The sequence below is a fragment of the Bombus vosnesenskii genome, unplaced genomic scaffold (genome assembly GCF_011952255.1).
Source record: "Bombus vosnesenskii isolate JDL3184/JDL3185 unplaced genomic scaffold, Bvos_JDL3184-5_v1.1 scf7180000014316, whole genome shotgun sequence".
NCBI lineage: Eukaryota > Metazoa > Arthropoda > Insecta > Hymenoptera > Apidae > Bombus > Bombus vosnesenskii.
Window position 1 is genome coordinate 17,931 of NW_022883430.1, and position 61,427 is coordinate 79,357.

The following is a 61,427-nucleotide window of genomic DNA, read 5'->3' on the forward strand; positions in this document are numbered from 1 at the left end:
AAAATCTTACTGGTAAGAAGATAAAAAGATTAAGATGCGATAATGGAAAAGAATATATGAAGAAAAACATGTACAATCTAATTAGGGAAAAGGGAATTGTCCTAGAACCATGCCCACCTTATGTTCACGAGTTAAATGGAACAGCTGAGCGCTACAATAGAACAATCATGAATTCCGCTAGATGCTTATTACATGATTCAAAGCTGAATATTAAATATTGGCCGGGAATAGTTAGAGCCGCGGCGTACTTAAAAAATAGAACCATTACGAACACATATGAAAATAAAACACCATTTGAAATATTTTTTAAAAGGAAACCGAATATAAATAATTGAAGATTGTACGGAAGTAATTTTCGTAAGAATACGTGAAATTAAAAGAAATTCGAAATGGGACAAAAAAGCAGACACTAGGATACTTGTAGGTTATGAAAACATTTGATACAGGATCCTAGTTAATAATAAAATTATCATTGCAAGACACGTAGAATTTATAGGTGAAGATGATAATTTAGTAGGATTTCAAGGAGAAGATGAATCAGACAATGAAAGAGAAAAGGATTTTGACCAACATTCGGATTCAAACGAAATTCATGAAAATGAAATAAATGAGGAAAAGGTCGAGCAGATTGCAATAAAAGAGGAGAGAAATTTAAGTAACGAATCAGAAAGAAAACTTGAGGACACAGAAAATAATTTGAGAAGGTCAGGACGGGAGAGAAAGAAACCTGAAAGATATGGCCAAACTAGCTCATATTTCATTTATGTGAATGTAGTTAGCGCAGACAGTCCTCAAACCTATGAAGAAGCTTTAAGTGGAGATGCGAGCGGTTCATGGAAAGAAGCAATGGATCGAGAAATGAATAGTTTAATCAAAAATAAGACCTGGAAATTAGTAGAGAAACCAAAAGACAAAAAAGTATTAGACTTGAAATGGGTATATACGAATAAATCTGATAATCGTAAGAAAGCGCAACTAGTTATTCGAGGCTTCCAACAAAAGGAAGTACTGGAAAATTTATACTCTCCAGTGGCAAAAATGCAAACGTTGAAGTTATTACTATCTTATTGCTGTCAATATGGTTTGACAATTACGCAAATGGATGTAGAAACAGTTTTCCTAAACGGAACTATAAAATCGGAAGTATTTGTAAAACAACCTGTAGGTTACGACGATAAAAGCGGGAAAGTATGTAAAGTATATGAAAAAACTAGGATTTCAAAGAAGTGAGAATGATTATTGTCTGTATATGAAGTACGAGAGCGATGATGTTATATACTTAATTCTATTCGTAGACAACTTATTAACATGTGGAAAAAAAAGAAAAGAAAAATCGATGAAATTAAAAACACATTGTCAAACAAATTTGCGATGAAGGACTTAGGTGAAGCAAAGATTTACATAGGAATAAACATTGAATACGATTATAAGAAGTGTGAGATAAAATTAGATCAAAGTAGTTATATAGAGTTATTAGCGAAACAATATAATATAGAAAATAGTAAACTATATTTTACACCAATGGAACAAAACTTAAGTTTAGCACCCGCACAATCAGCCTCGGACGATATAAGATATAGAAATCTCACAGGAGTTTTATTATATATTAGTACTGGAACAAGATTAGACGTTAGCTATAGTGTAAACTATTTAAGTCGATTTCAAAACAGTTACCACGAGACCCACTATAAATATGCATTGAGAATTTTGAAATACTTACGTAAACTCTCTAAGAGTTCAAATGCGGATAAACAAAGGGACTTTCTCTGTTTTACGGACAGCACGACTTCTTTTGTTTCACGGACAGAACGGCTTTCTTTGTTTCACGGAGAGCCATTTTGAGAGACACGCATTTCCCAAACGGACGGACAGAGATCAACATCGGAGATAGACAAGATCACAGAAGAAAGAGTAATTATTTAAAACATTGAGGATTGACGGAGAAAAATCGGTAGCTCAGGACGTTGAAAATCGATTCTCGATTTTCAGGTAGACATTGCACAGAACTTGCTATTTATTATTTACTGTTATTAATTGGTTGTTGTTTATTTAATTATTACTGTTATTAATTGTTGTTAATTATTAATTGTTGTTTACTCCTGTATTTCATTTAAGTATTTTCACAATAAACTTGATTTTCAGAATCGATCCCTGAATTATCCTAGAATTGAACCTTATAAATCGATTTCCGTTACGCCATGCCGCTGAAAGTTAACTTACGTATCGTCATGAACGAGAACGCAAAAGGGGAGAAGATAGAGAGTATAGAATCTATAAGAAGACCAGAAGACGAAGTATGCTACATTTCCCCCCGGGAATATCAAGCAAAACGGGAATATCAGCAATTATTCAGTTCAGCAAGAGTGAAGAACCGCAAACAGTCTAACCAAGGTAGGCCAGTATAGAAATGTTAAACACAAGGAAAATAAAGACGGAAACCGAGAAGTCCAGTGTGGACATGGAAACACTTCTAGAAACTCTCCAAAAACGAGATAAGCGTGAAATAGAAGAAACAATAGTATAAAATAATTTGATGGAACTCAAGAAGCCACAGACTGGATATCAGAGTATGAAGAAGAATGCAGAAAATATAAAATAAAAAATGATGAGGAGAAAGTCAAAGGTTTAAAAAAAGTATTTAGAGAAAACAGCAGCAAAATGGTACCAAACAAATCTGCTGAAGGCTGAAGACACAATTGGGAAGACTGGAAAGATGCATTTCTCAAAACCTTTAACAATAAAGGTTGGTCTGCAATACGATACGCTTACAACTTCAAATACCTTTCAGGTTCGTTTATTAAATATGCCTTAGAGAAAGAACGACTAATATTGGAAGTAAAGAGGAAAATGGATGAAGACGTGAGGATACATTTGATTGTCATTGGATTACCTATCGATATCGAAGATAAAATCGAGAAAGTGTACAATCAACAAATGACCTAATGGGAATTTTGGGACAATATGAAGACCAGAGAAAAAGGAAAGAAACACAAGAAAGCTAAACCTGGACAAAAATGCAAACCCACCATCCAAGAAACAACCGTGCACGATCTGTGAAGCACTGAACTTCCCGGACCGATTCCACCCAGTGGAATTATGTAGAAACAGAAACAGAAATGCTCAAAAGAAACCCAAACAGGTAAATCCACTAGAACTATTTACATCAGAAAATGAGAAAGCAAGAACACTAGATGAGAATGAAAAAATCTAAAATGCCCGGAGAAGTACGAACCACTGATAAAACTGCGAGTTAAGATCAATGATCTGTGGCGACAAGGACTATGGAACTTTCCAACGGCTCCGTGATACAAAGCGCTACGCTACGCCGTCAAAACGCAACACGACGTACTCAATCTGTCATCGATATCTTCACGTTCCTTCCGCCGAATTTCTCGGAAGGGCATACACGCGCCAGCCACGGCGGCACTTATAATGAACGCACGCCAGTGGGGATATCGATGGGCAACGAAGAAAAGAATCAGTTCGGTCGGAAAAATAAGCACATTAGTATAACCGATAGTTAAGTATCAACCGATGTTAACTGCTAATTGTCATTTGTTGTTACCTGGTTTAATAAACGTTATTGGTTAAATATAACCTAGTGTACTTCAGTACCTATTACACCATTCCACCTCAGATCAAAAAGAGATTCGTTCCAGCACGCCCAGTCCAAAATCCTCTCCATCAAACAGTCGACCCACATTTGCCACCCTATTCATCGCCCACTTGCCACAGAAGACACACAACAAACCACAGATGGGAGACACCGCGAACAGCCTCGTCTCTAAGCCCATCTTCCAATGACAGACGAGCACATAACCAATGACGTCGACAATCGACAAATCCGTTGACGACCGAACATACTAGACCAGTAACATCCGAATCATTATCCAATGATATAGTCATCACTGCGCAAATCAACGTTTTGAATGATAAACATCAACCAATCCGTTGTCCAGCGCTGCTCGACACCGGATCCAGTATGAATTTCATTACCGAAAGATTGGTAAAATCGCATTAAATAAAGCAAAACAAATGTTCGGTCCCAATTGGGGCTCTAGACACCTGACAACGACTTCTAGGCGATACATCACGGCCACGATCACTTCCATTGACGACGCATACGAACGAACATTAACGTTCCGTGTTATCCCGACCATTTCAACCTTAATTCCAAGTGAACCTATCGATCGTTCGACACTTGAGATACCCAGAAATCTCAAATTGGCCGATCCACGATTTCATTTATCAGACCTGATCGATATCGTACTAAGCTTAGGTTCAATACTCGCCTCGATGTGTGTTGGACAAATCAACCTAACTCAGCCAGACGAGCCTGAATTGCGTCTGCAGAAAACGCGATTCGGTTGGGTAACCGGGGGGAGTCCAACTTCCCAAACCGCGACAAACACATTTCACGCATCCACGACGGCTCTACAAGCAGAGCTCGCGCGGTTTTGGGAAATCGACGAAGGACCCTCGATCAATCACATCTCAGAGGCAGATCGACGATGCGAAGAACACTTCCAAGCCCACATCCGACGCACACAGCGATACATTGTCGCTCTACCATTCAACGACCAGCTTCAATCATTCGGTTCCTTTAGAACGATGGCAATTAACACGTTCGTCGCCCAGCGTGTTTCGGCTATGTTTCCTGCGGGGTCCAAATCCGACCGTTAAGTTAATCGTCGCGATCAACCTAAACCTGTCCCTACGCAAAACATTCAAGTGGAATTTTACCGTAGCGGACGTCAAAACGCCCATCATCGGAATGGACTTTCTAAGTCACTACGGGTTGCTCGTGGACCCGCGAAACAAAAGGCTTATCGACACGACAATCCAGATGTCATCAAGGGGATATACCGCCACAACAGACGATGTGTCCGTTAAGACCGTCATCGGCGAATCATCATACCACCAATTCTTGGCAGAATTTCCGGTCCTTACCCGCCCACCGATCTTCGGAAGAGAGAGGATTCGACACGGTGTGGTGCACCACATCGAAACCACACCCGGCCCACCCGTCTACAACAAACCACGTCGCCTCGTAAAGGCGGAATTCGAACACATGATCGAGCAAGGCGTGATGCGACCATCGAAAAGCCAGTGGGCATCACCCCTGCACGTAGTGCCGAAAAAGGATGGAAACCTGCGACCATGTGGCGACTACCGTGCATTGAACGCCCGCACCGTACCCGACAGGTACTCACCGCCACATATCGAAGACTTCGCGCAACATCTGCATGGTAAGCGAATCTTTTAAAAATCGATCTAGTCCGCGCTTACCACCAAATTCCGATAGCGTCCGAGGACATAGAAAAAACCGCGATAACAGCGCCTTTCGGACTTTTCGAAGCAACAAACATGATATTTGGATTTCGGAACGCCGCGCAAACATGTCAGCGGTTCGTCGACGAAATCACACGTGGGCTCGATTTCGTCTACTACCGAAGTTTCATACCGAGGGCCGCAAAAACACTTAAGCCACTCAACGACCTGTTAAAAGGCGCGAAAAGAGGCAACGCGCCCATCGAGTGGTCGGAGCAATTCGAAGCTTGCTTCTACGAGTCGAAACGCGTCCTCGTTAACGCCACGATGTTAGCGCATCCGATACCTGGCGCGCCCATTAGCCTCGCGATAGACGCATCCGACTATGCATTAGGAGCGGCCCTGCAGCAACGCGTCAACGACGCTTGGCAGCCGTTGAGTTTCCTTACCAAACCTTTAAACTCCGCGCCGCGAAAGCAGAGCGCGTACGATCGCAAACTACTTGCCATGTACACCGCGGTCAAGCGATTTTGACACGCTATAGAAGGAAAAAATTTCATAATTTTCACGGACCATAAACCCCTTACTTATGCGTTCAATCAAAATCCTGATAAATGTTCGCCGCGATAATTCCGGCACCTTGATTGCAACGGACAATTCACCGCCAACATACGGCAGTCTGTGGATCATCAAACTCTCTCCGTCGCGCAAGAAAACGAGAACCGGTCACGTATCGGTACTTTTGCCTAAGCCACCCCACAACCGAAGTCCATTGTTTATTGTTAACAACATACAAACGTAATACTCATCTACTGGTCAACAAACGTTATAAAAAAACTCCTCGTCCGATAACGAAAGTTAGGATGAAGAAAGTACTTAAATGGGTGACAGCTTTGGAACTCCGCGTGGTGTTGACCTTTTTGTTTTTCCAATCCTTTTTACTTTCCTTAATAATCTATTTTTAATAATCTATAGTCGAAACATGGAAAAATAGAAATGATTTAGTATTACGCGACTAATACCATATATCACTCATTTTTGCACACCTTTATATTTTTTCACATATTCTATTTTTGTACATTAAAAGCAAATAAGAATATCATTTATTTCGGCTAACGCTCATGCCGCGCTGAATGGAATCGTTCTCGTCTGAAGGCAATTTGAGAGATGGGACAGAGTTTGGATCTTTGGATGTAAAAACTTGATTCCTCTGTGGGGCATGCTATCAGTCCTTTTTAGAGATATTTTTTATTTTGTTTGCCCAGTGTTGATTTATAGAGTTTGCGAATTCTTGTTTCAGTTGGGATTTTATTAGCATTATAGCAGCTACTTTAGGAATTCTAAGTTTACTCTTTTGTCGTAAGAATAGTTGTATTTTAGATTGTTTAATTTGGATAGAATGTAGCTTTTGTCTCGTTGTAGTTTTTTAATTTTATTATTGATATAGGACTCGCAAGAATTTTTTTCTTTTAAGTTTGGTACGGATTCTTGAAGAAGGGTTTGTATATGTTTTTCTATTTCGTCTATAAGTGAGTCGATTTGCCTCTTTGTTAGATTGACATTGTTGTGGATATTTAGATCGCAGTTCTTTCCAGCTGATTTTGTAATTTTTTTTTAGTTTATTTCTTTGTACTTACACCTGGGTTCGTCACTCTGTATTTCTAGGGTTAGGAAGTCAGATGTATTTTTGCTTATCTGGAATACGAGAGCGCTATGGTCGCAATCGTAGTCTATAGTTTTGAGCGGGTTAGTTGCCCGTAAATTGGAGGAATTGTAATTGACAAAGGAATTGTAATTGTGTGTCTCCAAAGCATATGTCTAGGTATGAGACTCCTTTTGGGCAAGAGTCAATCCATTCTTCCTGCGTTTTTAATGATTGTTTTAGTTCGTTTAATTGTGTTTGTTGTTCATTTAGGGCTTTGAACATGCTTTTTTTGAAGACCTCGATAAGTTTATTATGTCCAATTGGGGTATGGTTTTAATTGGATTTGGATTTTGCATTACGCGCGGTAATAAGTTTGTTAGATGTGGTTGGTTTTCGGAGACTTGGTTTCGGCTTATTCCTTGTCGTAATATGTCTGAGAACTTTAACTACGGAATGAATTTGCGGCTTATTTGAGCAACGCGTTTGTTTTTGATTCCTTGCATTTGTTGATATTTTTGCAAAGTTTTTTTGCAAAGTTCAACGAATTTTGGGCATCCTTTATACAACGCAGGATATCCGTAGTTTTTACAGTTCACGCAGTATACTTCGTCTTTATTTACCGCGTCTACTTTTTTTATTTTGCACTCGTTTGGTCCGTGCGGCTCCATGCAGTTTACATTTGTGACATTGCGTTATGTCATTTTTTCTGACTTTTTCCCATTTTACGCTAAAGTAATTTATGCGGTTCATTTTTAGTAGGTTACTAATATTGCTTTGTGGGAATTCTTGGATTATGTAAATTGGGAGCAATACATTGTTCTCTATGGATCTTTTTGTTGAGAAGCGCCAAACTTTTATCAATTGGACGTCGGACATCTGTAGTGCTTGCAACTCTGCGAGTATCTCTGTCTCGGAGAAGCTATTGTTTAGACCCTTTAATACGATCGTGTGGTACTTCCCTGATTTGAATATATATGCGTAATCGCTGTCTTAGTTGCAATTAGGATGTCTTTCATTTTGTTAGTCTGGTATATTTCGTAGGAATAGCACGTGTTTATCTGCGTGTATTCGTTTAAAGTGGAATGACTGTGTTTAGAGCCTCTTCAACGAATTTTACCGTGCCCTTCGTGTCTTGGAGGATGATGTTTATTGGGAGCGGGTTGTCTCTATTTGTAGGGACAGTGGTGTCTGCGTTCTTCCTTGCAGAGGCTAGTGGCCTGTCCGGGTTGTGTCTGGCTTCTCGGCAGCGTTGTCGCTGGAGATGGGCCCACTGCGTTGTCCATTTCGCTGGGCTGCGCCAGGGACGTTGAAGGTGTCGTTGGTTATGATACATTTCTCGGTCCATTTATTATTCTCTCTCAGACTTGTGATTTTCTCTCCTGAGAGACCGTATGCCTACTTGCTTTATTTCGTAGGTTTTCGTTCTTTTTCCTTATTATTGTGGATTCTTTTATTGTTATTATTTGAGGGTGTTGCTGTGTCTGAGATAAGCTGGATTGTGATTGCAATACGCTGAACCCATTTTCCGTTCGTATTGCTGATAATGGGGAGCTATCGGCTGAATTTATGGTTTCGTTTTTTCGGCGGTCCGCGTCTCCTGTTGTACTTTCCTCTTTGCTTACACTTTCCTGGCTACTCTCTGCCCTGTTGTTCCCCTTCGTCAGGTTTGGCGAATGGTTGAGTTTCCGCGTCCTTTGGGTGCCAAAGCTTGTGTTGCCAAGAAAGTTCTTGATCCACTTATGCTATATTATTCTTTTGGTTGCTTCTTTCATTCTATCTACCTTCTTCCTTCTCTTATTTTCTTGATTGTTTTTCTAGTGAGCATTATTTATCACTTTTCGTTATTGAATATCACTGCATAAATTGGCAAACTCACTAACAAGTCTTACGCCTGGTATTTTTTGCCAGTGAGATAGGACCTGCTGGGGGTTCACAGCACTCTGACGAGAAAGAATGCATTCAGCTCGGAATGAGCGTTAGTTGAAGCAATCAATTTTGTTATTTAATATTATTGAATAAAAAATATTTACAACGTACAATTATGTAGGAGGATAAGAAAGATATGTAAAATTTTGTCCGGCATCGTTTTCAAGAAAATGGAGTGCGAAGTTAAGTAGGGGCAATTTCATAATTGATTTTCGCGAAAACAAAGCGGAAAATGTCATTTTACATTTTCGACTTCATTTTCGCCACGCACAGGGAATCATCGTCCTTCGGTTTGTGTCACAATTTTCGGCACATGTATCTTTGCATTCTTTCAAACGACATACGTATGTATAATACTTGTACATTCTCCAATTTCGAATATTGAATACATATAATATTATCGGAAAATATAAACAAAGCAATATACAGGGTGGTTGGTAATTGGTGGTACAAGCGGAAAGGGGGTGATTCTACGCGATGGGGATGATTCATGTTGTTTTTAACCCTGCTGCGGTCTCCGGGTCTCTTTGTTCTTACTGCTCTCCTTTCTTTCTCTAAGAACTTCTGTATTCTTTTGAACGTATAGAGCAAAATTTTATCTGACTCTTGAAACCGACATATTTGAGAAAAAAAAAAAAAAACGCGCGATCGTAGCAATATTTAGGGAACGCACTGATACAAAATTATATTATAAGGCGGTAATATGACCCGCGTAGGAAAGCTGCAAAAGAAATAGCAGAGAGTGTTATAAATACATTGGAACATTTCAAAGAGAAAATAAGAGTTTGTAAAAATTTCACTAATGCCAAAATTTTCTTTGCGATAATAGAATGTACCGGTTCTTTGCAACGAAAGTTATTATGAAGGATATAGTAACGTACCGCTACATTTCCCCGGTCCTTAGTTAGAAGATAAAATAAAGAAAAACGAATCTTTGTATGCAAAGGTAACTTTCTTCTTCAAACTCTTACCGAATAATTTAGTTAAATGGAAGACCTCAGCAGGGTTAAGTGTGGGTATTCGCAAGTAACAAGCATTATAAAATGTTTTCATCACTTTGATTACTCCTTTATGGGCAAACATGCAATCCGTTTCTTTTTTCATTTATTTAATTTGTACTTTACAATTTGGCTTGGACGCGTTGGCGTTCTTTCCTTGTATTTTTTTTTTTCCTTTTTTTGAGTACTTGCCGATTTCTTCTTTGACCATTGGTATTTTTAGGTCTTGCGTATATCCTCGTTTCTGATATTCCATGGGGCGTTGACTACTGTTCTGAGTATTTTCTAGAAGCGATTTTGGTTTAGTTACCTTATTATCCTGGTTCTGGATATTTTCAATTTACTTTCTATGCTGAGTTTACAGTTTCGACTAGTTAGCCAGTACGTCTGTCTCCTTTTTATCCGTATTTTGTCTATAATTGATTTGGTATGTTGCTTTCATGTAAGTTATGAGTCCAAGTGGAGTCTTAGTATTTAACTTGCTTTGTTTGTGTTATGTGCGTGCCATTCAATCGGATAATAGGTGGTTTCCGCTTTCGTATTGTAAGTGTAATGTGGTTAAATTAACTGGGGTTTGCTTTTATCTTGCAGTCATTTTTCTATTTTTCTGATAAGTTCTGGTAGTAATATGTTAAGTTTATGTTGTCTATATGTTAAGTCTATATGTTTAAGTTTATAGTTGGCGAGACTTAAGTTTTGCATGTCCTAGCAACGTGCACATCTTAAATCTTACAGATGTCCTTGAAACTTAAATTTTGGATGTTCTCTGAACATCTCTCCCGAAAGTCCTACGAATATTCTTAAAGTTTATATTTCGAATATTTTACTAATATCCATTTCGTAAATCTAAAGAATTAAATATCAGATGTTCTAAGAACAACCGTTTTGTAGGTTTTACAGATAGAAATATCACTTTACAAATTAAATTAAACATTTACTGATTGAACCGCAGATATTGCAAGATCAACCGTTTTCTAGGTTTCACAGTTAAGTTTTGAGTGCTGAAATGTTTTTAGAACATTCATTATAAAAGTACAAGGTTTCCAATTCCATGAATTTTTCCAATTTCCGTAAAGTTTCCATGTTTAAGCTATACACGCACTAGAAATTCTAATTTCAGGAAGTAGTAATGCAATAAATTGTGGCGAAATTGACGCGAAGAATCGGTGTCTAACTATTCATAGTTAGAACAAGATGTTCTGGAAAGATATGCTGCCAGACGAAAGTAAATGATTCACCTGCACGAGCGCTTGAAGAGCGCTAAGAGATTGAAACGGTTCTTTAGTCCACGTTTAGCGATTCGAACGCACGGAAACTGACTCGCTGCTACATGTTCACGATTAAACTACTCGAACGAGTCTGCCGATACCGTTGTTAGACTCCAACAAGGCTCGAAACGGAGGACCCCAAATACGCACGCTGATTGGTTTTCAAGAAAATCGTCACGCGGCATATTCGCCCGCAAGATGGCGTTTACTGCGTGAATACGCTCCAAGTGCGGGGCAGATCCTTCGCTGGAAGAGCGTGAACGATACCTGGGTGAATGCGAGACTTCGATGTAATTGGGTAAGTAGTGGCGCTCGACCGCTCGGGCCGTTAAAATCCGTCAATTATCCTTACAAGAAACTCGTAGCGTAGGAAATTAGAAATACTGCTACGAATGTTGAAGAGAATCGTTTTAGCTATTGGAGTACCCTTCTAAAATAGCGCCTTGACTGCGAAAGCGAGCAACAACGAGCTACAACGAGACAAAAGCTACATACTATCCAAAATAAACAATCTAAAGTACAACAAAATTCTTACGACAAAAAGAGAAGATAAATAAAATAAAAAAAATATGTCTAAAAAGACTCAGCTAGCATGTTCCCACAGACAAATCAAATTTTTAGGTAAAAAGAATCTAACTCTATCCCTTCTTTCAAACTACCTCCAGAGAAAGCTCCCCTCCTCCAAGATGCAGGTATAGCGATACAGAACATCAACAAAAACATGGAGTCTAGTTATTTCACAACATGTAAAACAACGGAAAAACTATACGTTATCAGCACTCACTTTTCCAAAACAGACACACACAACGATCACCTGGGTCGAGAATTATTATCTCCGAAACAAATAAACTGAAAAATAAAATAGAGCGAGACATATCGCTAAATAAGGCAGTCTTCATATTCTCTAATGAAAACTCCTCGGACAACCCCAAACAACCAGACACAGAAATAAACTACTTTACAAATTATAATCAACTAAAAATCATTTCCCCTAAATTAAACAATAAAAAATCATCCGCTTTCGACGACGTCCCGAACATTTTGCTCAAACGGTTAACCAACAAAATAAAATGATATTAAACAGTGCTCTTTAATAATATTAGCAGCCATCACAAAAGAAAAGAAAATAAAGACCGCTTCTCACCCTCAAACCTGCAATATATAAGTCTCCTACCCAACATAACCAAAATATTCGAAATAATCATAAATAACCCCCTAGTCTCCTTTTGAACAAAAAAAAATAACGTAATCCTAATAAAAAATCAATTCGGCTTCCTTAACAAACAATGTTTAACAATCTATAATCGAATAATCGAGAAAATGAAATGTTTTAGTATTACGCGATCATTATCATGCAAATTGTATCATTCTCATTTTGGCACACACCTATGTTTCTTTAAATATTCTATTTTTTGACCATGGAAAACAAATAAGAAAACTATTAATTTCAGCCAACGCTCATACCGCGCTGAGTGCACTCGTTCTCGTCCCAGGTCTCATATACAAACTGAACAAAAAAAAGTTCCCTAAACACCTGACTAAAATGGTCTGGGACATGATCACAAACAGAACATTCGTAATGACTGAAGGTTCACACTCATCAAGCAAAGAATTCTCCATAAAAAACGGTCTACAACAAGGTACAGTAAATTCCCCGTTACTTTTCAGTATCTACAACAGTGACTTACTAAACCTCTTTGATCTCAATACATCCACCCATAAACGCTCCATAGCCTTCGCAGACGACCTAATCATATACGTAACAGGCCGCAAAACCAAAACTATAAAAACGGAACTTCAAGAACTTTTTGAGAAAATAAACAACTATTACCACGCATGGAAACTAAAAATCAACATAAGCAAATGCGAAACCATACTGTTTAGACCCAAGTCAAGTGAAATCGGCCCAATAGAAAGAGAACACTGCAAAAAATTTCAGATAAGAGAAAAAACAGACAAAGGGGCCCTCATACCACACAAAAATTGCGTAAAATGCTTAGGGGTAAACATAGATTACAAATTAAATTACAAGCAGCACACCGAAATTCAACTTACCAAGGCCAATAAAGCATTTTGGAAAATGAAAAATCTATTCCACTCCAAACATCTCGACAGGAAAGTAAAAATTCTATGCTATCAAGCACTAATCAGACCGATCATAACCTACGGCTGCCCAATCTGGTACAACATATCAGCCTCCCAAATGGAAAAAATTCGCATATTCGAAAGAAAATGCATCAGAGCCTGCTTGAGTACCTACAGATCCGAACACAGCGGATTCAAAAAATATATAAAAAACAAAACAATATACGACCTAGCCCACGTCCACCGCATAGACTGCCACATCCTAAAGCTAATACGAAACCACTTCGCGCAAGCGGCAAAGATAAAAGAAAATAGTTTAATCTTCAGTTGCTTATTTCCAAATGATACATACTACAAAAGCACTCTGACAACAGGCTACATCCCGCCAGAAGCTTTCCCATACCTTGACGGAAAAAACTACCTACAAGACCAAAATAACATCCCGATAATCTACCATATAAAAAGGAAAATAGGGACCCAAACTATACTCTACGAAGAAAACCTTGATGGCCAGTCCGCAGACACTAGATGGAGATACAACATGGCCCTCTGAAAGACACCAAAGACAAACATAGAAAAAATTCAAAAAAATATTGGTGGATACCGAATCCATAATAAAATAAGAGAGAAAATCCATTAAACCGATAAAACTCAATTCTGCCCCCGTACAACACAGGTGCAAACATTGTAATCATTGCAATTCTCCTTCTTTTAAAAGAAACTTATTTATTCAATATCCCCCTCCCTCTCCCCTTACCCCACCACGCCCCCAAACACCACAGCACCCAAAAATATACTACCGAAGCGTCCTGTTTTGCGACCCAGTTTCCAGGACAAAAACAACAAGTAAGAACAAAATCACATAGAAGCTCCGCTCCTCCAGCGGCTTAAACCAAAAGATATATCCAACACGAAAAATGTAAAGCGTCAACAACACATCACAGCATGGCTACGTAGTACCGTTGCGTATCGGTACCTCTGCCTAAGATACCATTATATAAATTCACCGTTTATTGTGAACACTATAATGTATTCAAAATTGTATATTGGGTTTTAAATAAACAGCTTAAAAAAAAAAAAAAAATAAAAAAAAAGCACTCGTTCTCGTCCGATCACGAAAGTTAAGCAGCGCCGGGCACGGATAGTACTTGGATGGGTGACCGCCTGGGAACTCCGTGTGGTGTTGGCTTTTTTTTATTTTTCCAATATTTTTTTACTTTTCTTGACAATCTATTTTTAATAATCTACAATCGAAGCATCGAGAAAGAGAAATGTTTTAGCATTACGCGATCATTATCATGCATATTGTATCACTCTCATTTTGGCACACACCTATGTTTCTTTAAATATTCTATTTTTTGACCATGGAAAACAAATAAGAAAACTATTAATTTCAGCCAACGCTCATACCGCGCTGAGTGCACTCGTTCTCGTCACAGTCGACTGTTGACCGCCGAGCGGGACGGACCCCTCGGAGCGCGCGTCGGAGTAGACTAACATCCACTAAAGTAGATGGATCAAGTGACAAAATAGTGACAAAAAAGTGAAAAATACTGCATCCACATCATCTCCATAAATACAAATAAGAACAAAAAGAAAATAAAATAAGATAAGACAAAATAAAACTGTACAAAAAAATAAAAGCCACCGATAACGAAGCCAAGAGCAACGAAACGGAACCCACCGTAGACCCAATAAAAAAAGCCATCAAGAGAAAAATAATTACACATAAAACAGCCAGGGAAATCAACAGTATCTTAAGACTCCCCGCTCAAAAGACGCGGAAACTCAACCCACAACCTAACCTGGTTGCCAGGGCAAAGAGTCTAGCAAACATCCTAGGAAACACAGTTGTAGATTATCACCCCAGCCAAGAAGAAAAGGCTAACGAAATTACAATCTGAACCAGAGCCTCATCCGCAACCGGGACCATCAAACTACTCCACTTGGAACTCAACGCTAGATCAAATAAGAAAGAAAAACGAAAGATTACGAGGCAAAACGGGAAGACACGGTCCCACCACGCCACCGGAACAATCGGCGCAGCAGGGGCGACGCACCCCACCGTACAACCCAGGAGGCCCGGCGCCTCCAACACCGCCAAGGGGGGACCGAGCACCTGACGGACGCCCCACCGGATGCTCCGCGAAGGAGCGTACGAGCACCCCACCCACCACAAGAGACAACAGGCCGCCACCCATCAACATAATCCTACAAGACCCCAAGGACACCGTAACGCTCATAGAGAAAGTAGCGGACATTAAACAATTTCACATTAAAAGAATACACGCAGGTAAACACGCACTCTACCTCCAAAACCTACCCGATTTCCATAAAGCAAAACAAACTCTCCTCTCAGCTAACACAACCTTCTACACGTATACACCCGAAACAGAGAAACACCATACATACTTGTTAAAAGGTTTAGACAATAGCTACACCGAAACAGAAATACTTACAGACCTACAAGCCTTGCACATTGACGACGTAAAATTCATTAAAAGTCACACGATTCACGACAAAAAGATCAAGGGAGAACAACATATTGCTCCCAATTTACATAATACAGCTATCCCCCGACAGCAATACAAGCAACCTACTAAAAATAAACTATTTTAACTACTACAAGATAAAATGGGAAAAAAAAAAAAAAGAAAAAAGGATGACATAGCTCAATGCCACAAATGCCAGCGACTAGGCCACACAGCGCAAAACTGCAACCTAAACTACCGCTGTGTTAAATGCAGTGAGCCCCGTGGCCCAGGCGACTGCAAAATAAAAAGGGAAAACGCAGTAACCAAAGACAAAATATTCTGCGTCAACTGTAAAAACTACGGACACCCCGCGTCATACAAAGGTTGCCCCAAACTCGTAGAGCTTCGTAAAAAGCTAGCCGATAAACTCAAAAAAGACAAAGAAGCAAAGACACAACGAATTGCCCAAATAAGCCGCAAATACGTCCCAGAACTAAAGTTCTCTGACGTAGTGAAACAGCAAACAAAAAAGCAAATCAAACAACCAAAAAAAAAAAAAACTTATTTACCTATATTACTAACCTATATTTTCGACTTCTTTTTTCGCGTAGAATCACCCCCTTTCCGCTTGTACCACCAGTTACCAACCACTCTGTATATTTTCACACTGTTTACTGAACATTTTGAGGATGAAAAAATCACTGATGTACGTCTCATGAGTATGCTTCTCGACTAAATGAAAGATCGCAGATATCTGCCATTGAGATCCCTCGGAATACTCTAGCTGGAAAGCTTATCGCTTTCTCCATTTCAGGACTAAATAATCTTTTCTTTACAATGAATCGAAGGCGATAAACAATGAATTACCGCTTGTAGCTCTATTTACGTTCTGCGTACCAGCGGTCGAATTTGGGCTCCGCAGGAAACTTAGCCGAATCACGCTGGGCGACGAACGTGTTAATAATGATTCTGCAATTTTTGTCAGCGCTAAGTTAAATTTGTTGATAGGATTCATCGGGCGTTGTTCTAGCATTTGGCTGTAGATCAATAGAAAATTGCAATAAAAAGAAATTTTCAGTCGATAGAAAAAGGTTTTTGTAATAATAACTTACATATAAGTTATATTTTCAGAAATCCTATATACATACATTATATCATATACAGGGTGGTGCTTTATTGCTAAATAACACGTGGATCAGTTCGCTGTGGAGTGCCGAAGCGTGCAGACGTGTCTCTAGTGCCCAGCGTAGTTCGAAAACAACACGTGTCGCCCAACCGTCGAAAGAGAACACAGCTAAGTGCCCCTTACCCCCTAGGGAGAAGAAAATCCCGCGCACCTAACCCCAACACGAATACTAGCCTCACAGCCTCACGACTAGTTGTTCATTCCGAATTAACTAGCTCGATGATGGCCCAGCAACCGCGACCAGGCTCTCCGGAGCAGACTCGCAGCTACCCCGAGCTACCCCCCCCCGTGGCAGAAGTGTAGCAGAACTCTCCGCACTAACGACGCTAACACTACAAAGAAGAGGAAAATAGAACCAGCAACGCAAATAAACACACACAACAGGTTCGCCGTATTGGAATCCTCAAACGACGCCATGGAAATCGTAGAACCGCCATCAAACCAACACTCACAGAGAATCCCCCCTCCCCCACCAATTTTTGTGGACGACGTCATTGACATACAGACAATGACCAAGTCCCTAGAGAGAGATACCAGCAAGGAGGAATATAACCTTAAGATAAGCAACAACAAGGTGAAAATACTACCGACGAACCCAGAAGCTTACAGAAAACTCACCAAGACACTCAGGACCCTGAACGCCAACTTCCACACCTACCAACTTAAACAGGAAAGGCCTTTCCGGGTGGTCCTACGAAACATACACCACTCAGCAGACATAGACGAACTAAAATACGAACTCTCAAAACTCGGCCACGAAGTCGTCAACGTAAGTAATATAAGGCATAGAGTCTCGAAAGACCCGTTATCCTTATTCTTCCTAGACATTAAACAAAAACCGAACAATAAGGAAATATATAACATCAGTCGCCTAATGAACGCGATAGTAAAGATCGAACCACCGCTCGTGAAAAAAGAAATAGTGCAGTGCAAAAGGTGCCAAAGGTACGGTCATACGCAGAAATACTGCAACCATACTTTCCGCTGCGTTAAATGCGCAGGCTCTCACTCCACCGACCAGTGCGCCAAATCACCGGAAACCCCAGCGAAATGCATCCACTGCCAAGGGGACCACCCTGCCAACTACAAAGGCTGCCCAGCATATAAAACACTATACACGAACAGGTACCCTAAGCTCAGAGCAAAAGAGGTATCCAACCAAACACCCAGCCCGCCGAAATTCACGACTACCCCAACCCCCTCAACCAACCAAACGCACAGTCCTACCAAATTCATCTCCACCTCAACCTCCTATGCCCAAGCAGTACAAGGCATCCAAAATAACCCAAACAGCCAAAGGAACCTTCCCCAAAACAGTGACCCCAACCCACCAAACACAGACAACTCCTCAAGGCTTGAAAAGCTAATAGAGAAACAATCGGAGCAAATAAATCACTTGCTATCGCTACTAACACTCATCGTGGAAAAATTAGCACGCCCCGACTCAAAATAAAACCAAGGCGCATAGCACTCTGGAACGCCAACGGTCTAGCGCAACACAAACTTGAACTAGAACTCTTCTTAAAACACCAGCAAATCGACGTAATGCTCGTGTCGGAAACCCACTTCACCGACAAGAGCTACCTGAAAATAAATGGTTACAAATTCTACCATACCCAACACCCCAGCGGAAAGGCCTACGGTGGCACCGGAATAATAATCAAAGCAAGTATTAAGCACTACGAACTCCCATCATTCCAGAAAGACTACCTTCAAGCAACAAACGTAGCAATAGAAGACTGTCATGGCTCAAGCAGTATACTGCCCTCCCAGACACTCCATCGCCAAAGAAGACTTTGATAACTTCCTGGACACCCTGGGCAACAGATTCATAGTTGGAGGAGATTATAACGCCAAGCACATCCAATGGTGCAGCAGACTGGTTACAGCAAGAGGCAAAAACCTCTTAAACAGCATAACAAACAACAACCTCAACTACCTCACCACATACGAACCCACATACTGGCCCACTGACACCAACAAAATACCCGATCTTCTCGACTTCTTCATAACTAAAAATATCCCATCAAGACACGTCCAGATCAACTCCTCGGCTGATCTCTCCTCTGATCATTCTCCCGTGATAGCAACAGTCAGTTCAACAATCATCGAGAATACACCTAATGGCTCCATTCACAACCAACACACCAACTGGCAGCTCTTCAGAGAAGTCTTTACACACTCAACCTCAGCCTTCACCCCACTAAAAACAAAGGAAGATATCGAAGCAGCCACGGAATACTTAAACACGAGCATAATAAACGCAATCCGCCTCTCCACACCGACAAAGCCATCTAACAGCAAACAAGAATATCCCCATTACATACTAAAAAAAATAGCAGAAAAACGAAGACTAAGAAGAGTATGGCAGACCCATAGAACACCGGAGGACAAACGCAAACTTAACAACGCAACTAGAAAGCTATCCAGAACCCTAAGAAACTATAAAAACGACTGTTTCCATAAATACCTCGCCAGCTTATCCCCCACAGCCGACGCCAACTACTCACTATGGAAGGCCTCCAGGAAACTCACACGCCCCTCACAAATAATCCCACCTATCCGCCGTCCGCAAGATGGATGGGCGCGAAGCCCTATAGAAAAAGCCGACCTGTTTGCAAATCACTTGTCAAAAGTATTCAAACCCCATTCCCCCCAAACCGCCGCGGACGTTAGTGAATACCTGCACACCCCCTTCCAAATGTCCCCTCCTATCGAACCCTTCTCCTCTGCTGAGACTATAGAAACAATCAGTCGCCTAAACCCCAAGAAAGCAGCAGGACACGACCTAATAGGCAATAGAGCAATCAAGGAACTTCCCACAAAAGGGATAGCACTCATCACATCGATTTTTAATGCTATCCTTCGCCTGGAACACTATCCTAAGGCTTGGAAAATCTCATTGATTACCCTCATCCCTAAACCCGGTAAACCGATATACGAAACCTGCTCCTATCGCCCAATCAGTCTTTTACCTACCCTGTCCAAACTATTCGAGAAGATGCTCACGAACCGACTCCTTCCAATCCTAGAGAACTTGAAAACACTCCCAGATCACCAATTCGGCTTCCGAAAACATCATTCTACAGTAGAGCAAATCCACCGCCTAACTCATACGATCAGCCAAACACTCGAAAAGAAAAAATATTGCTCAGCGGTCTTCCTAGACATCCAACAGGCATTCGATAAAGTATGGCATGAAGGGCTACTATACAAACTTAAAAAGATCCTACCCCACCCCTACTACTCCATCCTAAAATCTTACCTAACCAATAGGCAATTCATGGTTAAATACCTAGACGCCACTTCCGCAACATTCCCAATAGAAGCCGGCATACCCCAAGGTAGTGTCCTCGGACCCCTACTGTACTCCATCTACACTGCCGACCTACCTATATCAAATGATATAACAATAGCGACATTTGCAGACGACACAGCGCTATTAGCTTCCCACGCTGACCCGGTAATAGCCTCATCCACTCTCCAGCGAAGTCTCGACTCCATGGAAAAGTGGTTTCACAAATGGGGCTTCAAAGTCAACGAAAAGAAATCCACACATGTAACCTTCACGCTCCGAAAACAAACCTGCCCCCAGGTCACCATCAACAATGCAACAGTTCCTAGCAGGGACACAGTCCGATACCTGGGCATGACCCTGGACAGGAGACTAACGTGGAAGACACACATCTCAGATAAAAGGAAGCAACTAAAGGACAAACTAAAAAAACTCTATTGGCTCACGGGCCGACGCTCCAAACTAAATATACAGAATAAAATTACCCTCTACAAGACCGTAATAAAACCTGTCTGGACCTACGGAATCCAACTATGGGGAACAGCAAGTAACTCCAACATTGAAATACTCCAACGCTTTCAATCGAAAACGCTAAGATCCCTAATTGACGCACCTTGGTATGTAACCAATGAAACAATACACCGCGACCTCAAGATACCCACCGTCAAAGAGGAAATAGCAAAATATAGCAACAGATACAGCAAAAGAATCAACAAACACCGAAGCCCCCTAATCACTGGACTACTCGATACGACGGACCAGACTCGCAGGCTGAAGAGGCACTACCCGCTAGACCTAAACGTCAGATTCATTTAATTATCCAAATTAAGCATATGCACTTACTTATAATACTTATAAATTATACCTATCTATAATAAGTATTAACTTATTGTAAATAAACAGCCATGTCACTGCGCCACGCCAGAAAAATTACTGAAAATTCTCAACGCGAGAATTGATTGTAATTTCAACAAATAAATTAAAAAAAAAAACACGTGGATGGCTACCCCCAGCAGGATACCATCTTCGAGTTTGACTATTCTATTTCTGTAGCGAGGTCAGTGGGGGGTGTTTTCTTTTCGGTCCTCTTTCTATGAGAGTTTTGCTCGCTTCAGCAGCTAGCTGGTTTGGATGTGTTGCCGTTCTTTCCTTGTATTTTTTTTCCTTTTTTGAGTACTTGCCGATTTCTTCTTTGACCATTGGTATTTTTAGGTTTTGCGTATATCCTCGTTTCTGATATTCCATGGGGCGTTGACTACTGTTCTGAGTATTTTCTAGAAGCGATTCTGGTGTCACGTAAAATAACAAAATAAAAAAGAAATTTGAGGTGAAAAATAAAAAAAGAAAACTTTATTTTTTTTTCTTTCTAACAACAATACACTTTACAATCTACTTCTGAACTCTAGGCGTGACTTTCTAAGACTGACTCTTATAATTTTACTTTCGATCGGATCCGATTACTTTCTTTTGTCATCCCTCAACATCCCCACCGTCCATGCATTTGCTAGGCGTCCGCGATCGTTGCCACGTGCTCTTTCTTCTAGAACCTTCGGTGGAAGGACCGTTGGGATGTTGATGGTTCATTAGGCACTTCAGCGATATACATTGTCGCCGAGTGCCGCCACATCTTTATCTCTATCGTCAGTCCATCGGATTTGAAGTATGTCGATCGTGACACGACCGTGGTTTTTCAAAGACCCCTGGGGCTCGAACGGTTAAATTATGTCAATATTATCAGCAAATAATTATTTTTCTATTTACTCTATATGATTTTCGAAACATTGAAAGATCACTATTACTCGACTACTTCAATATTGATTACGATACTTTTTTAATTGCGGTTAAATTTGTCACTACTGGTGTGAGAGACTGTAAAATTGATTCGAAATAGTATTTTACAGAGACTGATGAAACCGATGAGTTAGATATTTATATAATTAAAAGTTATTTCTATTTCTGAATTTTCTTTCTGAATATTTCTTTTAAATACTATCTTAAGTAGTTGTTGGTCTACAGTACGAATAAAATATTTTGAATATGTAGTAAAAAATAAACTATCTTTATTTTCACAATGTGGTATATAAAATAAAGTATTTTATCTTTGTATTGTAAATAGTGTTTAAAATGTTTCTTAACGATGAAAATAGATTAAGCAGAAGAAGGTTAATATCAGGATGCAAGAAACCAAAATATTTAGAAATTAAATTCATGTTGTTTTTAACCCTGCTGCGGTCTCCGGGTCTCTTTGTTCTTACTGCTCTCCTTTCTTTCTCTAAGAACTTCTGTATTCTTTTGAACGTATAGAGCAAAATTTTATCTGACTCTTGAAACCGACATATTTGAGAAAAAAAAAAAAAAACGCGCGATCGTAGCAATATTTAGGGAACGCACTGATACAAAATTATATTATAAGGCGGTAATATGACCCGCGTAGGAAAGCTGCAAAAGAAATAGCAGAGAGTGTTATAAATACATTGGAACATTTCAAAGAGAAAATAAGAGTTTGTAAAAATTTCACTAATGCCAAAATTTTCTTTGCGATAATAGAATGTACCGGTTCTTTGCAACGAAAGTTATTATGAAGGATATAGTAACGTACCGCTACATTTCCCCGGTCCTTAGTTAGAAGATAAAATAAAGAAAAACGAATCTTTGTATGCAAAGGTAACTTTCTTCTTCAAACTCTTACCGAATAATTTAGTTAAATGGAAGACCTCAGCAGGGTTAAGTGTGGGTATTCGCAAGTAACAAGCATTATAAAAAGTTTTCATCACTTTGATTACTCCTTTATGGGCAAACATGCAATCCGTTTCTTTTTTCATTTATTTAATTTGTACTTTACAATTTGGCTTGGACGCGTTGCCGTTCTTTCCTTGTATTTTATTTTTTTTCCTTTTTTTGAGTACTTGCCGATTTCTTCTTTGACCATTGGTATTTTTAGGTCTTGCGTATATCCTCGTTTCTGATATTCCATGGGGCGTTGACTACTGTTCTGAGTATTTTCTAGAAGCGATTCTGGTTTAGTTACCTTATTATCCTGGTTTTGGATATTTTCAATTTACTTTCTATGCTGAGTTTACAGTTTCGACTAGTTAGCCAGTACGTCTGTCTCCTTTTTATCCGTATTTTGCCTATAATTGATTTGGTATGTTGCTTTCATGTAAGTTATGAGTCCAAGTGGAGTCTTAGTATTTAACTTGCTTTGTTTGTGTTATGTGCGTGCCATTCAATCGGATATTAGGTGGTTTCCGCTTTCGTATTGTAAATGTAATGTGGTTAAATTGACTGGGGTTTGCTTTTATCTTGCAGTCATTTTTCTATTTTTCTGATAAGTTCTGGTAGTAATATGACTGCTGTTTCTGGATTAGAGTGTTTGTGTTACGTCGAAGGCACGGGAAGTAGTGAAATTAAGAAATCACTGTTCATTTCCTCGCGTCGTTCGAATGATTTCGCTTAGGTTTAAACGTTTCACGAGCAAGGTAAGAAAAATTCAGACGTTTATTATGTGAATTCAACAGAGTGGCGGTTAAGAATGTTGGGACAGAGTGTGATATAACGACTCTCGATTGACGACTCTTGACTCTTCGGTGGCTAACCGAGGATCAACGGCTGCGGTGCCGAAGAAATACTCTGTGGTGTTTAACGGTATATTTATTAACAATGCTCGCTTTCGACTCTTTACGTACAACTCTCGATTCCAACTGACGATTCTCTGCCCTCGGTTACAACTCAACTGTTTTCTTGATCCGTTTCGTTTCTTTTTGTCATCCGTTAATATCCCTACTACGCACACGTTCGTTACGCGTCCGCCACCGTTGCCATTGTCACGTAAAATTGATACTTGGGTTTGAAGAGAAAAGAAAGCTGAGTCGCGTAACCCAACTGTTACGTCGCGTAACCCTCTACCTAGCCGAGGCCACACGCCGCGGGCAATATGGCAACCAGATGTCTTCGGATACTCGCAGCGTATCTTCCATGGTTTCAAGGACCTTCCATAAATCACATAGATTTCCTAGAAAAGGTCCTTCAAACTAAACAAACATCTGTTTCCGAAGAATTTCCAAAGACTATTGTCTACCACGGCGAAAAAGGGAAAGTTAGTTTTTGTCACGTACGCTGCAACTTTCCTCCCACTAACCACTTTCTCTCGAGGGCGGTTAAGACCCTTCGTCCAACCAATTAACGACGAAGCCTACTCCCTCACTCTCCTAACTCAAATCGTCACGAACAAATCCGATGGTCCCGTGCGCTAGACACACCCATCCTTAGCTCTCCTCCGAGACAGCATCGTCTCGCAAGAGTACTGTTTTTGCATCCTTCGAACGATCAACATCCTTCCACCGGGTATACACACCCGTAGATCAGTCACTCACTCATCTCGTACATACGCACCAGCGTAACTATCCTCGTTATAAGTTGTGGAATAAACGGTGAAATATAACTTACTACTGTGTCATATTCATTCAACCACCTCTGTTATCCTAACCGAAACAGGGGAACGACTACTTCGCGGCGTCGATTCACCGAATCGTAGCGAGAATTTACGCCTTTCGCTGACGCGTTTTCCTCGCGACCGCGTCTCTCCGCGAACGGTCGTAACACCAACTATTAATTTTCTTTTATCGAACTATATTATAATTTTGGCACTTATAATAATAGAATAACACTGAACCGTAAAAAGGGTGTTGTACAAGAACAGCAATTAGAACAAGGACTGCCCGAGCTGGGTGAAGCCTCGGTTTATATACGTTTTGGTTTGAGGATGTTGAGAAGGGCTCGGTGTAGGTTATGATGTAGAAACGTGTCCGAAGGTCGGGGGTCGATGTCTTGTCTCTGATGTAGGTTGAGATGTGATTGATGTCACACCATCTACGCCTTCTTCCAAATATTCGGCGGAAGAACCGTACGGATATCGATAGCTCATTAGGCCTGTCGGCATTTGCGCTTCGGTGATACCGTTGGAAAGTTTTGTTGTCGAGTGCCGCGAAGCCCTATTCAAGTTTTCCGACCCTTTCTGCTTCTCAGCATTTGCGCTTTATCGCCGACATTGTCTGTATGTCGGCGATCTTTCCGCGTTACTATAATAGACATCAAAGAAGCCGTTCTACAGTGTCACCTGACTGGTACAGTGTCACGTAAAATTTATGATAAAAAAGGAGTAACTTAACTTGACCGTGTTTTTATAATTTTATAATTTTGTTTTTATAATTTATAATTTTATTCGCGAAAATGATTAAGTATAATATTACAATGAAGTTCAAATCACGGCCAAACTGTACACAAGACTGGACTCAAAACTAAAAAAGACTCTTCTTGGTGGAATGCTTGCGATTTTTATAGGTTGCGTTTGTTGGTGTTGAGGGGCAAGGGGCGGCGGATCCTAATTGCCCTACGTAATGGGGAAAATGTAACGTTGGGCCATGTGAAAAGGTCAAGTCAGGTAGTATGGAATGACGTGGATTTGGATATGGTCGCGTTGTCACGACAGCCGTGTCGTCCGTGAATGTTGGTATTTTGCTGTTGGTAGTTATACGCAATCCAGTGAAACTAAATAGTTTCAAAATTGAAGTAGGCGAGAAAATTAGAGTATTATGATGGTGCAGGTCGAAAGGGCCTGATTTCCTATACAAAAATAAGTCGAGGATGAAGTGACAATTTTTGACACAGGACTTGGTTTTCCAGAAAATCAATTATGAAGTTCGGTCCACTTGACTCCGCTACTTTTTAAGTATACGCGTATCTACATGACGGAACTTCACAATTCATTGTTTGGGAAACGAAGCCAGGAAAAATTTTATAAATCTGTATGCACGTCTAAAAATACCATTTATCCTCATACATACACGTATGTTTTCTTAAATATTTTGTCTATTCGATAACATGAAATAACAAAACTGATCACTAAAACTAACGCTCACACCGCGTTGAAAGTACTCGGTCTCGTCCGATCACGAAAGTCAAGCAGCGCTGGGCACGGTTAGTACTTAAACGGGTGACCGCTCTGGAACTCCGTGTGGTGTTGGCTCTTCTTACTTTTCTTAACACTTAGCCATCCGAACCATCGGATCTCTCCTCTGTGAAGAACATCGCTGAGTGACCGAACGCGGGGAGATCTCCCTTTTTGATTTTAGCGACGCATTTTCTTTGTTGTTGTTGTTGTTGTTGTAATTATCAGTTATTGTTTACCTGGAATTGTTTCCAATTAATTGCGACTCTTTTTCCGCTTTTATAAAGTGCAATATGTAATAAAATACACCAATTTAGTGGTCTTAAAATTAATTAAATAGTTACACTATCAGTTATGACTAAGTACAGTTATAGTCGAACAATACCACACTGTAAAAAAATATTAAAATGCATTATGAATTTTCAACTTCACTTTCAAGTCGTTTCATTTATCTTTAGTCATCTTTAATGTTTTTAATTTTACCTATATCTCCTTATACTTTTAATTTGATGTTTTGTATAAACAATATGTGAAATCGTTAAACAAAATCATTACCGCAAAATATAATTGACCACTTAAATAATTTTTAGACTTCTTTGTTTTTCAAGTATTAGCGAATATAAGTCCTCCTTACTTGGAAAAATGCACGGTGGACAGCGTATAGGTTAGCCTGTGCGAGCGCGGTTGGCTAAGTGTTAATAAGCTGTATAGTCGTATACATCGAGAAAATATCTTTTTAGCATCAAACGATTATCACCATACGTTGTATCATTCTCGCATACACGTTTACTTATACAGGGTGGTTGGTAATTGGTGGTACAAGCGGAAAGGGGGTGATTCTACGCGAAAAAAGAAGTCGAAAATATGGGATAAAAATGTTTCGTTTGAGGCTTTGTTTTCGAGAAAATCGACTTTGAATTTTCGCTCGGTACGTGCGTACTTTAGCACAACTTGTTATAACGGATCTCACTGTAGATCGTTGTCTCGATGGAAAAATTAAAGAAAAAAAAAAAAATTGTATTCTATATTTTCGACTTATTTTTTCGCGTAGAATCACCCCCTTTCCGCTTGTACCACCAATTACCAACCATCCTGTATATTGCTTTGTTTATATTTTCCGATAATATTATATGTATTCAATATTCGAAATTGGAGAATGTACAAGTATTATACATACGTATGTCGTTTGAAAGAATGCAAAGATACATGTGCCGAAAATTGTGACACAAACCGAAGGACGATGATTCCCTGTGCGTGGCGAAAATGAAGTCGAAAATGTAAAATGACATTTTCCGCTTTGTTTTCGCGAAAATCAATTATGAAATTGCCCCTACTTAACTTCGCACTCCATTTTCTTGAAAACGATGCCGGACAAAATTTTACATATCTTTCTTATCCTCCTACATAATTGTACGTTGTAAATATTTTTTATTCAATAATATTAAATAACAAAATTGATTGCTTCAACTAACGCTCATTCCGAGCTGAATGCATTCTTTCTCGTCAGAGTGCTGTGAACCCCCAGCAGGTCCTATCTCACTGGCAAAAAATACCAGGCGTAAGACTTGTTAGTGAGTTTGCCAATTTATGCAGTGATATTCAATAACGAAAAGTGATAAATAATGCTCACTAGAAAAACAATCAAGAAAATAAGAGAAGGAAGAAGGTAGATAGAATGAAAGAAGCAACCAAAAGAATAATATAGCATAAGTGGATCAAGAACTTTCTTGGCAACACAAGCTTTGGCACCCAAAGGACGCGGAAACTCAACCATTCGCCAAACCTGACGAAGGGGAACAACAGGGCAGAGAGTAGCCAGGAAAGTGTAAGCAAAGAGGAAAGTACAACAGGAGACGCGGACCGCCGAAAAAACGAAACCATAAATTCAGCCGATAGCTCCCCATTATCAGCAATACGAACGGAAAATGGGTTCAGCGTATTGCAATCACAATCCAGCTTATCTCAGACACAGCAACACCCTCAAATAATAACAATAAAAGAATCCACAATAATAAGGAAAAAGAACGAAAACCTACGAAATAAAGCAAGTAGGCATACGGTCTCAGGAGAGAAAATCACAAGTCTGAGAGAGAATAATAAATGGACCGAGAAATGTATCATAACCAACGACACCCTCAACGTCCCTGGCGCAGCCCAGCGAAATGGACAACGCAGTGGGCCCATCTCCAGCGACAACGCTGCCGAGAAGCCAGACACAACCCGGACAGGCCACTAGCCTCTGCAAGGAAGAACGCAGACACCACTGTCCCTACAAATAGAGACAACCCGCTCCCAATAAACATCATCCTCCAAGACACGAAGGGCACGGTAAAATTCGTTGAAGAGGCTCTAAACACAGTCATTCCACTTTAAACGAATACACGCAGATAAACACGTGCTATTCCTACGAAATATACCAGACTAACAAAATGAAAGACATCCTAATTGCAACTAAGACAGCGATTACGCATATATATTCAAATCAGGGAAGTACCACACGATCGTATTAAAGGGTCTAAACAATAGCTTCTCCGAGACAGAGATACTCGCAGAGTTGCAAGCACTACAGATGTCCGACGTCCAATTGATAAAAGTTTGGCGCTTCTCAACAAAAAGATCCATAGAGAACAATGTATTGCTCCCAATTTACATAATCCAAGAATTCCCACAAAGCAATATTAGTAACCTACTAAAAATGAACCGCATAAATTACTTTAGCGTAAAATGGGAAAAAGTCAGAAAAAATGACATAACGCAATGTCACAAATGTAAACTGCATGGAGCCGCACGGACCAAACGAGTGCAAAATAAAAAAAGTAGACGCGGTAAATAAAGACGAAGTATACTGCGTGAACTGTAAAAACTACGGATATCCTGCGTTGTATAAAGGATGCCCAAAATTCGTTGAACTTTGCAAAAAAACTTTGCAAAAATATCAACAAATGCAAGGAATCAAAAACAAACGCGTTGCTCAAATAAGCCGCAAATTCATTCCGTAGTTAAAGTTCTCAGACATATTACGACAAGGAATAAGCCGAAACCAAGTCTCCGAAAACCAACCACATCTAACAAACTTATTACCGCGCGTAATGCAAAATCCAAATCCAATTAAAACCATACCCCAATTGGACATAATAAACTTATCGAGGTCTTCAAAAAAAGCATGTTCAAAGCCCTAAATGAACAACAAACACAATTAAACGAACTAAAACAATCATTAAAAACGCAGGAAGAATGGATTGACTCTTGCCCAAAAGGAGTCTCATACCTAGACATATGCTTTGGAGACACACAATTACAATTCCTTTGTCAATTACAATTCCTCCAATTTACGGGCAACTAACCCGCTCAAAACTATAGACTACGATTGCGACCATAGCGCTCTCGTATTCCAGATAAGCAAAAATACATCTGACTTCCTAACCCTAGAAATACAGAGTGACGAACCCAGGTGTAAGTACAAAGAAATAAACTAAAAAAAAATTACAAAATCAGCTGGAAAGAACTGCGATCTAAATATCCACAACAATGTCAATCTAACAAAGAGGCAAATCGACTCACTTATAGACGAAATAGAAAAACATATACAAACCCTTCTTCAAGAATCCGTACCAAACTTAAAAGAAAAAAATTCTTGCGAGTCCTATATCAATAATAAAATTAAAAAACTACAACGAGACAAAAGCTACATTCTATCCAAATTAAACAATCTAAAATACAACTATTCTTACGACAAAAGAGTAAACTTAGAATTCCTAAAGTAGCTGCTATAATGCTAATAAAATCCCAACTGAAACAAGAATTCGCAAACTCTATAAATCAACACTGGGCAAACAAAATAAAAAATATCTCTAAAAAGGACTGATAGCATGCCCCACAGAGGAATCAAGTTTTTACATCCAAAGATCCAAACTCTGTCCCATCTCTCAAATTGCCTTCAGACGAGAACGATTCCATTCAGCGCGGCATGAGCGTTAGCCGAAATAAATGATATTCTTATTTGCTTTTAATGTACAAAAATAGAATATGTGAAAAAATATAAAGGTGTGCAAAAATGAGTGATATATGGTATTAGTCGCGTAATACTAAATCATTTCTATTTTTCCATGTTTCGACTATAGATTATTAAAAATAGATTATTAAGGAAAGTAAAAAGGATTGGAAAAACAAAAAGGTCAACACCACGCGGAGTTCCAAAGCTGTCACCCATTTAAGTACTTTCTTCATCCTAACTTTCGTTATCGGACGAGGAGTTTTTTTATAACGTTTGTTGACCAGTAGATGAGTATTACGTTTGTATGTTGTTAACAATAAACAATGGACTTCGGTTGTGGGGTGGCTTAGGCAAAAGTACCGATACGTGACCGGTTCTCGTTTTCTTGCGCGACGGAGAGAGTTTGATGATCCACAGACTGCCGTATGTTGGCGGTGAATTGTCCGTTGCAATCAAGGTGCCGGAATTATCGCGGCGAACATTTATCAGGATTTTGATTGAACGCATAAGTAAGGGGTTTATGGTCCGTGAAAATTATGAAATTTTTTCCTTCTATAGCGTGTCAAAATCGCTTGACCGCGGTGTACATGGCAAGTAGTTTGCGATCGTACGCGCTCTGCTTTCGCGGCGCGGAGTTTAAAGGTTTGGTAAGGAAACTCAACGGCTGCCAAGCGTCGTTGACGCGTTGCTGCAGGGCCGCTCCTAATGCATAGTCGGATGCGTCTATCGCGAGGCTAATGGGCGCGCCAGGTATCGGATGCGCTAACATCGTGGCGTTAACGAGGACGCGTTTCGACTCGTAGAAGCAAGCTTCGAATTGCTCCGACCACTCGATGGGCGCGTTGCCTCTTTTCGCGCCTTTTAACAGGTCGTTGAGTGGCTTAAGTGTTTTTGCGGCCCTCGGTATGAAACTTCGGTAGTAGACGAAATCGAGCCCACGTGTGATTTCGTCGACGAACCGCTGACATGTTTGCGCGGCGTTCCGAAATCCAAATATCATGTTTGTTGCTTCGAAAAGTCCGAAAGGCGCTGTTATCGCGGTTTTTTCTATGTCCTCGGACGCTATCGGAATTTGGTGGTAAGCGCGGACTAGATCGATTTTTAAAAGATTCGCTTACCATGCAGATGTTGCGCGAAGTCTTCGATATGTGGCGGTGAGTACCTGTCGGGTACGGTGCGGGCGTTCAATGCACGGTAGTCGCCACATGGTCGCAGGTTTCCATCCTTTTTCGGCACTACGTGCAGGGGTGATGCCCACTGGCTTTTCGATGGTCGCATCACGCCTTGCTCGATCATGTGTTCGAATTCCGCCTTTACGAGGCGACGTGGTTTGTTGTAGACGGGTGGGCCGGGTGTGGTTTCGATGTGGTGCACCACACCGTGTCGAATCCTCTCTCTTCCGAAGATCGGTGGGCGGGTAAGGACCGGAAATTCTGCCAAGAATTGGTGGTATGATGATTCGCCGATGACGGTCTTAACGGACACATCGTCTGTTGTGGCGGTGTATCCCCTTGATGACATCTGGATTGTCGTGTCGATAAGCCTTTTGTTTCGCGGGTCCACGAGCAACCCGTAGTGACTTAGAAAATCCATTCCGATGATGGGCGTTTTGACGTCCGCTACGGTAAAATTCCACTTGAATGTTTTGCGTAGGGACAGGTTTAGGTTGATCGCGACGATTAACTTAACGGTCGGATTTGGACCCCGCAGGAAACATAGCCGAAACACGCTGGGCGACGAACGTGTTAATTGCCATCGTTCTAAAGGAACCGAATGATTGAAGCTGGTCGTTGAATGGTAGAGCGACAATGTATCGCTGTGTGCGTCGGATGTGGGCTTGGAAGTGTTCTTCGCATCGTCGATCTGCCTCTGAGATGTGATTGATCGAGGGTCCTTCGTCGATTTCCCAAAACCGCGCGAGCTCTGCTTGTAGAGCCGTCGTGGATGCGTGAAATGTGTTTGTCGCGGTTTGGGAAGTTGGACTCCCCCCGGTTACCCAACCGAATCGCGTTTTCTGCAGACGCAATTCAGGCTCGTCTGGCTGAGTTAGGTTGATTTGTCCAACACACATCGAGGCGAGTATTGAACCTAAGCTTAGTACGATATCGATCAGGTCTGATAAATGAAATCGTGGATCGGCCAATTTGAGATTTCTGGGTATCTCAAGTGTCGAACGATCGATAGGTTCACTTGGAATTAAGGTTGAAATGGTCGGGATAACACGGAACGTTAATGTTCGTTCGTATGCGTCGTCAATGGAAGTGATCGTGGCCGTGATGTATCGCCTAGAAGTCGTTGTCAGGTGTCTAGAGCCCCAATTGGGACCGAACATTTGTTTTGCTTTATTTAATGCGATTTTACCAATCTTTCGGTAATGAAATTCATACTGGATCCGGTGTCGAGCAGCGCTGGACAACGGATTGGTTGATGTTTATCATTCAAAACGTTGATTTGCGCAGTGATGACTATATCATTGGATAATGATTCGGATGTTACTGGTCTAGTATGTTCGGTCGTCAACGGATTTGTCGATTGTCGACGTCATTGGTTATGTGCTCGTCTGTCATTGGAAGATGGGCTTAGAGACGAGGCTGTTCGCGGTGTCTCCCATCTGTGGTTTGTTGTGTGTCTTCTGTGGCAAGTGGGCGATGAATAGGGTGGCAAATGTGGGTCGACTGTTTGATGGAGAGGATTTTGGACTGGGCGTGCTGGAACGAATCTCTTTTTGATCTGAGGTGGAATGGTGTAATAGGTACTGAAGTACACTAGGTTATATTTAACCAATAACGTTTATTAAACCAGGTAACAACAAATGACAATTAGCAGTTAACATCGGTTGATACTTAACTATCGGTTATACTAATGTGCTTATTTTTCCGACCGAACTGATTCTTTTCTTCGTTGCCCATCGATATCCCCACTGGCGTGCGTTCATTATAAGTGCCGCCGTGGCTGGCGCGTGTATGCCCTTCCGAGAAATTCGGCGGAAGGAACGTGAAGATATCGATGACAGATTGAGTACGTCGTGTTGCGTTTTGACGGCGTAGCGTAGCGCTTTGTATCACGGAGCCGTTGGAAAGTTCCATAGTCCTTGTCGCCACAGATCATTGATCTTAACTCGCAGTTTTATCAGTGGTTCGTACTTCTCCGGGCATTTTAGATTTTTTCATTCTCATCTAGTGTTCTTGCTTTCTCATTTTCTGATGTAAATAGTTCTAGTGGATTTACCTGTTTGGGTTTCTTTTGAGCATTTCTGTTTCTGTTTCTACATAATTCCACTGGGTGGAATCGGTCCGGGAAGTTCAGTGCTTCACAGATCGTGCACGGTTGTTTCTTGGATGGTGGGTTTGCATTTTTGTCCAGGTTTAGCTTTCTTGTGTTTCTTTCCTTTTTCTCTGGTCTTCATATTGTCCCAAAATTCCCATTAGGTCATTTGTTGATTGTACACTTTCTCGATTTTATCTTCGATATCGATAGGTAATCCAATGACAATCAAATGTATCCTCACGTCTTCATCCATTTTCCTCTTTACTTCCAATATTAGTCGTTCTTTCTCTAAGGCATATTTAATAAACGAACCTGAAAGGTATTTGAAGTTGTAAGCGTATCGTATTGCAGACCAACCTTTATTGTTAAAGGTTTTGAGAAATGCATCTTTCCAGTCTTCCCAATTGTGTCTTCAGCCTTCAGCAGATTTGTTTGGTACCATTTTGCTGCTGTTTTCTCTAAATACTTTTTTTAAACCTTTGACTTTCTCCTCATCATTTTTTATTTTATATTTTCTGCATTCTTCTTCATACTCTGATATCCAGTCTGTGGCTTCTTGAGTTCCATCAAATTATTTTATACTATTGTTTCTTCTATTTCACGCTTATCTCGTTTTTGGAGAGTTTCTAGAAGTGTTTCCATGTCCACACTGGACTTCTCGGTTTCCGTCTTTATTTTCCTTGTGTTTAACATTTCTATACTGGCCTACCTTGGTTAGACTGTTTGCGGTTCTTCACTCTTGCTGAACTGAATAATTGCTGATATTCCCGTTTTGCTTGATATTCCCGGGGGGAAATGTAGCATACTTCGTCTTCTGGTCTTCTTATAGATTCTATACTCTCTATCTTCTCCCCTTTTGCGTTCTCGTTCATGACGATACGTAAGTTAACTTTCAGCGGCATGGCGTAACGGAAATCGATTTATAAGGTTCAATTCTAGGATAATTCAGGGATCGATTCTGAAAATCAAGTTTATTGTGAAAATACTTAAATGAAATACAGGAGTAAACAACAATTAATAATTAACAACAATTAATAACAGTAATAATTAAATAAACAACAACCAATTAATAACAGTAAATAATAAATAGCAAGTTCTGTGCAATGTCTACCTGAAAATCGAGAATCGATTTTCAACGTCCTGAGCTACCGATTTTTCTCCGTCAATCCTCAATGTTTTAAATAATTACTCTTTCTTCTGTGATCTTGTCTATCTCCGATGTTGATCTCTGTCCGTCCGTTTGGGAAATGCGTGTCTCTCAAAATGGCTCTCCGTGAAACAAAGAAAGCCGTTCTGTCCGTGAAACAAAAGAAGTCGTGCTGTCCGTAAAACAGAGAAAGTCCCTTTGTTTATCCGCATTTGAACTCTTAGAGAGTTTACGTAAGTATTTCAAAATTCTCAATGCATATTTATAGTGGGTCTCGTGGTAACTGTTTTGAAATCGACTTAAATAGTTTACACTATAGCTAACGTCTAATCTTGTTCCAGTACTAATATATAATAAAACTCCTGTGAGATTTCTATATCTTATATCGTCCGAGGCTGATTGTGCGGGTGCTAAACTTAAGTTTTGTTCCATTGGTGTAAAATATAGTTTACTATTTTCTATATTATATTGTTTCGCTAATAACTCTATATAACTACTTTGATCTAATTTTATCTCACACTTCTTATAATCGTATTCAATGTTTATTCCTATGTAAATCTTTGCTTCACCTAAGTCCTTCATCGCAAATTTGTTTGACAATGTGTTTTTAATTTCATCGATTTTTCTTTTCTTTTTTTTCCACATGTTAATAAGTTGTCTACGAATAGAATTAAGTATATAACATCATCGCTCTCGTACTTCATATACAGACAATAATCATTCTCACTTCTTTGAAATCCTAGTTTTTTCATATACTTTACATACTTTCCCGCTTTTATCGTCGTAACCTACAGGTTGTTTTACAAATACTTCCGATTTTATAGTTCCGTTTAGGAAAACTGTTTCTACATCCATTTGCGTAATTGTCAAACCATATTGACAGCAATAAGATAGTAATAACTTCAACGTTTGCATTTTTGCCACTGGAGAGTATAAATTTTCCAGTACTTCCTTTTGTTGGAAGCCTCGAATAACTAGTTGCGCTTTCTTACGATTATCAGATTTATTCGTATATACCCATTTCAAGTCTAATACTTTTTTGTCTTTTGGTTTCTCTACTAATTTCCAGGTCTTATTTTTGATTAAACTATTCATTTCTCGATCCATTGCTTCTTTCCATGAACCGCTCGCATCTCCACTTAAAGCTTCTTCATAGGTTTGAGGACTGTCTGCGCTAACTACATTCACATAAATGAAATATGAGCTAGTTTGGCCATATCTTTCAGGTTTCTTTCTCTCCCGTCCTGACCTTCTCAAATTATTTTCTGTGTCCTCAAGTTTTCTTTCTGATTCGTTACTTAAATTTCTCTCCTCTTTTATTGCAATCTGCTCGACCTTTTCCTCATTTATTTCATTTTCATGAATTTCGTTTGAATCCGAATGTTGGTCAAAATCCTTTTCTCTTTCATTGTCTGATTCATCTTCTCCTTGAAATCCTACTAAATTATCATCTTCACCTATAAATTCTACGTGTCTTGCAATGATAATTTTATTATTAACTAGGATCCTGTATCAAATGTTTTCATAACCTACAAGTATCCTAGTGTCTGCTTTTTTGTCCCATTTCGAATTTCTTTTAATTTCACGTATTCTTACGAAAATTACTTCCGTACAATCTTCAATTATTTATATTCGGTTTCCTTTTAAAAAATATTTCAAATGGTGTTTTATTTTCATATGTGTTCGTAATGGTTCTATTTTTTAAGTACGCCGCGGCTCTAACTATTCCCGGCCAATATTTAATATTCAGCTTTGAATCATGTAATAAGCATCTAGCGGAATTCATGATTGTTCTATTGTAGCGCTCAGCTGTTCCATTTAACTCGTGAACATAAGGTGGGCATGGTTCTAGGACAATTCCCTTTTCCCTAATTAGATTGTACATGTTTTTCTTCATATATTCTTTTCCATTATCGCATCTTAATCTTTTTATCTTCTTACCAGTAAGATTTTCAATTTTGTTTATATAATGAAGGAAACAATTGTAAACTTCATCGTTTGATTTCAAAGTATAAATCAATGCGCATTTAATGTAGTCGTCTATAAATGTTAAGAAATATTTAGATCCATCAAACCCGGTATTTTTATCAAGTTCATTTAAATCGGTATGTGCTAATTCTAAAATCTCGTGTGCTCTACTACGGTTATTTTGAAAGGGTAAATTGTGCATTTTATTTTCGATACGTGTATCACATTCTAATTGTACTTGCTCAAAATTTCCTGGCATTCCCTCAATTAATTTTTTTAATTAATTAAGGTTTACATGCCCTAAAATTCTGTGAAATTTTTCCTTATTTGTCATTTTTCCTGCATTTTTAGCGTGACATTCTTGCCTTTCAATGCAACTACTTATTTTATATGTCGGGGTAGCGTTGTGGATAGGGTTGTGGGTGTTTGCTGGATCTTCATTGAAATTGGCCATCGTTACGGTATAACAAAAGTACGGTTTATTAACACAAGTATGGATAACACAGATTTGACAATCTACCACAACGATTAGGCGCTCGCGATATTAGTGACAATGGTCTCAGGTTCGATAACGAATCCGCGGTCAACGGGATGATAGATGAACGTTCTCACAAAATCTAAGCCTGAACAATTATTGATCGTAAAGGCGTTACTCTTTAGTCGATGAGATCGCGAGGGAGAATGAATTTCCGTATCGATGATGCCACAGAGGAAAACTATATGGGGTGTGCCTAAAGGCGCGAAATCCTCGGATTTGTCGAGAAAAGCCTTCGTTCTGAACATGTACTGCGGACACGCATCGACATCTGGCAATCATCTTACTCGAAGAATAGGGTCTTTGTGTCGTGCGCCACGGGACAGAAACTGTTGGAAAGTTTACTGCCGAGTGCCGCCACAAATATTTCTTTTAAGGAGAGCTGTGAAATTACTCCATACCTTTGTTAGACAAAGCGTTCATCTCTTGACCGCGGCTACGTTAGGCGACAGACTGTCGCCTCGAACCAAAGCTCGCTATCGCTAATCTCGAACAATTACAATCGGATTGAATAACTACAATTGTTTAATTACAGCTATCGTAGACTCTAGATTACAATGTTGCGGGATTATCCAAAATTCCAGAGGCTCCGGTGTTCTTTCATCTCCGACACGGCCATCCTGACTATCACACGTCCTCGTGTGTAGCTAAAAATATTGAGTTTTTCCAAAATTAGGCTCGACGTAATTGATATTATTTACCATTCCATTAAATGTCCCAATAAGTCAAGGGTCCATTTCAACAGTGAAACTTCGTTCGGAGGTGTGACAAGCAAGGAAATGAAAGAGGACTAAAATTAGTAGCGTTACGATTTGTGTTCAAAGTGTTAGTTGCATTCTGTGAGTTATCAGTCAGATCGTAATGACAGGACAGGATTCATTTTCGATTTCACACAGGGATGAATCTCAGTTTGTTGGATCATATTACTACGTTGGGTGTATTACAAAGGCGCGGGACATATTACGAAGGCGCGGGACATATTACGAGGGCGCGGGACATATTACGAAGGCGCGGGACATATTACGAGGGCGCGGGACATATTACGAGGGCACGGGACATTACGAGGGCGCGGGACATATTACGAGGGAGCGGGACATATTACGAGGGCGCGGGACATATTACGAGGGCACGGGACATTACGAGGGCGCGGGACATATTACGAGGGAGCGGGACATATTACGAGGGAGCGGGACATATTACGAGGGCGCGGGACATATTACGAAGGCGCAGGGCAACACACTGAACATATTACGAAGGCGCAGGGCACCGTAATGGGTGTATTAATACAATCACAACGAGATGTTAATGATTCTCTGAGATCCGTGTACTCACATCGTTACTATCACCGGCGTTGTCATCGGCGCCGACGTCCAACTCAGCAGGAACGCAGCTTTCTGGCATTTTTCTCAGTCTGTCGTGTCTGTCCTTATATGATCGTTTGCCGTCTAAGGTTTTTAAAGTACATCTACCTCCTTCCAAAATCTCTGCTATTATGAATGGACCCCTGAATTTCGGATCTAACTTCGTCTGGTTTCTTTCCTCGTTTTTGCGTAATACAAAATCACCAAGGTTAAACCTAACTATTTTAGCTTTATTTTTGTCGAACCTATCTTTATCGTATTTGCAGCTAGCGTCTATATTCTTTATCGCCTGCTGTCTTACATGGGAGATATCTACTTCTCTTTCTTCGATATTGTCGGGTAGGGATAAGCCGTAGGGTCTTGCTGTTTTACCGATTAGTGGTTCTAATGGGCTCGACTTAGTCACGCGGTTGGCAGTGCAATTTAAAACCAGTTGTATTTCCCCGATTGCGTCTTGCCAAGACCGCCCGGTCGTTTCTATTGTTGTGAACATATTTTTTAGCGTACCCATAATACGCTCTACCTGTCCATTGGCCCTACTAGCACCGGTTGCTATTAAGTGGAGTTTAATATGTTTATCTTGACAAAAATTTTGAAATTCCTTGCCCGTAAAACATCTTCTTTGATCCGCTATTACCCGGCAGGGACTGCCGAATAAAAATATAGCCGACTTAAGTGCTTTAATGGTGTTAAGGGAATCTATTTTACGGGTATGGTGTAGGTATATGAATTTGGTAAAAGCGTCAACCAAAACAATGACGTACTACTCTTTCAAGTCATTCTTACCCGTCAACTTGCCCGTTATGTCCATGCGAACCGTATGCCCCAGGGTATGCTGATCTTAGGTATGGGATGTAGTTCGGCTTGTATTTTGCCCGAACTAGCCTTTGAAACTCGACAAGCATGACGGTTTTCAACGAATTTACGAACATATTTCGCCATTTCTTCGAACCAGTAATACTCGCACAATTTCTCAAGCGTTTTATCCCATCCCAAGTGCATAATTGATAACGGACATTATGACATTGGACATGGGAATTGTACATGGTTGATAACGGACCACCTAAAACCTCTTGGGACAATGGGCAAGCAGAGAGTTCTGCCTTTCCTTTGTATCTTACGGTACAGGGTGCCGGATCGTAGTTCGTAAGTATTCGCGATATCGTCCGCAAGCTCATCGTTTCGCAACTTACTGGCGATTTCTGTAATTTGGGGATCGCGACGTTGTTCCGTTAATAGCCAATCTTCGGAGATTTCGGCCAGATTGATTTCTCTCTCTGTAGCTTTGCTGATCGTACGGCGATCCAAGTCTACGGGGTTTCGCGAAAAGAAGTCTACGTGGGCCATTCGTTTACATTCCCGGTACATAATGTCAAAGGTAAAGGTTTGTAAGTAAGCCCACCACCTGTAAACCATATCATTTAAATGTACTTTATTGTTGGATGACTTCAAGGAATTGTAATCAGTGACGACAAGAAATTCTCGTCCGTGTAGATAATGAAGGAAATGTTTGACGGCGTTTACAATCGCTAACGTTTCTAGTTCATAGGAATGATATCTAGATTCCGCAGGGCTAGTCCTTTTACTGTAATATTCCACTACTCTATTTTTACCTTCAACCTTGTGCATTAAAATAGCCCCATATCCCTCAGAACTAGCGTCGGTATGTAGTTCTGTCGGGTAGTTGGAGTCGAATATCATTAACACCGGCGCTTCAGGCAGGACGGAGATTACCTTTTGCCTTATTTTTTCATGTCTATCCGCCCAAGCTATGCTTTTATTACCGGAAGTGTGTCACGTCCCGCGCTCCGCACGCGCCGTAACGAGAACAAGAAAACTATTCTATACAAAACGCGCGAATAAAGATTTGAATACACAAACGAACACACGGCGCCGCGAAACTAAAGGAAGGATTAACAAAGTGAGGGGCGACTAATAAATCTAATCAGTATAAAATAAAATAAAATAAATAAAACCAGCTAACGGATTGAACGAGTTACGAACCAAACAAATAAACCAGGAAATAAGAATAACTACGGAAAGGGAAATAATTGAAACGCCAGAAATACAAGTATATATAAATATATTTTAATCAATCAACTTGAAGAGTTACATATAAGTATAAACATATATGCTAGGCACGTAATAAATTAGTAAATATTAGAGTTAGCGCTTATAATACTATGCAATAAATACAATATTATCAATTTATGAAATATAAGTATATACAAAGTTAAAAACTAATACATACAATATTGTATTATTAAAGAAATAAAAGTTACATTGTCAGAAACATATATATATGTGTGCGCATTCTATTAAACTGATACATATTTGAAACTAGCCTACGTTCCGGTAAAGAATTATAAAATAAGAACTACATTACGAAACATGCATGTCTATATATATATATATATTATATTCTAAACTAAACTACTATTAATGTACGCTCGAATCGACAATCTAAGATACAGGCTACGCTCCGGTAAAGAGTTATAAAATAAGAACTACGCTACGAAACATGCATGTCTCTATACAAACATATAAAAATCTATATTCTAAACTACTATTAATCTATGTGCATTCTACAATCTAAAGTACATACTTAAAACTAGCCTACATGCCGGTAGAGCATTATAATATAAGAATTACATTATGAAACATGGATGTCTCTATACAAACTTATAAAAATCTATATTCTAAACTACTACTAATCTATGTGCATTCTACAATCTAAAATACATACTTAAAACTAGCCTAAATGCCGGTAGAGCATTATAATATAAGAATTACATTATGAAACATGCATGTCTCTATATAAACATATAAATAATTTATTTTTCTAAACTAAAACTACTATTAATAATCTACAAAAGAAATAGAACACACAACGCAACACTTGGGACTAAGCGACAACCTGTCGATAGCCCAAACGCTCAAAGTAATTAACACCGCAACGACCTGAGTAATTGCATACAGAAATTCTATCATCAAACACAAATATGTAAACACACACTAAACGCACAATACTCAACAAACTTACGCAAAACAACTCGATGGAGGAGGTCTTTGTTATGGGAGAGCAGCGGAGTTGCGCGTGTTGCCCGAGCAAACTTTAAAATGATAATGATGCTGCAGCCACCAGCCCTTCCACGCGCCGAAGAAACACCGGTAATTCCCACGGTACAGCACGTGGAAGTTTCTCGCGGAAAGGACTAGATCAGCGTGGAATGCTTCAAATCTCCTAGACGCTAGCTCAGCGGAAACACAGGACTGATAAAAAACTAAGTCGAAATATGAAATTTACATTTTGTCACGTACGATTCCAAGAAGCCCAAACTGCAACATCCCGATTCCCACGGAAGCGTACCCCCAGCGGACCACCACCCCGTGGGGGATGGCATTATAAATAAGCGATGCAACATAGCGCGGCGTTCTTTAATTCTTTATTCGTTCTTCAGTTCATTATTCGTTCATTAGTTTGCGATCGTTTGTTACTACGGCTCATTATTCTTTGCGTCTAGAAATTTGTATAAGTATTTTGCGTTTCGGGGTCTTTAGTTTTTCGATAAAGAGAAGAGAGTCGCGATTAAATAAAGTAAAATTTTAAGTCTTCATTACGATATCAATTCAGTTAGCAAGTCACTCAATTTGTATCGAAATAGTTTAATAAAGTAAAGGTTGATAGAAAACTATATTCGAGATTAAATAATAAACCCAACAACCTTCGACGATCACCGGGACAGCTGGAGTGATGGCACCAGATAGCACCTTTTCCTCAAGGTAAGCAAATTAAATTTAAAAAACTTTCTTCTTCTCTGGCAATCTCGTTGTCCTCGAGAATTGAATCAAAACCTCCTATCATCGATTTCATTTACGGTTTTAAAGATAGAAATATTGCTTAAATTTTAAACAAAGGAGTTGTCCGTTGTGTCGGCTTGTGCGAACGGTGTTTTCAGCTACTGAAACACCCACTGATCTTCGCATTCCTCCTCCCATTGTTGGTAAAATATTACCCATAAAGTAAATAAAGAAGAAAAAGGGGTAACTAAGGAAAAGGATTCTAAACATTTTCAAGCTGAAGAAACACAAGTTCAACGAGCTCGAAGAAATCAAAAGGGAGAAAATAGGGAATCACCAGTCGAAGATATATCTAAAAACTTGAATAAATACGCTAGCCATTGGATTATAATTGGATTAAAAATACTTTATTGGTTACTACATCTAATATTTGACGTAGGTAACATAGTAGGTAGTGCTGATCTTATGATTTCCCTAGGAAAATATAGATGGTATCACACTATACTATATACAAAATATTTTTGGGTTAATATGGCTGCCGCACTTTCAAAAATTTGTATCTTGAATGCTATTAGCAAGCAATTGGGTAATTGGATCAATGTCAGTAAACCTGCGTCTTGGCGCAAAATAAAAACTAAAATGAAGGAAAGGAACGAAATTCTCCCCGCACGAATTAGTTTCGGACATCTAGCCAAAGAACCTATTGGTGAAGTAGCAATCGAAGAGAACACGGAACCAACATGCGCAGAATATCACAAAGATCTGTTCAATAAAATTAACACTGTACGACGAATGGCAAGAGAAAATTTGATAAAGTCCAAACTAAGACCAACAATCGACGAATCAACCTTCAAGATTTTAAAACAGGAGACTCGATATATCTATTAAAAGAACCTAGTAAGGAAAATTCTCCCATCAATATATTAGACGACACAAAGTGCTAGAAATCTTGCAGAACAAAACGTCAAGATTGAAGTAAAAGGGATTCCGCGAACGGTGCACTTAAACAAGCTAAAACTAGCGCATAATCGAAATAAACAATGAATAAAGTGATTTCAGTGGGCAACGTAGTGCAGTAGTGTATATTGTAGTGCTGTTCGTCGATACAGATATCGAACACCTAAAAGGAAAGGAAAAATTATTATGTGTATTCTTATTATTGTTTGAATATAAAACGTGTTGATTCAACAAATAATTAAAAGAGTAAAAGTGAAAGTTACCTTGAGAACAAGTAATCAACAAATAAGGAAGTGTACATGCAAGTATAGGTTATGGATCGTTGTTCGTGGAACATAACGTATGACAGCAACCTAAAATAAGTGAATAAATTAGTCTCAATTGTCTCAGTGCAAAATGCAAGGTTACTAAGTGTTATAACTATATTGTGAATAAATCAAAAGGAAGTGTGACACTGTCCATCGAATAATACAGATAGCGGAAACCTAAAAGAAAAAAAAAGAAAATTATCAGGTGTACTCCAATTATTGTTTGAATATACAACGTGTTGATTCAATAAATAATTAAAAGAGTGGAAGTGAAAATTACCTTGTGAACAAGTGATCATAATACAAGAAGGTTTACGTGTAAAATAGGTTATGGCTCCCTGTTTGCGGAACACCATGTACAACAGCCAGCTGAAGAATAAATGAACAAATTAACTTCAACTGCCTTAATGCAAGTTACAACAGTACTAAATGTCATAACAATACTGTGGAAGCATGCCACTGTTCGTCGAACAACACAGATAGCGGAACCCTGAAAAGGAAAAGAAGTTTATTACGAGTGCTCCGATTACTGTTTGAATGTGAAACGTGTTAGTTCAACGAATAACTAAAACGGTGAAGGTGCAACTTACCTCGTGAACAATTAATCACCAGACAAGGAAGTGTACATGCATGAATTTTGCAGATTAACAAGAAGAAATAAAGTAGCTGATAAGTGTAGAAAGAGGTTAGAAAATAATTAAGATAGATTAATTGAAAGTAAAAGGATATTTTATTATGTATTAATCTACGTAGTATTGTTATATTATTATATCTAACATGTAGAAGCGGATTTTGTAATGCACAATAGCGGTCGCACACACAATGCCTTATACACATATTAAATTAAATAAACTAAACAGTACCTTTATGGCTACAGATATAAGACGATTGAAGACAACCGTAGTAAGTATTTAAGGCATATCGAACAATCAGATGATGTTGTGGGAATGCTCTAGGTAAGTGATGCAGCATCGAAAGAGTAGAACCTGAAGAATTACAGACAATGTTAATCTAACAAGTAGATTTTAATCACTAATAAGGGAACTAACTCATATCATACACAAAATAATAGCAGATAGCAAGTACATGCAATAATGAATTAATAGGAAAAATAAGAAAGGTTAATAAACACAGGAATAGGTTAGAAATTAATCAAGATAGACTAACTAAATATTAACAACATGACCGAACTCGGTGCAAAAGAATAAAGTTACGCTACACAAAATATCTGGTAACACAATACACAAAAAACATTAACTAAATTAAACAAGACTTATATAAATGCAAGTCGTGTATAATCAAAACAATGACTATTGAAATTCGGTAACAACACAATCCATGCTATCACATTTAAGTAACACACGGTATTGACACACACAATATCATAATACACAAAACAATATTACAGAAACACTACTAAATAAAAATTATAGCAATTAACAATTAATTAGCTATTTCAACAACACGCTACTGTTGACATTAAACCAACGATACACGCAAGCGACCATGTTGAAAAATTCGTCGCGCGTACCCCACACATACGCACCTCATCACAAATAATAGCCAATACATTGTAATACAGCATCATAATAGCAATGTTAGGTACTAATAAAAAAAAAACAAGAAAAAAAAAGGGGGAGAGAGTTAAGGAAAATATATATAATAAATAACAACTAACATAATCATAACATATTATATATATATTATATTATATACAGAGATACAGTATTCATACAAGGAACAGGTCCGAATGAAACATATATATATATAAAAAAAATATAATATATATATATATATTAACTATTTTTGTATGTGTGTACAGAACTGATAGCGAATTCATCAACCATTCTCTGAACGACGGATGGAAGAACATGTAGGTGTTGTCCAGACGTTTCACGAGGAATCCAGAGAGCATTTCGAATCTCTGCAGAAAATCCTCCCATGCACGATCGTTTACAATAATCAGATTCATCTCGAAATTTTTTTTAGTTCAAGGAATAGCAATCCGCACCGTAGAACTGTAAAGCACCTGTACGCCACTCACGAAACCAAATACTTTTGCTATCCATCTGTAAACAAACAACATCTATAACTATACATATAATTTTCACTTATGTTTACCAATATATATACACGCATGTTGTAAAGTAGGCGATATTTATAACACTCACTTCCATTGATAATGCAAGTGACTCGTAAAATAAGTCGTCATATTTACCATTACACGCACATATATATATATATATATATATATTCAAAGACAAGCTATAATTGTAATATCTATTCCTATTGATAATGTATACTTATATATTTATAACGATAAAACAAATCTCATCTATATTACTTACCAATACGTATGCATATATGTATATAATTATAACCCAGGTAGCATTCATAATATTTATTTTCACTGATAACATGTACGTAAAACCTAAAATAAAACAAAAGTTTTAATAATAAAAAAAAAAAAGAGAGAAAAAAATAATATAATATATATATGTCGGAGATGAAAGGAAAGCCGAAGCCTTTCCTTGGAAATCTTGGGAACATCCTCTAGTACCTTAGCCTAGATTTTATTATAGTTGTAATTGCTTAAGATTTGTAATAAGCGAGATTGGGTTCGAGGTGACAATAGGTCGCTGAACGTAGCCACGGTCACGGGATGGATGTTTTATCTAACGGAGGTCTGGAGTGGTTGTATGTGTTTTCCGAGAAATGTGGTTGTGGCGGCATGCGGCCTCGAGAGCGGGCCTAGCCACGTGTGATGTTGCCTCGGAGGTGCCGATGCAATGGGACATACATTGTATTAGTAATCAAAACTCCAGGCAGAAACTGCCTAGCAACGGCGTTTGGAACTTTCTCGATGCTTCCAACGAGTGTGCCTAGCAACGGCGTTTGGAACCTTCTCGATGCTTCCAAACGGGTATAGAAAACAAAATGCAATCGTACAGGGAGAAAAATCTCCACGAGGCTGGCATTCTTGCGATTGCCTTGGAGAGTGATACATCGAGCATTTTCGACGATCGCATTTGCGTCTAAGTTAGTTTCGCTTAGTAAGGAGTTATCCCGGTGACCGTGGATTCGTTTGAACTCAAACATTGCTAATAGTATTATTTAATTTAATTATTCGTAGATCGTATTATTCATTAGGCTTAGTGTTTGTTAGACTTATTATTAGTTGTACTTATTATTTGTTAAGCTTAGTGATAGACCTGTATACACGTGTAAATAAAATCTCGGCTTTGTGAAACGATGGCTAGTCCACATGAAGAGTCGTCGCGCGCCCAAAATTCGAATCGTGATCCGACATCAGAAGTGGGATTAGAACCGTTTAAAGTGCTACAAGAGCAAATGGTCCTTATGCGCGAGTTGATTCAGACGCTAGCGCACAAACCGGAGGAGCAAAGACCGAGTACGGAATCTAAGGATGCAACGTTACCACGTTTTGACCCCGAAGGTGCGGGCGCCGATCCATCCGCGTGGTGCTCTCATGCTGATTTGATTTTGAAAGACCACCCGATGCAAGATAGTGCGTTACTTTCCGCTCTAAATCGCGCCCTAAGGGGTCCTGCTGCGCATTGGCTTTCACAAATGGTGCGCGGTGGAAAGCTTACCTGGCCAACGTTTAAGGAACAATTTCTTTCGCGTTTTGGTGGCAGAGAGACAGCCGCTTCGGCGTTACTAAGGATATCCAGAGAACGACCGTCGGAGACTGAATCCCCGGGAGCGTACGGTAGTCGCCTCCGCTCCATGCTGCAGATGAAGTTGCAGGATCTAACGATGCCCGAAGTGATCAATGCCCTCGCCCTTTATATACTGAGTTCACAAGATCGACGCTTTCGGCGACTAACGCTCGCGAATAATATCAGGACGGAGGACCAATTTCATGATGAAATGAGGATTCTCCCTTACAACGATCAGCCGACATTTTCGCCAAGAAATTCACTAACGGAACCTGAAGCTAAACGAAGCAGGCTATCAGTTCCTCGGATTAAGTGCTACCGCTGTGGTGCTCTCGGACATAGGAGAACGGAGTGTCGCCTGCAAATACAAACGGGGAAGGAGCAGGATATACGAAACCCGAAGGAAAAACGACCAGCCGCATCGTCGAAGGTGACCTGCTTCAAATGCCACGAGGAGGGACATATCGCGCCTAATTGCCTATCATCGCGGAAAAGAAACTACGATTCCATTGACGAACGCCGGATCGACTCCTGTGTAGTGGAAGCTCCGGCTGGTAGATTAAGCCATCTGGGTGAGTCGTATCCATTTTACTTTGATTCTGGGGCCGAGTGTTCGTTAATCAAAGAGTCCCTAGCCTCGAAATTTTCGGGTAAAAGAATAACCGATGTGGTAGTGATGCGAGGGATCGGGAATACTTGTATTAAGAGTACACTTCAGATTTTGTCCACTGTTTGTATTAACGGTCTTACATTGGAGATAGTTTTTCATGTCCTTGCCGACGATTACCTAAAATACGATATCATGATTGGTCGCGAGATTTTGAGCCAGGGATTCGACGTAAATATCACGCAAAATAGCCTCGTTATTTGTAAAACAAAGGTCGTTAACGCTTGTGGTAAAGTCGCGGAAGATGCGGTCAACATTAACGAGGTTGACACTGATGTGATCGGTAACGACAGAGATCGATTAATCTCTGTTCTCGAAAAATTTAAAGAATCATTCATTACGGGTTTCCCGCGTACTCGCGTCAATACGGGTCAGTTGGAAATACGGCTAATTGATCCCAACGTCACCGTGCAGAGAAGCCCTTACAGGCTTAGCGAGGAAGAGCGAAGAATAGTACGCGAGAGAATAGACGAATTAATGAAAGCACAAATCGTAAAACCTAGTAATTCGCCGTTCGCGAGCCCTATGATACTCGTGAAGAAGAAGGACGGCTCAGACAGATTGTGTGTAGACTTTCGAGCGCTGAATAAAAATACGGTCGCGGATCGGTATCCCTTACCCCTTATTGCTGACCAAATCGCGAGATTGCAGAGTGCGAGATACTTCATTAGCCTGGACATGGCTAGCGGATTTCACCAGATCCCCATTCATCCTAACTCGACGGAATATACTGCGTTCGTTACCCCCGACGGTCAATACGAATACGTGACGATGCCGTTTGGATTGAAAAATGCACCAGCCGTTTTCCAGAGAGCCATTTTCAAGGCCTTAGGCGACCTCGCTTATTCGTATGTCATTGTTTGTTTGGGCGACGTTCTAATAATCGCCGACTCAATAGATCAAGCTCTAGAAAGGTTGCACACTGTACTAAACACTCTCGTAAACGCCGGATTTTCTTTCAATTTCGCTAAATGTTCTTTTCTGAAAACGTCGGTACTTTATTTGGGATATGTAATTCGTAACGGAGAAGTTCGTCCAAACCCGGGAAAAATACAAGCTTTGAATTCTTTACCTGCACCGTCGACTGTCACACAGCTTAGGCAGTTCATAGGTTTGGCCTCTTACTTCCGAAAATTTATTCCTAAATTTTCACAAGTGATGAAACCCTTGTACGCACTCACTTCTAGTAACAAGCACATAACTTGGACGGACAGGCACGAAAAGATAAGACAACAGATAATTTCCGTTCTGACCGACGCGCCAGTGAATGATATTTGATCCCAATCATCCCATAGAGCTACATACCGACGCTAGTTCGGAGGGGTATGGAGCTATTTTAATGCACAAAGTCGAAAAGGAAAACAGAGTCATCGAATATTATAGTAAAAGAACCAGTCCCGCGGAATCTAGGTATCATTCGTACGAACTGGAGACACTAGCAGTAGTAAGCGCCGTCAAGCATTTCCGACACTACTTACATGGACGGAAATTCTTAGTAGTTACCGACTGTAATTCCTTGAAAGCCTCCAGCAACAAAGTAAACTTAAACGACCGGGTTTATAGGTGGTGGGCTTATTTGCAAACATTCGATTTTGACATCATGTATCGAGAGGGTAAACGAATGGCCCACGTAGATTTCTTTTCGCGAAACCCCGTAGACTTGAATCGCCGTACGATAGACAAGGTCGCAGAGAAAGAGATTAATCTGGCCGAGATCTCCGAAGATTGGCTATTAGCGGAACAACGTCGCGATCCGCAAATCTCCGAAATCGTTAATAAATTACAGAACGAAGAGCTCGCGGAAGATATCGCGAATACCTACGAACTGCGATCCGGTACACTTTACCGTAAAATACAACGAAAGGGCAGAACCCTTTGCTTACCCATTGTTCCGAGAGGTTTTAGATGGTCCGTCATCAACCATGTGCATCAGTCAATTATGCACTTAGGATGGGATAAAACGCTCGAGAAGCTCTATGAGTATTATTGGTTCGAGGGAATGGCGAAGTACGTTCGCAAATTTGTCGAGAACTGCCATGCTTGTAGAGTTTCGAAGGCTAGTTCAGGTAAAATACAGGCTGAACTGCATCCTATACCTAAGACCGGCATACCGTGGCATACGGTGCACATGGACATAACGGGCAAGCTGAGTGGCAAGAATGACTCAAAAGAGTATGTCGTCGTCTTGATCGATGCCTTTACGAAATTCGTGCACTTACATCACACACGCAAATTGGATTCGCTTAGCGTTATCAAGGCACTTAAGTCCGCCGTGTTTTTGTTCGGTAGTCCCTGTCGGGTAATAGCAGATCAGGGTAGATGTTTCACGGGCCGGGAATTTCAAGAATTCTGTGCAAGCAAACAAATCAAAGTTCATTTGATCGCGACCGGTGCAAGTAGGGCCAATGGGCAAGTAGAACGTGTTATGAGCACGTTAAAAAATATGTTCACAACGGTAGAAACGACCGGGCGTTCATGGCAAGACGCGATCGGGGAGATGCAATTGGCTTTGAATTGCACCATCAACCGCGTAACCAAATCGAGTCCTTTAGAGTTATTGATTGGTAGAGCAGCAAGACCGTATGACTTATTACTACCTGATAACATCGAGGAAAAAGAAATAGATATCTCCAGTGTAAGACAACAGGCAATAAAAGAGATGGAAACTAGTGCTAGGTATGACAAAGAGAGATTCGATAAAACCAAAGCTAAAGTAGTTAGGTTTAATCCCGGTGATTTGGTACTACGCCAAAATGAAGAAAGGAACCAGACAAAATTGGATCCAAAATTCAGGGGTCCGTTTGTAATATCGGAGGTCCTGGAAGGAGACCGATATACCTTGAAAACACTGGATGGGAAAAGGTCATACAAGTACAGTCATGACAGGTTAAGGAAAATGCCGGATAGTTGCATTCCTGCGGAGTTGGATGTCTGTTGTGATGACGAGGACAGTGACCATGGCGATGTGAGTACCCCGATCCCAGAGGATCGTAGAATTATATGAGCCCAGGTGCGGCCATGGGATGGAGTTCAGTGCGGTCAGGCACTGGAAGTGACGATGTCATGAAGCTGGGAGCCGGTTTAGTACCGACAGCGACAATGTCACGAGGTTGGAGCTGGTCTAGTACCGACAGCGACAATGTCACGGATTTGGAGCTGGTCTAGTACCGACAGCGACGATGTCACGAAGCTGGAGCTGGTCTAGTACCGACAGTGACAATGTCATGAGGCTGGAGGCGGTCTAGTGTTGACAGCGATTGTGTTACGAGGCTGGTTATGTAACGAACTTTGAGAGTATGTGCGATTCGAAGGATGAGACCCATTTGGGTGTGAAATCGAGAATGGTCTGTCATGTCATTACGACCCGACTGAAAGCACGCAGAATGCAACTGGCACTTTGAATGCCAATCACAATGATACTAATCCTGTTTCCTTTTGTTTTGTTGACGAAGGTACACCCGAGGACGTGTGATAGTCAGGATGGCCGTGTCGGAGATGAAAGGAAAGCCGAAGCCTTTCCTTGGAAATCTTGGGAACATCCTCTAGTACCTTAGCCTAGATTTTATTATAGTTGTAATTGCTTAAGATTTGTAATAAGCGAGATTGGGTTCGAGGTGACAATCGGTCGCTGAACGTAGCCACGGTCACGGGATGGATGTTTTATCTAACGGAGGTCTGGAGTGGTTGTATGTGTTTTCCGAGAAATGTGGTTGTGGCGGCATGCGGCCTCGAGAGCGGGCCTAGCCACGTGTGATGTTGCCTCGGAGGTGCCGATGCAATGGGACATACATTGTATTAGTAATCAAAACTCCAGGCAGAAACTGCCTAGCAACGGCGTTTGGAACTTTCTCGATGCTTCCAACGAGTGTGCCTAGCAACGGCGTTTGGAACCTTCTCGATGCTTCCAAACGGGTATAGAAAACAAAATGCAATCGTACAGGGAGAAAAATCTCCACGAGGCTGGCATTCTTGCGATTGCCTTGGAGAGTGATACATCGAGCATTTTCGACGATCGCATTTGCGTCTAAGTTAGTTTCGCTTAGTAAGGAGTTATCCCGGTGACCGTGGATTCGTTTGAACTCAAACATTGCTAATAGTATTATTTAATTTAATTATTCGTAGATCGTATTATTCATTAGGCTTAGTGTTTGTTAGACTTATTATTAGTTGTACTTATTATTTGTTAAGCTTAGTGATAGACCTGTATATACGTGTAAATAAAATCTCGGCTTTGTGAAACGATGGCTAGTCCACATGAAGAGTCGTCGCGCGACCAAAATTCGAATCGTGATCCGACAAATATAAAAATTTTCTTTTTCTATATATATATATTAATAATAATAAAAGGTTATTCTTATTTCTAATAAACTCGAAAGTAAAATGACAAATGACAATATTATACCATGATATACTGACACAAAGACGCACCACACAGAAGAAACTAATAGAGAACGCTTTAAGCTTGGCAAACTTACGAATTACTTGGCCCGACGAATTTGCATACACCATAACCAAAACCCAGGACACATGGCTCTGATCACAGGAGAAGCGGTCCATATAGTCGAATGCATTCCGGTACAAGTAAAAGTACGACATACAACAAAATGCTACTCGGAGCTACCCGTTTGGCAAGGGAATCGCACCACAGGAACTCCGCCCGGACGTACGTCAAACGTGGCAATATTCAGCACCATCGTCGTTGGCCACGAGCGGAATATACACCCAAAAGGACCTCGACGCACTTCGGGACCACGTCATATTCCCGGCAGAAAAATCTGCAGTTTTGAACACATTGGCCAGAGGAGCAACAGGAAAAACAATCGTCCCTGGAACAGTAAACATTCTGGGAATAATGGACGAAAACACATTAACGACAATAGCAAAAAATACCGTATCAAGCTTATGGAATGGTTTTATGGAATTTGGAACTGTCAGTGCAGCAATATTTGGAATACTTGTAATATTTAAATTAATCAAGACGATAATAGATATAGCCATACACGGATACCAGTTACGTGAAACTTACGGATGTGGAATCGCCCTATTAGGAGCAATATGCGGCTCAGTTACCCACCTGCTACTATACCTCAAAGGAAAACGAAATATCGATGATCAAACGGCACAACCTAGAGGAATATCGATAACACCAGTAGTCACTCAACAACCAACGCCATCTACATCCGCCTTGAGCGAACTCAGAGACACCATCAGTCAAATTTCCTTTGGAAATTTGAACTCCAAGGGAGGGGGTGTCACGTCCCGCGCTCCGCACGCGCCGTAACGAGAACAAGAAAACTATTCTATACAAAACGCGCGAATAAAGATTTGAATACACAAACGAACACACGGCGCCGCGAAACTAAAGGAAGGATTAACAAAGTGAGGGGCGACTAATAAATCCAATCAGTATAAAATAAAATAAAATAAATAAAACCAGCTAACGGATTGAACGAGTTACGAACCAAACAAATAAACCAGGAAATAAGAATAACTACGGAAAGGGAAATAATTGAAACGCCAGAAATACGAGTATATATAAATATATTTTAATCAATCAACTTGAAGAGTTACATATAAGTATAAACATATATGCTAGGCACGTAATAAATTAGTAAATATTAGAGTTAGCGCTTATAATACTATGCAATAAATACAATATTATCAATTTATGAAATATAAGTATATACAAAGTTAAAAACTAATACATACAATATTGTATTATTAAAGAAATAAAAGTTACATTGTCAGAAACATATATATATGTGTGCGCATTCTATTAAACAGATACATATTTGAAACTAGCCTACGTTCCGGTAAAGAATTATAAAATAAGAACTACATTACGAAACATGCATGTCTATATATATATATATATATTATATTCTAAACTAAACTACTATTAATGTACGCTCGAATCGACAATCTAAGATACAGGCTACGCTCCGGTAAAGAGTTATAAAATAAGAACTACGCTACGAAACATGCATGTCTCTATACAAACATATAAAAATCTATATTCTAAACTACTATTAATCTATGTGCATTCTACAATCTAAAGTACATACTTAAAACTAGCCTACATGCCGGTAGAGCATTATAATATAAGAATTACATTATGAAACATGGATGTCTCTATACAAACTTATAAAAATCTATATTCTAAACTACTACTAATCTATGTGCATTCTACAATCTAAAATACATACTTAAAACTAGCCTAAATGCCGGTAGAGCATTATAATATAAGAATTACATTATGAAACATGCATGTCTCTATATAAACATATAAATAATTTATTTTTCTAAACTAAAACTACTATTAATAATCTACAAAAGAAATAGAACACACAACGCAACACTTGGGACTAAGCGACAACCTGTCGATAGCCCAAACGCTCAAAGTAATTAACACCGCAACGACCTGAGTAATTGCATACAGAAATTCTATCATCAAACACAAATATGTAAACACACACTAAACGCACAATACTCAACAAACTTACGCAAAACAACTCGATGGAGGAGGTCTTTGTTATGGGAGAGCAGCGGAGTTGCGCGTGTTGCCCGAGCAAACTTTAAAATGATAATGATGCTGCAGCCACCAGCCCTTCCACGCGCCGAAGAAACACCGGTAATTCCCACGGTACAGCACGTGGAAGTTTCTCGCGGAAAGGACTAGATCAGCGTGGAATGCTTCAAATCTCCTAGACGCTAGCTCAGCGGAAACACAGGACTGATAAAAAACTAAGTCGAAATATGAAATTTACATTTTGTCACGTACGATTCCAAGAAGCCCAAACTGCAACATCCCGATTCCCACGGAAGCGTACCCCCAGCGGACCACCACCCCGTGGGGGATGGCATTATAAATAAGCGATGCAACATAGCGCGGCGTTCTTTAATTCTTTATTCGTTCTTCAGTTCATTATTCGTTCATTAGTTTGCGATCGTTTGTTACTACGGCTCATTATTCTTTGCGTCTAGAAATTTGTATAAGTATTTTGCGTTTCGGGGTCTTTAGTTTTTCGATAAAGAGAAGAGAGTCGCGATTAAATAAAGTAAAATTTTAAGTCTTCATTACGATATCAATTCAGTTAGCAAGTCACTCAATTTGTATCGAAATAGTTTAATAAAGTAAAGGTTGATAGAAAACTATATTCGAGATTAAATAATAAACCCAACAACCTTCGACGATCACCGGGACAGCTGGAGTGATGGCACCAGATAGCACCTTTTCCTCAAGGTAAGCAAATTAAATTTAAAAAACTTTCTTCTTCTCTGGCAATCTCGTTGTCCTCGAGAATTGAATCAAAACCTCCTATCATCGATTTCATTTACGGTTTTAAAGATAGAAATATTGCTTAAATTTTAAACAAAGGAGTTGTCCGTTGTGTCGGCTTGTGCGAACGGTGTTTTCAGCTACTGAAACACCCACTGATCTTCGCATTCCTCCTCCCATTGTTGGTAAAATATTACCCATCTTTGGGCAAGGCTTGCGAAATCACACAAGTCCCGCTCAGAAAGGACTAATAAATATATCGTCGGGGTCAATTGAAAATCAAGAACGATACCGGTATTGCTATTAACCGATATTCTTGCCATTCTTGCATGCGATTATAAGAAAGATATAACAAAACAATCCCCCCTTCGGGAAATTAACCAAAAGATCGTTCGCTGTGTCGGCTCGTGCAAACGGTGTTTTCGATTATCGAGAACACCCATCGATCTTCGCCTTCCTCCTCCCACTGTTGGTAAATTATTACCCGTCTTTGGGCAAGGCTGGCGAAATCACACGAGTCCCACACAGAGAGGATCGTTAGAATTATCCTCGATAGCTAAACTCAAAAGGCAAGAAAATCGTGGCGACAGAATCCATCGGGGTAAATGAATTGAGTTTCGGTCTTAACAGTGAAATTAAAAGAGAAGAGGAAGTCAAACGAAAAAATAAATTTATATAAAACAACAAACAATCTCACATTCCTATCTAATCCAGCAACGCTAAAATATATATATCTAGCTAATCAAATATATATATATAATAACCTAACCCATTTCACATTCAAGTAAAAATCCGTTCGACGAGGAAAAATATTTATTGTACCCAGCTTTAATCTTCTCCCGCGCTAGTATCCCTGCGCATAGCAGGTTAGCCGAAAAGTGAAATTCGTTTACCAGTTGCATTAATCGTCAGTTAACGCTACCCATTAAACGCAAAAGAAAATAATAAAAAATAAAATATTTTGAAATAGTCTTTGGACTATTTCTGGTGGCAGCAACTACCGTATTAATTAATAACCTAAATCGGAATTAAATACACAATAATATCATTTTAATTTATTTCCTTTCCGATTAAATTCAAAACTCAAACTCAACTATAAAAAAAAAAAATTTTTTCAGTAAAATTCAACCTTAGATTTGATCGATTTAAACAAACAAATTGATACGTAACAAGTGCGTACAAGGGTTTCATTATCTGTGAGAATTTAGGGACGAATTTTCGGAAGTAAGAGGCTAAATCTATGAATTGCCTGAGCTGTGTGACGGTCGTTGGCGCAGGTAAAGAACTCAAGGCGTGTATTTTACCTGGGTTGGGACGAACTTCTCCGTCACGAATTACATATCCCAAATAGAGTACCGAGGTCTTTAGAAAAGAACATTTTGAAAAGTTGAAAGAGAATCCAGCTTTTACGAGGGTATCTAATACGGTGTTCAATCTTCCTAGGGCTTGATCTATCGAGTCAGCAATAATTAGGACGTCATCCAAGTAAACAACAACGTATGAATACGCGACGTCGCCTAAGGCATTGAGAATGGCCCTCTGAAAAATGGACGGTGCATTTTTCAATCCGAACGGCATAGTTATGTACTCGTATTGTCCGTCGGGTGTAACGAACGCAGTATACTCTGTCGAATTAGGATGAATGGGAATCTGTGAAACCCGCTGGCCATGACCAGGCTAAGAAAGTATGTCGCGTTTCGTAATCTTGCGATTTGATCAGCAATAAGGGGTAAGGGATACCGATCCACGACCGTATTTTTATTTGGCGCTCGGAAATCTACACACAATCTATCTGAGCCGTCCTTCTTTTTCACGAGTAACATAGGGCTCGCGAACGGCGAATTTCTAGGCCTTACAATTTTTGCTCTAATTAGTTCACTTATTCTCTCGCGCACTATTTTCCGCTCTTCCTCGCTAAGTCTGTAAGGGCTTCTTTGTACGGTGACGTTAGGGTCAATTAGACGTATTTCTAACTGGCCCGTACTTACGCGAGCACGCGGGAAACCCGTAATGAACGAATCTTTGAATTTTTCGAGAACAGAAATTAATCGATCTTTGTCGTTATCAACTACATCAGTGTCGACCTCGTTAATGTTGACCGCATCTTCCGCGATTTTACTACAGGCGTTAACCATTTTTGTCTTACAAATATCGTCGCTGTTTCGTGTAATGTAATATAATTTCGTGTAAAATTTCACGACCAATCATGATATCGTATTTTAAGTTGCTATTCGCAAGGACGTGAAAAGTTATCTTCAATGTAAAACCGTTAATACATACGGTGGACAAAATCTGAGATGTACTTTTAATACAAGTATTTCCTATTCCTCGCAGTACTACTACGTGAGTCGTTCTTTTGCCAGAAAATTTCGAGGCTGCGGATTCTTTAATTAACGAACATTCGGCTCCAGTATCGAAATAGAATGGGAACGACTCACCCAGCTGACTTAATCTACTGGTTGGGGCTTCGCAGGCATCGACACGATGTTCGTCCTCGGAACGATGTTTTCCTTCTCGCAGCAACGGGCAATGAGGCGCGATGTGTCCCTTCTTATGGCATTTAAAACACGATACTTTTGACGATGTGGCCGGTCGGTTTTCCTCTGGGCGTCGGGAGTTCTTCCTCGGTTCCAACTTCATCCTCTTGCGGCACTCCATTATTTTATGTCCGCGGGTACCACAGTAAAGGCATCTCACCTGGTGGCCCAATAGCTTACGTCGTTTGGCTTCGGGTTCCGCCGGTGAATTTCCTGGCGAAGATGTCGGCTCCTTCTCGTAACAGAAGGGTCTCATTTCGTTCCGAAATTGGTCATCCGTCTTGATGTCACTCTTGAGAGCCAATCGTTTAAAACGTTGGAACGTTTAATCGTTTAAAACGTAACATTTCAATGGAATTTTATCTCCGATAGCGGTGGATGGGCATAGGTTTCTAATGTGACACGCAGTGTTCACAGCTTCTCCCCACAGGTAGTCGAGGAGCCCCGACTGGATGAGCAAACACCTAGACATCTCAACCAGGGCCCTATTTGCTCGTTCTGAAACTCCATGTTGTTCGGGGTTCCTTGGGACGGTCTTTCTGAGCAGAATGCCTTTCTCCCTCAGTTAGCTCTCAAAATTTGCCCCTGTATACTCACCTCCATTGTCGGTATGGAGAACACTTATTTTGGACTGATGTAGAGCCCCCACTTCCATCTGGTATTCCTTGAAGCACTCAAATACTTCGCTCTTTCTGTTGATGATCCTAACGTACATGAAACAAGAGAAATCATCGATGAAAGTCACAAAATAGTTACCTCCACCTAATGACTTGCGCTGAACTCTGCCACTGACATCGCTGTGAACGATTTCCAAAGGACGTTGACACATATGATGAGCTGTCTTCGGGAATGGCAGCTTTGCCATTTTTCCCTTCACACAGACTCCATATAGTTCATCGTGTTTCTTGGAGTCCTCCTTTACGCTTCTTCACAGTCTCCAGGTTTTCCACGGAGACATATGCAAAAAAGATAATAAACATAATTAAGGGGGTATTCTAGCCTAGAAATTTGAAAAGATCGAAAAAAATTTTTTCATATTACCAAGGTATAGACATTCAAGAATATGCCCTTAAGGATTTTTCGTGTTTCAAGGGCGGACGACCGAGAGTATGCGAGTCGAAAAGCGAGTGTGTTGCGAGAGTCAGAGCTAATTGAGTCGTTAGAGGTTTCGAGACGTCGAAGAGTAGAGTCGTGAGAATTGATAGAGTTGTTAGAGAGAGAGAGTGTGTGTTAGATTCGTTGTGACGAGAGTGATCAAATAACTGTAAAGTTATTTGATATAGATACGAGTATTGCATTTAGTTCCGTTAAATAAATATCGTTCTCTGTCCAATTTATATCTGTATATTCAGTTTAATATTAATAAATTGTAAGTAATCGAAAAAAAATTTCTATCCTTATTTTTCGATATTACACTACTGTTGCTCTCTTCATCCTGTCTTGTATGTGCTTTTCGTCCCCGCCATTTTTCTGCAGAATGTATCCCAAGTATCTTGTCTCCTCCACTTCTTCTATTTCTTGTCCGCCCCATCTCCATGTCCTTTGTCTCCTCTTGTTCTTTCTCCTTTGAATGCTATTACTTTTGTCTTCTCAGTGTACAGCTCTAGCTCTGCGTTCTTCAGCAATGCTTCGAATCTCTTCATCATTTCCTTTAGTTCCTCTTGCCTGTCCGCTATCAGCACGATGTCGTCTGCATATGAGAGTGACCACACTTTCCTATTTCCTACCACTATGCCTCCTGCTTGTCCTTTTCTTAACTCCTCTTCTAGCCCTGCCACGTATACATTGAATAATGTCGGGCTCAACGGGCACTCTTGCCTCACTCCCTTCACTGTCCAGAACTTTCTTGTCTCTTGGTTACCTATCCTCGCGATGTTCCTTGTGTCTTCATATACTTCTCTAACTCTCCTGGTTAGCTTCTCATTGATCCCCATTTTCCTCATTCTTTCCACCAACTTTCCTCTGTCTACCCTGTCGAACGCCGCTTTCAGGTCCGCGAAGCACGCGAACAGCTTCCTTTTTCCTCTGCTTACTTGCTTGTCCAGTATGTGTTTCAGCACATACACCGCATCCATCGCTCCTCTTCCTCTCCTGAACCCGAGCTGACTCTCTCCTACTTTGTTTTCGGTCTCCGCTTTCAGCCTCTCGTCCAGGATCCCTGCGTATATCTTGTAGGCCGTGTTCATCAGCGTAATTCCCCTGTAGCTCTTTACGTCTTCCTTTTCTCCCCTCTTGTAGATCGGGTATATTACGCCTCTCCTCCAGTCCTCGGCCATTCCTTCTCCGTTCCAAATTCTTCTTAGCATTTCCCATAGCGCCTCTCCCACTTCCTTCGGTGCGTATTTCCATACCTCATTTTCCAGTCCGTCTTCCCCTGTTGCTTTTCTCTCCTTCAGGTTTCTTATCTGTCGTATAACCTCTTCCCTCTCTATGTTGTCTTCTCTCTCCTCCTCTGCCCCCTCCTCTGCTCTCTGTTCTTCCATCCTTCTGTCCTCTTTGGTTTCTTTGCCTTCTAGCAATTCCATGAAGTGAATTCTCCACTCTTCCGCGCTTATTTCCTCGTCTATACTTTCTCTTCTCCTTCTGAATTTGTTTATGTATCTCCATGCCTCTTGCTCCGTGTTGATGATGTTGATTTTCTCCATTTCCTCCTCTTCGTGCTTCTCCTTTCTTTGTTTGCACCATTGTTTGAAAGTCTTCTTCTCCTCTAAGTACTCTTCTCTGCTGCATTTTCCTTTTCTGAACCTCGTCAGCTTCCTTCTCACTCCTCTTTTCCTCTCTTTCCACTCTTTGTCGTACCACGCCCTCTCCCCCATGCCCCATTTCCTTGTCTTCTCTTTCTTCTTTGGTATTGTCTCGTTAATCTTGTTTTTGATTTCGGCCCAGTGAGTTCCTCTACTGTACCTCCCTTGTATGCCCAGTCTTTGCATTCTTCTAAGTACTTTTCCACGCTTTTGGTTGTCCATTCTCTTCTCTCTCTTTCTTTTTCTTCCTTTTCTTTGTTTCTTTGCAGATCCGGTCCCCCAATTTCTACTTCCAATGGCATGTGGCCCGACTCTGTTCTCTTTCCGACTTTCATGTCGATTATCTCCTCTGTCGCCTCCTGGTTGCCAATTACATAGTCTATTACCGTGTTCCCCCTCTCCCCCACATATGTCCACTCTTTTCCTTCTTTGTCTCGAGCATTTATTATTGACCAACCTCTTTCGTCCAGGTGTCCTAGGAGCGTCCTTCCCTCCGTGTTTACTGTCTTGTCTTTTGATCTCCTACTTTTTTCTTTTCCTAGATCTTCGTCTATCGGGCCTCCCTCTTCTCCTGTTCTTGCGTTCCAGTCTCCTCCAATGATCGTTACTTCCTCTTCTCTATCCTCTATACTTTCCCCTAAGTCCTTCCATGTCTCCTTTGTGTCTCGGCTGTAAACCACCACGATTCTGTAGGTCTTCTCTTTGTACCTTATTTTCCTTTCTACTATGTCGTCGCTTATTTCCTTGTATTCTATTTCTCTCAGATTCTTATTTATGCCTGTTAGTATGCCCCCTTTCGCCCTTCCCTTCTTCTTCTCTTTCCTTCCTGCCCTGCATTTCCAGTCGTATTCCTTGGGCAGTCTATGCTTTACCCCTTCCCATTTGCTTTCCTCTGTCCATGTTTCCGTGAGTCCGATTACGTCAAATGACTTCAGATATTCCCATACCTCTTTGTCCTTGTTCAATATCCCTGCTATGTTCCAGAAGCACAATTTCAACCCCTTTGTGTCCCCCTCCACCCTTTCTTTCTCCTTATCTCAATCTTTCGCCTCTCTCTTTCTTTCTTCTTCTAGCTTCTCCTCGC

The 61,427-nt window shown here is 40.1% G+C and overlaps 1 protein-coding gene, 1 long non-coding RNA gene and 3 pseudogenes across 3 annotated transcripts; 2 read left to right on the top strand and 3 right to left on the bottom strand.

The window, feature by feature from the left end:
- The first annotated feature begins 2,198 nt into the window (after nt 1-2,198).
- LOC117239826 lies at nt 2,199-3,211 on the top strand (annotated as a pseudogene).
- Nucleotides 3,212-26,054: 22,843 nt separating this feature from the next.
- LOC117239832 lies at nt 26,055-26,173 on the top strand (annotated as a pseudogene).
- A 7,072-nt stretch (nt 26,174-33,245) lies between these two features.
- LOC117239831 lies at nt 33,246-34,258 on the bottom strand (annotated as a pseudogene).
- An 8,290-nt stretch (nt 34,259-42,548) lies between these two features.
- Nucleotides 42,549-45,056, bottom strand: LOC117239827. 2 transcript variants are annotated; one of them, XM_033505662.1, is made up of 6 exons: nt 44,905-45,056; nt 44,297-44,419; nt 43,878-43,923; nt 43,714-43,802; nt 43,389-43,478; nt 42,549-43,288 (listed from the first exon to the last, which is right to left on the bottom strand). In XM_033505662.1, exons 1-5 carry the CDS (start codon nt 44,939-44,941, stop codon nt 43,438-43,440), a joined length of 336 nt encoding a protein of 111 aa, XP_033361553.1. In that variant the 5' UTR covers nt 44,942-45,056; the 3' UTR covers nt 42,549-43,288; nt 43,389-43,437. The 2 variants fall into 2 exon arrangements, with proteins under 2 accessions (XP_033361553.1, XP_033361552.1); XM_033505661.1 differs by lacking the exons at nt 42,549-43,288; nt 43,389-43,478 and adding an exon at nt 43,530-43,610.
- A 356-nt stretch (nt 45,057-45,412) lies between these two features.
- LOC117239828 lies at nt 45,413-45,821 on the bottom strand. The gene is made up of 2 exons (XR_004494544.1): nt 45,782-45,821; nt 45,413-45,502 (listed from the first exon to the last, which is right to left on the bottom strand). It is a non-coding gene; the product is annotated as an uncharacterized LOC117239828 (long non-coding RNA).
- Nucleotides 45,822-61,427: the final 15,606 nt, after the last annotated feature.

Excerpts from the sequence above, each read along its gene's own strand:
- LOC117239827 (XM_033505661.1), bottom strand. The coding sequence starts at position 44,941 with ATGGTCGCTTGCGTGTATCGTTGGTTTAATGTCAACA. Across the intron at positions 43,924-44,296 it reads TTATATCTGTAGCCATAAAG|GGTTCCGCTATCTGTGTTGT; the intron begins GTACTGTTTAGT and ends TTTCCTTTTCAG. Across the intron at positions 43,803-43,877 it reads AACAGTGGCATGCTTCCACA|CTGGCTGTTGTACATGGTGT; the intron begins GTATTGTTATGA and ends TTTATTCTTCAG.